A 72,089-nucleotide genomic window follows, 5' to 3' on the forward strand; every position below is an offset into this window, starting at 1 on the left:
TATTTCTTAAACTATAAATCATTGGATTCACCATTGGCATTAAAAAGTAATTCAAGCCTCCAATGAAAATACGCCCATCATCTGAGACTCCAGTGATTCTTAACATATACGAAGCGGAAATATAATACATCAACACTATAGTCACATGCGAAGAGCACATTGAAAAGGCTTTTGCTCGGCTCTCCTTTGTCTTGAGTTTTACAACAGAAACTATAATTCTGACATATGTCCACAGTACAAAAAGTAAGGGTACATAATTTACAAACAAAGCAAGACCAAATGCTCCTTTTTCATAATCAGAAATGTCAGCACAAGCCAGGGAAAGCACTGCTGGATAGTCACAAAAACAGTGCCTGATTTTATTTGAAGCACAGTACGGCAGCTCTGAAGCTACTATTATGAAAACAGAAGGAACTAGGAATCCTAGTGTCCACACGGTGGTCATTATAACCACACACTTTTTCAGATTTATTATCACATTATAATGTAAGGGCTTAACAACTGCAATGTATCGGTCATATGCCATTGCTGCCACCAAGCAGTTTTCTGTTGAACCAAAAGATATAATGAAATACATTTGTCCAAAGCAAGCAGCAAAAGAAATGGTATTGTCATAGCCAGAGAGAATGGCCAGAAGTTTGGGAATAATTGATGTTACTAGTAGCATGTCTAAAATGGATAAATTACAAAGGAAAAAGTACATAGGTGTGTGAAGCCTGTGGTCCAGTGACACTAGAAGGAGAATAAGGACATTCGCAGTAATTGTAATTAACAGAAGTATGAGGAATCCAACAAAGAGAAACATCTTGTAGTCTAGGAGACCTGGAAAACCCACCAGTTCAAACTGTGTGATTCTTGCAGCTTTCGAGCCATTTATTTGCATATATCGGAGATCATGCTGAAAGACATAAAAAACAAAATAATTTTTATATAGGCATCTTCATCTTCAAATGTCTTCTTTAAAGTGGTCCTGTGCAACTTTGTTGTCATCTGTCTAAATATCCTTCTAAACAATCATGTGTTTTAACTATTTCCAGTTTATAAGGCAGCACTGTGAATTCTTTGTTTATGCCATAAACGTATTATGGGAGTTGAAAATTTGTGCAGTTTCTGTCCCATTTTGAGGTTGAAGACAGTTTTTTTTTTATTTTGTTTGTTTTTTAAATGAAAGAAAGATTTTGGTGCCTCCCAATTAAATGGTACACGATGAAAAGAAACAATCAAAAAGCAGGTGCTTTCAAAACCATTGATACCTTGTAGATTTATGACTAATAGTGTTTTTTGTAAGGCATCTACCATACCGGGGGGAAAAAAATTTGAAAAATGTATGAAATCTACACCAAGAACCACTGAGGAAGAAACTATAGTTGGGAGACAGCAGTGTGGCAAGTCAAATATCTCAAATACATTCTCAGATATTTCAAAATGTCTGCCTGCTCAGTTCAAGATATCCTCAAAATATTTTCAGATATCTCAAAATAACTTTTTATGCATTTTAAGATATCTCAAAATCACCCCCTATAAAATTTATTATTCTTTCAATGGGTCTATCTATCTTGAGATATATTTAGAACTAGGGTGTTGTACCTTGTTAGCCATTATGAATGTAGCAAGATGTCAAGCAAAATGATACCTTTTATTGGCTAACTAAAAAGATTACAATATGAAAGCTTTTGAGGTAACTCAGGCCCCTTCTTCAGGCAAGATTGATTACATCACTACATTGAGATATCTTGAAATGCAATTGAGACATCTCAAGATGAGCAGCAGCAATAGTGGGTCCGATGAGTGATGGAGACATGTCTGCCTACAGGGAGGAGGTACGAAGACTGCACAGAAAATAACTTGATACTTAACACCGAAAAACTAAAGAACTGATCACTGATTTCAAGAAGAAGCAGGATGACCACGAGCCACTGTACATGAACAGTGACAGAGTGGAGAGAGTCTCTAGTTTTAGGTTCTTGGGTACCTACATCTCAGAAGATCTCACGTGAACAATAAACACAAACTCACTGGTTAAAAAAGCACAACTGTGTCTTTACTTCCTGAGAACTCTCGGGAAGATTGATCTGTCACAAAAGCTTCTGATGTCTCTTTTTTTTTCCACTAAGACAGCCCTGACTCATGGGATACTTCTGTGATATTGAAATGCCTCTCCAGAGAATCGTAAAAACAGCGAAGAGAGAATTACCAACGCAACTTTGCCTACCTTGGAAGACATCTACACCTCTCAATGTCTGCAGAAGACATCCAGCATCATAAAGAACTTGCATCACCCAGCACACAAACTGTTTGGTCTTCTCCCCTCCCCAAACTACACAACCCCTTTCCCGATTTATCCATTCCTGTCCTTCAGCACTAATAAATAAATCAACTTAACCATAGAAACTGTAAGGATTTTTTTTTCGCACGAGGAACTTTGCAATCAGACTCTTGCCCACTTATTTACTAAATGAAGATAAAATCTTGCTATTTACTCAAGAAACTGTAAATGTACAGAACAATTTTTTAAGAAATATAGTTATAAGTAGCCACATATTGAATAATTTCAAATTTCACAAGTATTGCACAGTATTTACGTATGTGAATTGGAAATGTTAAGTTCTGCTGGAGTTAATGGACTGTTTTTATCTAAATGTTTCTCACATTCTTAAATGCCCAACAGAAGGGCTACCACAGATCACTCCTTAGATATTAATGGTGACAATAAAAATATTGGTTAGGTAATTATTAAATGTTAATAAACTATGAATGAAAATAAGAGATGAGTGAAATGATTCCCACAAAATTGAATTTGCAACAAAACTTGAGGTTTCACGTCTGAAAATAAATGGGGTTTCACAACCAGTGAAATTCACACCACTACCACATGCATCTTCATCACATCTGCAATTTCTTTTCCTCCCAAGCATGGCATAATTTATTCTGGTGCAAAGTGTGGAAAGAAGGATGAAGATAGAAGGGACATACTGCACCTGCAAGCACTGCAGATGCAATTCTTCTCTGTTAAAATCCTTTGGCCTGGGTATGTAAGTAACTAAATCCAAATAAATAACATTCGATCTGGCTTTTATGTAAGTAACATTAACATAACATTTATATGTTACTTACATAAAAGCCAGATTGAATGTTATTTATTTGGATTTAGTTACTTACTTCCTACAGCTTAAAGTCACAAGTAGACTGCAGAGCTTCCTGTGTTTGATAAACACGGAATGCTCAAAAAGTACATGTGTAATGCTACGAAAAGTGCATGCTGACACTTCAGCACGCGAGCAATGGTGCGAGAATGCAGTCAGACTTCTTTTTTGGGCACATACACCGTCTAGATCTAAACACTAGTGTGGAGAGTCGCTTGTGTACTGAAGAGTCTATAGCTGCCGGTGAAAGCTGTCGTCGCTGTACTTTGTAGATAAAAGCAAGATCGGGAGGTGGAATCGTGAACGTGACTGAGAGAATAAAACTGAATAAAAAAAAATAAAGCTAAGGTTTACAAGTTTCATAAATTTATACCTGCTGGTACAGACTGAAATAAAATGTATGTTTTTATTCTAAGATAGTAAGAATAAGAGCAGCTCACTTCTCAAAATGGACTCGTCCGGTCTCGAACCCGTGAAGTTTTAATTATCAGTCAACAGTTGATACCGTTGCGCCACCAAAGCGGTCGTAGCAAATGCGTACCTTTTGTGAAAGTGTTTATTTGATCTTTGGAGTTCAGGCTTCACACATTATATAGTTTATGCCAACATTTTGTCATTTACTACTAAAATATGAAAAACGTTTCTGTCTTAACAATGTGTTTACACAGATTATTGTAGAAATGGAAAACACATGAAATGCATGTGTTCCAAATAATGATCTATTATTTCCACTCTAAAACTCCAACACTTCACTCCCAGATAATCAATCAAGGCATGAGCTGGTAAAAGTTTGTGCTTGTTCTAAGTCAGTGGGGGGATGGAATAACAGGCTGCTTGCTGCTTGTCTTAATCGGCACATTTACAGGACAAAAGACACTGAGGGAGAGGTGCGAACGGATTTAAGGTGGGCCGGATCTACGAGATTTTTCGTAGACTTTGGTAATTCTGGTGTTAAACAATCGCATGAAACACTGAGAAAAATTAACACACGCTGACTATTCAGATTGTCCAGATTAGAGCCAAAATTATGCATTGAATACTTAAAACTACAGAAACAGATCAGCTAAACCAAATTTCTAATAATAGTTCCTCCAGTTTATTATTAAATACAACTTTAAATTAAAATTTTATTATTACATTTTGATCCTTCCTGTGTGGAGTTTGCTTGTTCTCTCCGTGTCTGCGTGGGCTTCCTCCAGGTGCTCCGGTTTCCTCCCACAGTTCAAAGACATGCAGATTAGGCGCAATGGCAAACCTAAATTGTCCCTAGTGTGTGCTTGGTGTGTGGGTAGGTGTGTGTGTGTGTGTCCTGCGGTTTGTTCCTGCCTTGCGCCCTGTGCTGGCTGGGATTGGCTCCAGCAGACCTCTGTGACCCTGTGTTAGGATATAGCGGGTTGGAAAATGGATGGATGGATGGATGGATTACATTTTGAAAAAGGCAAAACACTGAAGGATTTATTCTATTCATTAGTATTCAACACACCTTGAGCACTGTGAAAGAATAATAAGCAGGTGTTGTCATGAGCAAAGGTAAATAGCCTTGGCAGCTATCTTGTGTTCTTCAAAATTTCAGCTCAGCAATAGTTTGAGAACGTTATTTGGTTACAAAATACTCATTGTAGTGAAAACTTTTATAATAAATCATACATTACTAAATTTACGTTTTAAAATAGATCAGGTAAAGCCTAAACCTAAACCCAACCGTGCTGTTGTCACAAGGTGGGGTAAACGTTCACAACAGAATAAATGCTAAATGTCACTGGGTTGAAAAAAATTCTGTAAAGAGTCGGCCGCTCACTAAGAGGGAGGAGTGAAACTGACCAATAAGAGCAGGCAAAGTCATGCTGTTGCTTAAGATGATTGAATCAGTTATTAAGAGCAAGGGGCAAGGGCATAGTTGAAGCTAACTACCTGAATTAAACAAGTATTACAATTTTATGTTATGTAACATTATGTTTTAGATAACAAACGGTTGAACTAAGCAGTGTTTGGATGGGTTAAGCCAAGTCAGGTTTGATTTATTGACTAGATTAGTATTCTGTTTTTTCAGCAATCCTACAGCAAAATTTATTGAAGCAAATGTTTAATAGCACTCATGCAAAAGAGTGCTATTAAAAACTGTTTATCAGTTTAGATGCTGAAATGGTGTAATTGTGTAAACACAACCTTTGTCATATGGTAGAAAGTGATCCATTTCTTACATAGTGCAGATATGCTGATTTCCTTACAGAGGAGAATTAGTATTTGTCCATGTTTGATGTGGATAAAAATATTGACCATTCTGTCTTAGATATTTGTGAATGTTTTAGTTCATTTAAATGAGCATTTGTGTTACAAAATGCTTTCACAATGGTGAACTGAAAATTTTTGTACACATGAAAGACAGAATTACCAGTTATGTCACCAGGATGAAACACATCTGTGTAGAAAAACAGAAATCCTGAATTTCAATGCTTTATATATCGTACATTATATTATCAACACATTCATATTTTAGAAGAATTAACAAAATGCTACAAAAGTTACAGATTCCCTCATTTGTAAAGTATCTGTTGATTAAGCTGCATTTGTGATACAGAACATTTTTGTCAGTTGATAAGTGAGTTACATTTTATAGATTTACTTTTATGTGGATATAAACTGTAAAAAAGTAACATGAAATAGCTATGAAGTCATAACTAAAGAAAAATGTAAATCATTTATGAGATGCCAGTACCACCACATACCTGATGCATTGTCATTGCTGCTTCTTCCTGAGAGTGTGACGATCACCTGCTGTACACTACCTAGTCTTTATTCTTATAACAGTTAGGTTCTTTTAAGCTTTCACAGAAACCTCATCAGTATATAGCAGATGTCAACCATCCAGAGTAATTTGCTGGTATGTCTCTAGACATTAATACACACTCTGCAGGGAATTAATGCCAAACAAGTGTTCAACAAATAAAAAGCTTTATCACAAACATACATTACAGTTTGGTTACAACTGCTTTCACATATTTTGTAAAACTAGGACTTATTTTTTCAAAACTCTCCACACAAATCCAAATAATAATAATAATACTTTACATTTATATAGCACTTTTTTCACTACTCAAAGTGCTCTACATCGTGAGTTTAGAGCCACTAATGTGCAGCATCCAACTAGATGATGAAACAGCAATGTGCTCATCACACATGAGCTACTAGGAGGTGAAGCGATGGGATAGATAGCCAATTAGAGGCAGGGGATGATTAGAAGGTAGAATGGTGAAGCCATGGTTATCAGTTTAGCTTGGGCATTGGGATACACCCTACTTTTTACAAAGGATGCCCAAGGACCTTTAATGACCACAGCACCTTGGCTTTTCATTTCATCAGAAGAATTGCACCATTTTTTACAGCATAGTGTCCCCGTCACTACACTGGGACATTAGGATTCACATTCAGACTACAGGGTAAGCGCCCCCTGTTGGCCTTACCCTTCCTCTTTCAGCAACAACCCCAGCTTTTCCTGGTTAACCGCTCAAAATGCCTCACATCCCCTGTAAAATGAAACACTGCAGTTAAAACATTATTAACACATCTAAAAAATCAATCATTTCTGCATAACAGTAAATATTTGGGCATACCAGGTACACACTGTTGTTACATCTACATTTCCATACAATGTTCTAGAGTGAACGTAACCTGCAGAGAGGGGTTGAAATATATACAGTAAGCACCAATGCAGTGATGAAACAGAAAATATGTATTTTTCCAAACATTAGTGTATTTACTGTTGAGCAGTATTGTCGGGCAAAATAAGACATACTATATGATAAGTTGTCCAAAAACCATAAACATAGGTAAACAAAAATTGGAATTTCAAGAGGAAAGATTAAAAACTTTTGATGGGCAGCTAACAAAACACCAGTGTTAAACTGAATCCATCCTCTGGGTTGGGTCTGGCCACAATACTTTGTCCATATAACATGTTATATTTTCTCTTCCCAAACAGAGACTGAAGAATCTGTGTTCCCACATGTCTCCTCCATTGCCTGGAGAAGCAGCATGCAGGCATATGACTGACAACCATCTCAGCACTACTCATCAGTTCAATGATCTTGTTGGACATAGGGGGTTTTGCCTTATACTTTTCACCACAACACTGAGAAAGGCTCTTCTATGGGATTTAGAAAAGGGACATATGGGGGAAGGAAAAGGTTTACTAAACACTGGTTATAGCTGAACCACTCATAAAGAAATGTGTGAACAATTTTTGAGTCATTGTGTCTAAATGATGACAACTGTGCATTAGTTGTGTTTAACCTTTGTGACCTGTGTAATTTCATTTTGCGTCACAGTGCATCACATTTGCAAACATGAGTGATGTTGTGTGTTTAGAGCTTTGCAAAAAAGTGTGAATGGGCACTGCAAATTGTATCTAAAGAGATAAAGATTGTTTAAGATTTTGCCAAAAGAGAGATTGATTCGATAACTGAGTTTTGTTTTAAGAATCGGAATAGCATTGTTACCAATTCAGAAAAACTATAATGGTAGCAGACACTTCACCAGATCATAATAATATACTTCTGTTAGAGATTTAGAGAAGTGCTGCATGAGCACCCGGAAGCACACCAGGTGTCCCTGGAATTCCTTCCAGTAGCACTTCTCGGTGTGGCGGAAGTGCTGACATCTAGGGCTCCACAATCCTCTGGGTGCCCCATTGTTGTGGCCACAGGCCCCATTAGGGTTGAGCTTCTATCCTCGGTTCCCGTGGCACCAATACAGATCAGGGCAGCTGCCCTCTCGTGGTCCAGGGGAGGTATAGTCCCTCTCCTGGTCCTTCCAGGCCGTCCGCCACTATATATACGTTCTATATATTGTCACACACGTGCGTATCCGAGGCAGCTAAAGGGCTTGAGTAAGGGTAATTCCGAGTCATACCGGGATGTGGCAGAGTGCACTGACTCTTTTTCTCCCTTTCCTGCAGACCATTCACGGGAGATTCCACCTGGCCCTCTTGACGTCACTTCCAGTACTGAGCCTGTGGAAGAAGACCTTGTCGGCTCCAGCCCCTGTGATATCACGTCCAGGCTCGAGCCTATGGCTGAAGACCTTCATGAGCCCGACCCCTTTGATCTTACTTCCTGTCTTCCCCTTTAAAAGCCTCCACCTTTTCCCTATTCCCTCAGTTCAGTTTTGGACTCTGTTTTGTGCACAAGTGCTATCAATACTCTCGATTTGCAGCCAGGAAACCAAATACACGAGTGGCTGCCCCAACCCTTGCTATGGCTCTTTGTGGCTTTTGTGACAGTGGTGCAGTTGGCAAGATGGAAAAGTCCCAGAAGAGAAGGGGACAGGACCTGCAATGTACCCAGGTGGGAGCGTACCCGGGCCGAGTTTTCAGGCGGAGAGGGTGTCCCGTGGTTCGGTGAGACCCGGTATGGGCTCTGCTCCTGGCACGCTTAACTAGGCAACCTAGAGAGGTCAGGGAGTGTGTGGGAGGGGCCCACAGAGTTGGGCTGCTCCAGAGTGGGAAGGCAAAGGGGGCTTATTATGCTCTCTCGGAGGAGAGTGCCCGCTTCCCTGTGAAACCAGAGCCCCAATTACCACCTAGGGGTGCCCCAGACTGGCAGTTGAGTAAAATAAGAAACTGGAGGTTGGACCCAGAGCGGCCGACCCACAAACAAGCCTGGTCCTTCTGGGCAATGGTAGGGCAGTGGTTACGGCAACGATAACAAGCCCTACCAAATAATAGAGCAGGTAGCCTGCTATCTGCTCCTGAAAGCCGGTCTGGGGTAAGCAGTTTAAGAACATGACAGAGCTCATAGAGCTTATGGAGACACAAAGGATGGCCTCACAATTTGAGGGTGCAGAACTGTCCCTTTGTCGAACTCAAAACCTAGCCCCCCTTATAGGCCCCCCTCAGGCCTAGTTATAAACGGAGATGAGCTGTCTCAAGCTGCCTCTACGCTGTGTAACCAGCCGGCGGAGACAGATGAAGCGGCCTCCCTGAGTGACGTGGCAAGTCCCGGACCGTCGCGGGCCAATACGTCATCCACCACCGCTGAGACAGAACAGGAGGAAACCACGCCCCTTGAGGTCGGCCTGGACCCTCTCTCCCTGTTGCAGTTTCAATTTAAAGAAACGCCAGCTTCTTTTAAAAGGGAGCAGTGGAATGACAATTCCCTGAAGTTTGCCAAAAATGCAGTGGTCCTGGTCAATGGCCAGCGCACTAACCAGTCGATGCCACAGGGTCCTCACTTTCTGTTAGAAAATGACCTTCTGTATCGCGTAGCAGAGCATGATGGGCAGGAGAAAAGGCTGCTGCTAATTACGCGGACCTTCCGGCGGCAGGTCTGTGAGTTAGCACACACCCACCTCCTAGGTGGCTATTTGGGCGCCAAGAAAACCCTGGAGTGGATCAAGCTCCACTTCTATTGGCCAGAAATCAATGAGGAGGTTTGCCACTTTTGCACTTCCTGCCCAGAGTGTCAATTGCGACAAATTCCTAGGAAGGACAGTGCTCCTCTCATTCCTATTCCCATGATTGATGTTCCCTTCTACAGAATTGGGGTCAATTTAGTCAGACCTCTAGAGCCCTCAGCCCGAGGACACAAGTACATTTTAGTCCTCGTGGATTATGCTACCAAATACCCCAAAGCTGTTCTGTTGCGCTCAGCTACTTCTAAAGCCATCGGAATTGGTAGGGGTCTTTGCGCATGGTGGCATTCCTAAGGAAGTCCTGATGGACCAAGGGATGTCCTTTACCTCGAGGATGTTCAAGGAGACTGCCAAGTTACTTAAAATAAAGCATCTAAAGACCGCGGTATATCATCCTCAAACCGACAGTTTGGTAGAGAGGTTCAATCAGACTAAAACAAATGCTTCATAAGGTGGTCAACGAGGATGGAAGGAACTGGGATCAGCTCCTCCCCCTCATCCTTTTTACCTACCGGGAAGTCCCACATGCCTCCACGGGGTTCTCCCCTTTTGAATTATTGTATGGAGAACAACCCCGGGGCTTATTTGATATCCTAAAGGAAGGATGGGAAGAAGAGGCTCTTCCTTCCACAAACATACTGGAGTATATTGTGTAATTACGCGAAGGATTTGGTAAGATTTGACCCCTCCTTAAAAGTCACTTGGAAGAGGCACAAACAGCACAGGTCCGATATTATGACCGTGGCACGTCTCTCCAGGAGTTCCGCCCGGATAATCGGGTCATGGTCCTAGTACCTACCTCCCACTCTAAGTTGCTTGCCCATTGGCAAGGTCCGTACAGAGTTAAGGAGAGGAAAGGACTTGTCGACTATTTGGTGCGTTAACCCAATCGTCAGCCGAGGGAGCAGGTTTATCATGTAAATCTGCTGAAACCGTGGAAGGACAGGGATCCCGATCCCTCCTCCAGTCAGCCCCACTCGCTCGTTGTTCACATGACTAGCCTTAAATTCAATGTAGATTTAAGTCCCAGACAACGACAGGAGCTGGAAACAGTTATCCTGTCTATCCTGTAGGTAGTGAGTGAAAACCCCGGAAGGACCTCTCTGGTTGAGCATGACATTGTGACAGAGCCCGGGGTTATAGTCCGAGAATATCCGTATCGTCTTCCAGAGGCAAAAAGAGCTGAAGTGCAGCTTGAGCACATGCTGGAACTAGGTGTAATCGAGGAAAGTCATAGTCCCTGGTCCAGTCCCATTGTATTGGTCGCTAAGCCTGACGGGAGTTGGAGGTTTTGCAACAACTTCTGTCGACTTAATCAAATCTCCCAATTTGATGCTTATCCAATGCCATGAGTGGACGACCTCCTCAAGAGGCTTGGACAGGCTCAATATTTGACCACACTAGACATGACAACGGGTACTGGACTCCGCGAAGGTTAAGACCGCGTTCAGCACCCCTAGTGGACACTGGCAGTATCGTGTCCTTCCATTTAGGTTACACGGGGCTCCAGCAACCTTCCAACATCTGGTGGACAAAGTGCTCAGGCCTCATAACTCATACAGTGCTGCCTACCTGGATGACATGGTCATCTATTCCAGCACATGGATGGAACACTTACAGCAGGTAAAAGCGGTATTATGGACACTTGGTGAGGCCGGGCTTTGGATTAATCCCAAGAAATGTTTCTTTGGATTGAGTGAAGCCAAGTATTTAGGCTACCTGGTGGGTTGGGGTACCGTGAAGCCACAGTGCTCCAAGCGGCAGGTCCAGGCCTTTCTTGGGTTAGCAGGGTACTACCGTTTGTGCCCCAGTTCTCAGAGAGAGCGGCGCCCTTGATTGATTTGACAAAGAAGAGGGCCCCAAACATTGTAGTATGGACTGAAAAGACAGGTGCTGCATTTAGTGAATTGAAGTAGGCCCTTACATCTGCACCTATTTTGAAAACACCTAACTTTTCTTTACCTTTCATCCTCCAGACAGACGTTTTGGACACAGGCCTGGGGGCCTTGCTGAGCCAAAGAATCAATGGTGTGGAACACTCCATCATGTTCCTGAGCTGGAAACTGTTGGATCAGGAGACCAGGTATGTGGCGGTGGAGAGAGAGGCTTTGGCCATTAAATGGGCAATTACTCAGCTGAAGTACTATCTGTTGGGCTGGGAATTCACCCTTGTCACGGACCATGCACCTTTACAGTGGATGGCTCTGCACAAGGAGTTGAATACGCAGGTCACCAGGTGATTTCTTGACCTCTAGTCATACAAGTTTTCGCTCATTCATCGTCGGGGCACTCTTCACGCCAACGCTGATGCTCTTTCTCAGGTTCACGATCTCTCGGTCAGGGTCGCCCGACCCGATGGGTCTGGGCTGAGGGGGGGGCCTTGTCACACACGTGCACATGGGAGGTAGGTAAAGGGCTTGAGTAAGGGCAGTTTCGAATCGTATCGGGACGTGGCAGAGTGCACTGATTCTTTTTCTCCCTTTCCTGCAGACCATTCACAGGAGATTCCACCTGGCCCTCTTGATGTCACCGAGCCGAGGCTATGGAAGAAGACCTTGCCGGCTCCGGCCCCTGTGATGTCATGTCCGGCCTCGAACCTATGGCTGAAGACCTTCATGAGCCTGACCCCTTTCATCTCACTTCCTGTCTTCCCCTTTAAAGGCCTCTACCTTTTATCTATTCCCTCAGTTCTGTTTTGGACTCGGTTTTGTGTACAAGTTCTATCAATACTCTCGATTTGAGGCCAGGAAACCAAATATATGAGTGGCTGCCCCAAACCTTGCAATGGCTCTTTGTGGCTTTTGTGACAATATATACAGGTGCTGGTCATAAAATTAGAATATCATGACAAAGTTGATTTATTTCAGTAATTCCATTCAAAAAGTGAAACTTGTATATTAGATTCATTCATTACACACAGACTGATGTATTTCAAATGTTTATTTCTTTTAATGTTGATGATTATAACTGACAACTAATGAAAGTCCCAAATTCAGTATCTCGGAAAATTAGAATATTGTGAAAAGGTTCAATATTGAAGACACCTGGTGCCACACTCTAATCAGCTAATTAACTCAAAACACCTGCAAAAGCCTTTAAATGGTCTCTCAGTCGAGTTCTGTAGGCTACACAATCATGGGGAAGACTGCTGACTTGACGGTTGTCCAAAAGACAACCATTGACACCTTGCACAAGGAGGGCAAGACACAAAAGGTCATTGCTAAAGAGGCTGGCTGTTCACAGAGCTCTGTGTCCAAGCACATTAATAGAGAGGCGAAGGGAAGGACAAGATGTGGTAGAAAAAAGTGTACAAGCAATAGGGATAACCGCACCCTGGAGAGGATTGTGAAACAAAACCTATTCAAAAATGTGGGGGAGATTCACAAAGAGTGGACTGCAGCTGGAGTCAGTGCTTCAAGAACCACCACGCACAGACGTATGCAAGACATGGGTTTCAGCTGTCGCATTCCTTATGTCAAGCCACTCTTGAACAAGAGACAGCGTCAGAAGCGTCTCGCCTGGGCTAAAGACAGAAAGGACTGGACTGCTGCTGAGTGGTCCAAAGTTATGTTCTCTGATGAAAGTAAATTTTGCATTTCCTTTGGAAATCAAGGTCCCAGAGTCTGGAGGAAGAGAGGAGAGGCACAGAATCCACGTTGTGTGAGGTCCAGTGTAAAGTTTTCACAGTCAGTGATGGTCTTGGGTGCCATGCCATCTGCTGGTGTTGGTCCATTGTGTTTTCTGAGGTCCAAGGTCAACGCAGCCGTCTACCAGGAAGTTTTAGAGCACTTCATGCTTCCTGCTGCTGATGAACTTTATGGAGATGCAGATTTCATTTTCCAACAGGACCTGGCACCTGCACACAGTGCCAAAGCTACCAGTACCTGGTTTAAGGACCATGGTATCCCTGTTCTTGATTGACCAGCAAACTCGCCTGACCTTAACCCCATAGAAAATCTATGGAGTATTGTGAAGAGGAAGATGCAATATGCCAGACCCAACAATTCAAAAGAGCTGAAGGCCACTATCAGAGCAACATGGGCTCTCATAACACCTGAGCAGTGCCACAGACTGATCAACTCCATGCCACACCGCATTGCTGCAGTAATCCAAGCCAAAGGAGCCCCAACTAAATAGTGAGTGCTGTACATGCTCATACTTTTCATGTTCATACCTTTCAGTTGGCCAACATTTCTAAAAATCTTTTTTTTGTATTGGTCTTAATTGATATTCTAATTTTCCGAGATACTGAATTTGGGACTTTCATTAGTTGTCAGTTATAATCATCAACATTAAAAGAAATAAACATATGAAATACATCAGTCTGTGTGTAATGAATGAATCTAATATACAAGTTTCACTTTTTGAATGGAATTACTGAAATAAATCAACTTTGTCATGATATTCTAATTTTATGACCAGCACCTGTAAATTGTATTTCTAAATGCTACATTGGATTGGGACCTGAGTGCAGCAGGTGACATCTCAGCACCACAGTGGAACAGTGTGAGGTTTTTGACAGTGGTTGGATTGCCAATCCTGCCACTATCACAATAACAGTTACAAAAAAACAAAACAAAAACAAAATAAGAAACAAAATCACATACAATCATAATGAAAGCTAACCTTTTTGCCCTTAATGGTTATATTTTTATTATTTTTTTAATGCATATGAAAGAGAAGGCACAATACCAGGTGAAAATTATGACAGTATTAAATGAACGATGCTAGCTATACATTTAATATCCATTGATTACAGGATATGAAACATCTTATCGTGTATTGTGGCTGAAAGTGACCCTTGTGGATCTCATCACTCAGCTTGTTATTTTGGAGAACATTAGATGAAGATACAATATGGCTGGAAATCTTAGAGAGCTACAGCAAATTAAGGAAACAGAAACTGATTACATAAAAGTTGTGTGGACCAATGGCTTCCCATTCTTTATACCTTAATCATAACTGCTTCCATAATTACAATTTAATAATTACTTTGGCTCAGAAAAATTATTGACAGTCCATACACAAATGTTCATGTCCATTCCTTCTCTGGCTGTGGTCATTTTCGGGCACTTGAGGATGCTCTTCTAAAGTCCTCCATATTATGGTGATTTATATATTTGCAAATCTTAGGCACCCATTAAACTCCTAAACACTGACCCCAGAGTTTTCACAAAAAACACTTTCTTCCTTTCTTCAACATGTTAAGTTGAGTAGCCTATCAAAAAAATCTCATACTTACACCTTAGCTGTCTTGACTTTATTATCTCAGGTCCTCATTTGGTTATACTAATTTCTAAATATACAAACTTCATTCATATCATTTTTGAAGGAAATTAGGGTTTCTGCTTTATACTTTCTTTTCCTGAACATTCAAAAGGAAATCAAACGTAGAGTGTAAGCAGCAAATGTTTTACAATCTGTGAAGCAAAAGATTTATTAGGAAGAAGAAAATATCACTTAACTTTTTGGTAAGTCTCCTTCCACAGTGCTAATGGACGTTTTGGTATTGTGTGGAAAAAGAGCTTTAAACTGAATGTATTTTTTTGTTGCATCCTTCATCTTTTCATTTCTTAAGCTGTAAATCATAGGGTTCACCATTGGCATTAAAAAGTAATTCAAGCCTCCAATAAAAATGCGCCCGTCGGGTGAGAGTCCGTCGGTTTTCAATCCTGCATACACAACAGAAGCAGACACGTAATACATCAGCACCACGGTCATATGTGAAGAGCACATTGAAAAAGCTTTTGCTAGACTTGCCGTTGATTTCAGTTTTAGAACAGACAGTATAATTCTGACATACGTCCACAGAACAAAAAGCAAGGGTACATAATTGACAAACAGTGCAGCGCCAAATGTGCCATTGGCATGGACACTAATGTCAGCACAAGCCAGGGAAAGTACAGCTGGGTAGTCACAGAAACAGTGCATGATTTTATATGCAGCACAATAGGGCAGCCCAAAAGCTAAGAAAACAGAAGGAGCCGGAATTATAAACCCAAGTATCCACACGATGGCCGTTATAACCACACATTTCTTCAGATTTATTATCACATTATAATGTAACGGCTTAACCACTGCGATGTATCTGTCATATGCCATTGCTGCCACCAAGCAGTTTTCTGCTGAACCAATAGACATTATGAAATACATTTGTCCAAAGCAAGTAGCAATAGAAATAGTATTGTCATACCCAGAAAGAACTGCCAGAAGTTTGGGAATGATCGATATTGCCATTAACATGTCTAAAAGGGATAAATTACAAAGGAAAAAGTACATAGGTGTGTGAAGCCTGTGGTCCATTGAAACTAGAAAGAGAATAAGGAGATTAGCGGTGATGGTAATTAACAGGAGTATGAGGAATCCAACAAAGAGAACCATCTTGTAGTCCATGAGACCTGGAAAACCCACCAGTTCAAAGTGTGTGAAAGATGCAGATTTGGATCCGTTCATCTCCTTATCTCGGGTATCATGCTAAAAGACAAAGAAAGATAAAATCGTACATTATGTCATATGAAGATAACGCATTTCAAGTCACTGCTGAACCTTCTTAATTCTGTCTGTATAAATAACAATATTTTTGAAATATTAATTATTTTCTAAAGTTAGTTAATAACATAATAGGGTCCACTCCTTGTTTATGGTTTGAACATAGGCGATGCATGTCTGTTCAGTTCTAAGACTGAAGATACTTGAAAAAAATAAACTTTTTTTCAATTATTTATTATTTTATACATTTTTATTGTCCTTTAAGTGGAGCTGTACTATGGTATGGTAAGGTTTTTTGGGGGATTTTTTATTGTCTTCTTAGATTGTCAAGGCTGAGGGGTCGCAGTCAAACAACAGTGCCTGTTAAAGCCCTTTGAGGCATTCCTTGTGCGATTTTAGGCTGTTCGAATAGTAAATTGTTGTTGTGTGTAGACAATGCAGAAGTATCTTAGTTTTATGAGAATGACAGGAAATCATCAAACTGTTCATTTGTCACACAATGAGCTCAAATGAGGTTGGCTTCGAGAAGAACAACAATGTCCCCAAATTAAGTACAGTGGAACCTCGAGATACGATCACCTCTGTATACGAGAAATTCAAAATACGAGGAAAGTATGAGTGAAAAATTCAGATCTAAATACGAGCATTGGTTCGCGTAACGAGCCACGAGCCAGGCTGTGGGTATAGCTCGCGGCTTAGCGAGGGGGCGTGGTAGCAGTTGCGAGCCGCAGGGCGATCTGCAGTGTCTGCGTTTGTCACCTAAGTGCACAGGTGGGAAACTGCCCACATCCATGATTTGTCCTGTGGCTGATGGGCTGGGCAGAGTTGCCACCCGTCCTTTAAAATACGGAATCGTCCAGTATTTGAGAATGAAATTGCGCGTCCCGTTTTGAATCAATACGTATGCGTCCCTTATTTTTTTGTATTAAAAGTGGTAACCCTAGCAGCTGCCATGTCTTCCCCGCATATATAGAGAAGCGCGAGCCGGTTAAGGGGGAGAAGAAGTAAAAGAAAAGAGAGGAGAGGAGAGGAGAGAGAACGGAGGTTGCAGGAGGAGGCAGGAATCCGCAGCAGTAGGAAGTCGGTGCGAGAGAGCGAGCGAGTACAGGCTCGCGTGTAGCTGAACAGGCGAGCCAAACAGCTGAAGCAGGACGGTGTAGAGAAGGTCAGCTGCATTAAGAGTGTCTCGCCTGTTGCAGAGCCCGCAGGTGAGACGCTAACAGAGAAGAAGCACCGGGGATTGTCATCTGTTTTTTAAAGACGGCATCCTTTTGACGTTTTAACCTCGTGTTAAAGGATTGTTATTCTTGTGTATTTTACACCTCCACTTCACAACTGTTTTAAGGATTATTTATTTAAAGATTTATTGAATGTTCTACTGCACTTTGGACACCTGTTTTGATTCTTTTAATAATCAGTTATATTATTTACCAGTGTTATTTATTAAAGGTAGACTACAGTATATATAATTTATCAGTGTTATTTGTTAGGAAAATTGATTTTTATGTTAATATATTTGGGGTGCAGAACGGATTAACTGGATTTCCATTATTTTCAATGGGGAAGTTTGTTCTAGATACGAGAAATTCGCTATACAAGCTCAGTGCTGGAACGAATTAAACTCGTATCTAGAGGTTCCACTGTAGTACAAAGTGAAGTAGGATAATCAACCTGCAAGCAGTTCACTAGGGGTCAATGTTTGATTGATTTGAAATGTAATAAGTTACTGATTGTAATGCATATATCATAGGAAGCAAAACTGCATCAAAGTCAACTGGATAGGTTACTGAACCCAAGTATGTGTAGTTGTGAGACAGCACTACAAACCACAGTGATATTTTTAATCAAAATATTTAATTAATTCTAATGAGTTTTACATCCATCCATCCATCCATCTATTATCCAACACGCTATATCCTAACTACAGGGTCACGGGGGTCTGCTGGAGCCAATCCCAGCCAACACAAGGCAGGAAACAAACCCCGGGCAGGGTGCCAACCTACATCAGTGAGTTTTACATTTACCAGAAAATTGAGGTCCTCCATCAGCAAGCTCCCAATATGAAACCTCCAGAGCATTCAGATGTACTTTCAAATAAAGTACTTTTCATACCATGGAATTTATATGTTGTAATACATCAGCACTGATGAATAAATCAGCCATGACATGGAACAGTAAGTAGTTTTGCTGCTTCAGGCAGCTTACTTTTTGATAATTGTAAGATTACAACTGCTTCTCTGCATTTGTGGCTGTTCTCCTTATCTTTACTGTGCTAAAATGAAAAACTGCCATTTACATACAGAGAATGTAAACATACCACATTTCAAGAATATTTTGCTATCTTTGTGTGAATTTCAAATGACAAACAATGCTGTACTGAATGGCCCGGTCTTTTTTTTATCAGTATGCTGCTGCTGTAGTATGTGAATTTCCCCTTGGAATTAATAAAGTATCTATCTATCTATCTATCTATCTATCTATCTATCTATCTATCTATCTATCTATCTATCTATCTATCTATCTATCTATCTATCTATCTATCTATCTATCTATCTATCAAAGCTGTTCTTTGATACATCAGACGACACCACCACCCCAATACAGTCGTACACCTACCTGCCCTTCATGTGACAGAATACACGGCAACAGTGAAAGTTAGGAAGTTTTTAGTTGAAACCATCCAGTGTTCCTTATTGTAAGGATCATACTAATCAAGTAATTTGTTTTCTGGATTATTTAGCTCATGTTAAGAAATCTTATCAAGTAAATTTTGCTAAACCGTTAATTGGCAGAATTTTTTTTGCTAAATAAATGTAAAACAATCCCCATTTGAAGTTTTTTTTTCTTAGTTACTGCATTGACTTTGTTTGCAGTGTACTCATTAGATAATTAGGATAGATAAGGATAGATTAGATAAATGCAATATACGTAAATATATATAGGTATACCCAAAAAATATCTGAAAATATTTTTCATAATAATGTAATATATACAGTATGTCGTTCAAATATATATTATATCTGAAATACTGTATTTCCCATATTGTAACAAATATATATCCAAAGACATGCTATGTTTAAGACATGCAATATACTGGGACCAGACCCATGGCAGGTCATTCATATCTCATCTTTTTACCTGCTACACACAGTTTTCTGAATAATTCTTTTTTTTTTTTAATTCACAAAAGCTAGAAATGGTTGAAATAGGCAACTCTGGCAGCATATACAAAGTTGAACTTACAAACGTCATACTTTCTTGTACTCAGTCAATAAATAGGTTTAGAATTTGTGCTGTGTCACAGTGCTATTTGATCTGGAACATATCCTAATATGAGGGACACCTGTGAGATGTATCTATTGGATGATATTTTCAATGCCAGTTTAATATACTGTATATATTTTTAAATATACAGCAAAACACAAAAGAAGACAGACATCTAGCTTTAAATATATAATCTGAAATGTACTGTGCAGTTTATTTTAACTAACCTGTACAGTATATTTAAAATACACTGTAAGAGTTTCCTAAAAATATTTTACAGATATCTTATTCCTAGTAGTTCATATATTAATCTATTTTTATATTTTCTGAAAATATGCAGCAATGTACAGAACTTTCATTAATTCACATATTTTATTCACATTTCATGTAAGGTACTGTAATATATTTACCTTTAAAGTATTTTATAACATGTTAAAATAAATTATTATAGGTAGTAGTATATTTTTTAAAAGTATATTTCACATGTACTTCATTTTTGTAAGGATTAAGCAGAATGTCATTTATTCATTATTATTTTTATCTATTTTTATTTTCTGTTCTTCTACTACAATTTTTTTCTTTGACATTTTGTAAAGCACTTTAAGCTACATTCTTTGTATGAAGATGTGTTATAAAAATAAAGGTTGTTGTTGTTCGTAAATGAAGCATGACTTTGAAGGATTTGTTCCCCATCCTTGGCTCTTTCCTCCCAAGCAGTCATTGTTACCAAAAGAGGCCCCATTACAAAATGACTTGAAAATTGAATTTTATTCCAAAATAAACGATCAGTAAAAAACACAAAATGAAAGGCAGGTTTAACAGTTTGTAACTAAATTAAAATGTGAATAACAGCTGAAGAGTGAATATTTGCACGTACCTGATTCATCTTCATGGTCCACTTGTTCTTAAGAGTGTGATGATCATTCATCATATATAAGCCAATGTTTTTCCTTATAAGGATTTGGGTCCTTTAAGCTTTCACAGAAGTCCCCGTGGTATACAGAAAAAGTCATCCGTGAAGAACAATCTACCCTTAGGTCTCAAGACATTAGTATACACTCAGGAGGGAATTCACACTAGAAAAGTCTCAAATAAATTAAATGCTTTGTCAGAATTAAATGCTTAGGGCATTTCTTTGCATTCAGCTATTATCAGAATCAGAATATCTTTATTGTCATTGTAACAAATACAACTAAACTAAGTGTAGTCCCTGCGGTGTCAAAATATAAATAAAATATAATTAAAAAAAGGATAAAAGATAAGAAGAAATAAAGTGGAACACAAACATTCAACATAAGACCTTAATTGCACATGAACACTATTGCACAAGATGTCATCTATTGCACTGCTGTATTGGAGGTGATTAGGTGGCATTCAGTGCACTAATAGCAACAGGTTAGAAATTGTTATTCAGTCTGTTAATCTTTGTTTTGATGCTCCTCTATCTTTTGCCGAGGTCATGAGCGGGGTGTGAAGAGTCTTTTAAGACATTTTCTGCCTTCCTGAGGCAGCGAGAGCTGTGCAGTTCATCCAGAGAGGATAAAGAGCAGCCGATGATCTGCTGAAGTGTTTTTTTCCTCTGCGCTGTTGTGCAGCTGGAAAACCCCACACAGAGGCAGTAGCGCAGGATACTCTCGATAGAGCAGCGATAGAAGGACACCAGCAGTTTTTGGGGGATGTTATTTTCCCTGAGGACTCTCAGCAAATAAAATCTCTGATGAGCCTTCTTCACCAGCTCAGCTGTGTTCACACCCCAGGACAGGTCTTCCATGATGTGAACTCCCAGGAAGCGGAAGTATGACACCCGCTCCACACAGTCCCCTCCAATGTAGAGTGGTTTGAAGTCCGTTTTCTTTTTCCTGAAGTCCACAATGACCTCCTTGGTCTTACTTGTGTTCAGGAGAATGTTGTTGTCAGTGCACCATGCTGTCAGCTGCTCCACTTCGTCACTGTAGGTGGATTCATTCTCCCCAGAGATGAGCCCCACTACAGTGGTGTCATCTGCAAATTTGATGATGGTGTTGCTGTGGTGGGTAAGTGGCACAATCATGTGTACAGCGTGAAGAGCAGGGGGCTCAGCGCACAGCCCTGAGGAGAGTCGGTGCTGATGTTGATGGCCGAGGAGATGTGAGGGCCCACCCTAACCCTTTGTGTGCGGTCTGTCAGGAAGTCTTTAATCCGTATACAGGTGGAGTCCCAGGGCTAGCAGCTTGCCCGCCAATCTGTGAGGGATGGTGGTGTTAAAAGCAGAGCTAAAATAAATAAAGAGGAGACGTGCGTAGCTGCCCTATTGCTCCAGATGGGACAAGGAAGCATGGAGAGCAGCAGCAACAGTGTCCTCAGTAGACCTGTTAGACTTGTAAGCAAATTGGTGTGCATCAAAGGTGGGAGGGATGAAGGACAAAACACTACTGGCCGATAGTCATTCAGGCAGGTTATGGGTGATTTTTTTGGTAAAGGGAGTAAGATGGAGGATTTCAGACAGGAAGGAACTGAGGCCTGGGACAGTGACAGGTTAAAGATCTTTGTAATGACCCCAGCCAGCTGCTCTGCACAGATCCTCAACACATGTCCAGGGACACTGTCGGGACCTGCCACCTTCCTAGGATTGACAGCCTGGAACGAGCATCTCACCTTGTGTTCTCTGGTAGTTCCATCTCAAAGCGAGCAAAGAAGTGGTTCAGTTCCTCTGCCATTGAGACGTCACCTTCAGCAGCTCCATGGCTGGTCCTGTAGTTGGTGAATTGCTGGACTCCCTGCCAAACCTGCCAGCTGTTATTACTGTCCAGGTGCTCCTCAATCCTTCTCCTGTAGTCCCTCTTAGCCTTTCTGATGCCTCTCTTCAGGTTGGACTGTGTCATGCTGTAGAGAGCCTTGTCACCGCACCTAAAGGCAGTGTTCCTTTCCTTTAGCAGCCACTGAATCTCTGTTGTCATCCAGGGCTTCTGGTTTGGATAGACACAGATATATTTCTCCACTGTGACAGTGTCAATGCAGGTTTTGATGTAGCACAATACACTGTCAGTGTAGAGTTCCAGGTCTGGACTTTCAAAAATGTCCCAGTTAGTCCTGTTGAAGCAGTCCTGCAGCTGCAGAGAGGCGTCATCAGGCCAGGTTGTGATGGATCTTTTGGTGGTAAGAGCAGATTTGCGGAAAGGGGTGTATGCAGGAATCATCAGCAGAGACATGTGGTCAGACTGGGCCAGGTGTGGAAGCTATTTAGCTCTGTAGCCCAGCTTGATGTTTGAGTAGAACATGTCCAGTGTGTTGGCTCCTCTAGTAGCACACTTTACGTGCTGGTGGAGTTTGGGGAGCACTGCTTTTAAATCCACGTGATTAAAGTCCCCTGTGATAATGAACACTGCATCAGGATAAAGGCTATGTTGGCTGCTAATGCTGCTTTATAAATGTCTCATAGCCAAGTTAGCATTAGCAGCTGGTGGTATGTAAACAGCGGTGATCATTATCATATTGAACTCCTGAGGTAAATAGATAGGTCTGCATTTCACAGTCATATACAGACAGATTGAGGAGATCGTTCCTCCCCCAAACTATGCGACTCTTTAATTCCACCAGGGGGGGGTAAACGTTAATATTTAACATTATACATAGTTATTGTCTGTTTTTTTCACCTGTATTATTATCATTCTTTAATTTAATATTATTTATTGTATCAGTATGCTGCTGCTGAAGAATGTGAATTTCCCATTGGGATTAATAAAGTATCTATCTATCTATCTATCTATCTATCTATCTATCTATCTATCTATCTATCTATCTATCTATCTATCTATCTATCTATCTATCTATCTATCTATCTATCCAAGTCAGGGGAGCAATGGCTATCCACTATCACTGCGTCCGTGCACCAGTTATTATTGATATACACACACACACTTTACTTTTTGTCATCAAATTTTACTGGAATAAAGGATAAATAAAACAAAGGCATTATGGACGGACTAGACTTAGTTTTAAAGGATTCAAAAACCTATATGCTGATTCATGTAACCTGAGCTAAAACATATAACCTTAAATTGTAGCGAAAAAATGGAGAGCCAGAATTTATTAACCAGAAACATTTCAAAATGACAAAGGAGTTACAGTTTAGCGATTTGGGTTGAATCCGACCAAAGACAACCATAAAGTGCCTGATGCAACATTTACACCCTTGAACTGAATATGTTATGCGAGAGGTTCCTAAGCTTTTTTTGTTTGTGACCCCATTTTTAAATCATAGCAACTCTTGCTATGGCTCGTTGTGGCTTTTGTGACAGTGGCGCAGTTGGCAAGATGGAAAAGTCCCAGAAGAGAAGGGGACACGACCTGCAATGTACCGAGGTGGGAGCGTACCCGGGTCGAGTTTTCAGGCGGAGAGGGTGTCCCGTGATTCGGCGAAACCCGGTACGGGCTCCGCTCCTGGCACGCTTTACTAGGCAACCTAGAGAGGTCAGGAAGTGTGCGGGAGGGGCTCACAGAGTTGGGCTGCTCCAGTGTGGGAAGGCAAAGGGGGCTTATTATGCTGTCTCGGAGGACAGTGCCCACCTCCCTGTGAAGCCAGAGCCCCAGTTACCACCTAGGGGTGCCCCAGACTGGCAGTTGAGTAAAATAAGAAACTGGAGGTTGGACCCAGAGCGGCCGACCCACAAACAAGCCTGGTCCTTCTGGGCAATGGTAGGGCAGAGGTTACGGCAACGAGAACAAGCCCTACCAAATAATAGAGCAGGTAGCCTGCTATCTGCTCCTGAAAGCACTTCCCGTGACTTCGCCCAGCCGGTCTGGGGGTAAGCAGTTTAAGAACATGACAGAGCTCATAGAGCTTATGGAGACACAAACGATGGCCTCACAATCTGAGGGTGCAGAACCGTCCCTTTGTCGAACTCAGCCGGAGTACGTCCCAAAACCTAGCCCCCATTATAGGCCCCCCTTAGGCCTAGTTATAGACGGAGATGAGCTGTCTCAAGCTGCCTCTACGCTGTGTAACCAGCCGGTGGAGAGAGACGAAGCGGCCTCCCAGAGTGATGTGGCAACTCCCGGACTGTCGCGGGCCAATACGTCATCCACGACCGCCGAGACAGAACAGGAGGAAACCACGCCCCTTGAGGTTGGCCCGGACCCTCTTTCCCTGTTGCAGTTTCAATTTAGAGAAACGCCAGCTTCTTTTAAAAGGGAGCAGTGGAATGACGATTCCCTGAAGTTTGCCAAAAATGCAGTGGTCCTGGTCAATGGCCAGCGCACTAACCAGTCGATGCCACAGGGTCCTCACTTTCTGTTAGAAAATGACCTTCTGTATCGCGTAGCAGAGCATGGGCAGGAGAGAAGGCTACTGCTAATCCCGCGGACCTTCCGGCGGCAGGGCTGTGAGTTAGCACACACCCACCTCCTAGGTGGCCATTTGGGTGCCAAGAAAACCCTGGAGTGGATCAAGTTCCGCTTCTATTGGCCGGGAATCAATGAGGAGGTTCACCACTTTTGCACTTCCTGCCCGGAGTGTCAATTGCGACAAATTCCTAGGAAGGACAGTGCTCCTCTCGTTCCTATTCCCCTGATTGATGTTCCTTTCTACAGAATTGGGGTCAATTTAGTCAGACCTCTAGAGCCCTCAGCCCGAGGACACAAGTACATTTTAGTCCTCATGGATTATGCTACCAAATACCCCGAAGCTGTTCTGTTGCGCTCAGCTACTTCTAAAGCCATCGCATGGGAATTGGTAGGGGTCTTTGCGCGTGGTGGCATTCCTAAGGAAGTCCTGATGGACTAAGGGATGCCCTTTACCTTGAAGATGTTCAAGGAGACTGCCAAGTTACTTAAAATAAAGCATCTAAAGACCGCGGTATATCATCCTCAAACCGACAGTTTGGTAGAGAGGTTCAATCAGACTCAAACAAATGCTTCGTAAGGTGGTTAATGAGGATGGAAGGAACTGGGATCAGCTCCTCCCCCTCGTCCTTTTTGCCTACCGGGAAGTCCCACATGCCTCCACGGGGTTCTCCCCTTTTGAATTATTGTATGGACAACAACCCCGGGGCTTATTAGATATCCTAAAGGAAGGATGGGAAGAAGAGGCTCTTCCTTCTACAAACATACTGGAGTATATTGTGTAATTCCGTGAAAGATTTGGTAAGATTTGACCCCTCCTTAAAAGTCACATGGAAGAGGCACAAACAGCACAGGTCTGATATTACGACCGTGGCACGTCTCTCCAGGAGTTCCTCCCGGGAGATCGGGTCATGGTCCTAGTACCTACCTCCCACTCTAAGTTGCTTGCCCATTGGCAAGGTCCGTACAGAGTTAAGGAGAGGAAAGGACTCGTCGACTATTTGGTGAGTCAACCCAATCGTCAGCCGAGGGAGCAGGTTTATCATGTAAATCTGCTGAAACCGTGGAAGGACAGGGATCCCGATCCCTCCTCCAGTCAGCCCCACTCGCTCTTTGCTCACACGGCTAGCCTTAAGTTCGGTGCAGATTTAAGTCCCAGACAACAACAGGAGCTGGAAACAGTTATCCTGTCTGTCCTGAAGGTAGTGAGTGAAAACCCCGGAAGGACCTCTCTGGTTGAGCACGACATTGTGACAGAGCCCGGGGTTATAGTCCGAGAATGTCCGTATTGTCTTCCCGAGGCAAAAAGAGCTGAAGTGGAGCATGAGATCAAGCACATGCTGGAACTAGGGGTAATCGAGGAAAGTCATAGTCCTGGTCCAGTCCCATTGTATTGGTCGGTAAGCCTGATGGGAGTTGGAGGTTTTGCAACGACTTCTGCCGACTTAATCAAATCTCCCAATTTGATGCTTATCCAATGCCACGAGTGGACGACCTCCTCGAGAGGCTTGGACAGGCTCTATATTTGACCACACTACACATGACAACGGGGTACTGGCAAGTTCCTTTAACGGACTCCACGAAGGTTAAGACCACGTTCAGCACCCCTAGTGGACACTGGCAGTATCGTGTCCTTCCATTTAGGTTACACGCGGCTCCAGCAACCTTCCAACATCTGGTGGACAAAGTGCTCAGGCCTCATAACTCATACAGTGCTGCCTACCTGGATGACGTGGTCATCTATTCCAGCACATGGATGGAACACCTACAGCAGGTAAAAGCGGTATTGTGGACACTTGGTGAGGCCGGGCTTTGGATTAATCCCAAGAAATGTTTCTTTGGATTGAGCGAAGCCAAGTATTTAGGCTACCTGGTGGGTTGGGGTACCGTGAAGCCACAGTGCTCCAAACGGTAGGTCCAGGCCTTTCTTGGGTTAGTGGGGTACTACCGTTTGTGCCCCGGTTCTCGGAGAGAGCGGCGCCCTTGACTGATTTGACAAAGAAGAGGGCCCCAAACATTGTGGTATGGACTGAAAAGATAGGCACTGCATTTAGTGAATTGAAGCAGGCCCTTACATCCGCACCTATTTTGAAAACACCTAACTTTTCTTTACCTTTCATCCTCCAGACAGACATTTTGGACACAGGCCTGGGGGCCGTGCTGAGCCAAAGAATCAATGGTGTGGAACACCCCATCATGTTCCTGAGCCGGTAACTGTTGGACCGGGAGACCAGATATGTGGCGGTGGAGAGAGAGGCTTTGGCGATTAAATGGGCAATTACTCAGCTGAAGTACTATCTGTTGGGCTGGGAATTCACCCTTGTCACGGACCATGCACCTTTACAGTGGATGGCCCTGCACAAGGAGTCGAATCCGCGGGTCACCAGGTGGTTTCTTGACCTCTAGTCATACAAGTTTTCACTCATTCATCGTTGGGGCACTCTTCACGCCAACACTGATGCTCTTTCTCAGGTTCATGACCTCTCGGTCAGGGTCGCCCGACCCGATGGGTCTGGGCTGAGGGGGGGGCCTTGTCACACATGTGCGCATGGGAGGTAGGTAAAGGGCTTGAGTAAGGGCAGTTTCGAATCATACTGGGATGTGGCAGAGTGCACTGACTCTTTTTCTCCCTTTCCTGCTGAAAATTCACGGGAGATTCCACCTGGCCCTCTTGACGTCACCGAGCCGAGGCTATGGAAGAAGACTTTGCTGGCTCCGGCCCCTGTGATGTCATGTCCGGCCTCAAACCTATGGCTGAAGACCTTTATGAGCCCAACCCCTTTGATCTCACTTCCTGTCTTCCCCTTTAAAAGCTTCCACCTTTTCCCTATTCCCTCAGTTCTGTTTTGGACTCGGTTTTGTGCACAACAAGTGCTATCAATACTCTCGATTTGCAGCCAGGAAACCAAATACATGAGTGGCTGCCCCAAACCTTGCTATGGCTCTTTCTGGCTTTTGTGACAATATATAAATTGTATTTCTAAATGCTACATTGGATTGGGACCTGAGTGCAGCAGGTGACATCTCAGCACCACAGTGGAACAGTGTGAGGTTTTTGACAGTGGTTGGATTGCCAATCCTGCCACTATCACAATAACAGTTACAAAAAAAAACCAAAAACAAAATAAGAAACAAAATCACATACAATCATAATGAAAGCTAACCTTTTTGCCCTTAATGGTTATATTTTTATTATTTTTTTAATGCATAAGAAAGAGAAGGCAAATTACCAGGTGAAAATTATGACAGTGTTAAATGAACGATGCTAGCTATACATTTAATATCCATTGATTACAGGATATGAAACATCTTATCGTGTATTGTGGCTGAAAGTGACCCTTGTGGATCTCATCACTCAGCTTGTTATTTTGGAGAACATTAGATGAAGATACAATATGGCTGGAAATCTTAGAGAGCTACAGCAAATTAAGGAAACAGAAACTGATTACATAAAAGTTGTGTGGACCAATGGCTTCCCATTCTTTATACCTTAATCATAACTGCTTCCATAATTACAATTTAATAATTACTTTGGCTCAGAAAAATTATTGACAGTCCATACACAAATGTTCATGTCCATTCCTTCTCTGGCCGTGGTCATTTTGGGGCACTTGAGGATGCTCTTGTAAAGTCCTCCATATTATGGTGATTTATATATTTGCAAATCTTAGGCACCCATTAAACTCCTAAACACTGACCCCAGAGTTTTCACAAAAAACACTTTCTTCCTTTCTTCAACATGTTAAGTTGAGTAACCTATCAAAAAAAATCTCATGCTTACACTTTAGCTGTCTTGACTTTTATAATCTCAGGTCCTCATTTGGTTATACTAATTTCTAAATATACAAACTTTATTCATATCATTTTTGAAGGAAATTAGGGTTTCTGCTTTATACTTTCTTTTACTGAACATTCAAAAGGAAATCAAAAGTAGAGTGTAACCAGTAAATGTTTTACAATCTGTGAAGCAAAAGATGTATTAGGAAGAAGAAAATATCACTTAACTTTTTGGTAAGTCTCCTTCCACAGTGCTGATGGACGTTTTGGTATTGTGTGGAAAAAGAGCTTTAAACTGAATGTATTTTTTTGTTGCATCCTTCATCTTTTCATTTCTTAAGCTGTAAATCATAGGGTTCACCATTGGCATTAAAAAGTAATTCAAGCCTCCAATAAAAATGCGCCCATCAGGTGAGAGTCCGTCGGTTTTCAATCCCGCATACACAACAGAAGCAGACACATAAAACATCAGCACCACGGTCATATGTGAAGAGCACATTGAAAAAGCTTTTGCTAGACTTGCCGTTGATTTCAGTTTTAGAACAGACAGTATAATTCTGACATACGTCCACAGAACAAAAAGCAAGGGTACATAATTGACAAACAGTGCAGCGCCAAATGTGCCATTGGCATGGACACTAATGTCAGCACAAGCCAGGGAAAGTACAGCTGGGTATTCACAGAAACAGTGCATGATTTTATATGCAGCACAATAGGGCAGCCCAAAAGCTAAGAAAACAGAAGGAGCCGGAATTATAAACCCAAGTATCCACACGATGGCCGTTATAACCACACATTTCTTCAGATTTATTATCACATTATAATGTAACGGCTTAACCACTGCGATGTATCTGTCATATGCCATTGCTGCCACCAAGCAGTTTTCTGCTGAAGCAATAGACATTATGAAATACATTTGTCCAAAGCAAGTAGCAATAGAAATAGTATTGTCATACCCAGAAAGAACTGCCAGAAGTTTGGGAATGATCGATATTGCCATTAACATGTCTAAAAGGGATAAATTACAAAGGAAAAAGTACATAGGTGTGTGAAGCCTGTGGTCCATTGACACTAGAAAGAGAATAAGGAGATTAGCGGTGATCGTAATTAACAGGAGTATGAGGAATCCAACAAAGAGAACCATCTTGTAGTCCATGAGACCTGGAAAACCCACCAGTTCAAAGTGTGTGAAAGATGCAGATTTGGATCCGTTCATCTCCTTATCTCGGGTATCATGCTAAAAGACAAAGAAAGATAAAATCATACATTATGTCATATGAAGATAACGCATTTCAAGTCACCGCTGAACCTTTTTAATTCTGTCTGTCTAAATAACAATATTTTTGAAATATTAAGTATTTTCTAAAGTCAGTTAATAACATAATAGGGTCCACTCCTTGTTTATGGTTTGAACGTAGGCGATGCATGTCTGTTCAGTTCTAAGACTGAAGTTACTTGAAAATAATAAACTTTTTTTCAATTATTTATTATTTTATACATTTTTATTGTCCTTTAAGTGGAGCTGTACTATGGTATGGTAAGGTTTTTTTGGGGATTTTTTTATTGTCTTAGAGTGTCAAGGCTGAGGGGGGTGCTGTCAAACAACAGTGCCTGTTAAAGCCCTTTGAGGCATTCCTTGTGCGATTTTAGGCTGTTTGAATAGTAAATTGTTGTTGTGTGTTTTCTGGGTTATTTAGCTCATGTTAAGAAATCTTATCAAGTAAATTTTGCTAAACCGTTAATTGGCAGAATTTTTTTTGCTAAATATGGGGTGGAGTGGTGGCTCCGAGGCTAAGGATCTGCGCTGGTATCCCGAAGGTTGCCGGTTCAAATCCCCGTCACTGCCAAAAGAGATCCTACTCTGCTGGGCCCTTGAGCAAGACCCTTAACCTGTAATTGCTCCAGGGGTGCTGTACAATGGCTGACCCTGCACTCTGACCCCAAGGGGTATGTGAAAACTAACAAATTCCTAATACAAGAAATTGTATAAGGCAAAATAAAGAACAAAAAAATAAATAAATAAAAGTAAAACAATTCCAATTTGAGGTTTTTTTTCTTAGTTACTTCATTGACTTTGTTTGCAGTGTACTCGTTAGATAATTAGGATAGATAAGGATATATTAGATAAATGCAATATACGTAAATATACTGTATATAAGTATACCCAAAAAATATCTAAAAATATTTTTCATAATAATGTAATATATACAGTATGTCGTTCAAATATATATTATATCTGAAATACTGTATTTCCCATATTGTAACAAATATATATCCAAAGACATATTATGTTTAAGACATGCAATATACTGGGACCAAACCCATGGCAGGTCATTCATATCTCATCTTTTTACCTGCTACACACAGTTTTCTGAATAATTCCTTTTTTTTTTTAATACATAAAAACTACAAATGGTTGAAATAGGCAACTCTGGCAGCATATGCAAGGTTGAACTTACAAAAGTCATACTTTCTTGTACTCGGTCAATAAATAGGTTTAGAATTTGTGCTGTGTCACAGTGCTATTTGATCTGGAACATATCTTAATATGAGGGTCACCTGTGAGATGTATCTATTGGATGATATTTTCAATGCCAGCTTAATATACTGTATATGTTTTTAAATATACTGCAAAACACAAAAGAACACAGACATCTAGCTTTAAATATATAATCTGAAATGTACTGTACAGTATATTTAAAATACACTGTAAGTGTTTCCTAAAAATATTTTATAGTATCTTATTCCTAGTATTTCATATATTAATCTATATTTATATTTTCTGAAAATACGCCGCAATGTACAGAACTTTCATTAATTCACATATTTTATTCACATTTCAGTATACTGTAAGGTACTGTAATATATTTCCCTTTAAAGTATTTTATAACATCCATCCCATCCATCCATTATCCAACCCGCTATATCCTAACTACAAGGTCACGGGGGTCTGCTGGAGCCAATCCCAGCCAACACAGGGCGCCAGCCCACCACAGGGCATATTTTATAACATTTTAAAATAAATTATTATAGGTAGTAGTATATTTTTTAAAAGTATATTTCACAGGTACTTCATTTTTGTAAGGATTAAGCAGAATGTCATTTATTCATTATTATTTTTATCTATTTTTATTTTGTTTTCTTTTACTACTTTTTTCTTTGACATTTTGTAAAACACTTTAAGCTACATTCTTTGTATGAAAATGTGTTATAAAAAATAAAGGTTGTTGATGTTCGTAAATGAAGCATGACTTTGAAGGATTTGTTCCCCATCTTTGGCTCTTCCCCCCAAGCAGTCCTTGTTACCAAAATAGGCCTCTTTACAAAATGACTTGAAAATTGAATTTTATTCCAAAATAAACAATCAGTAAAAAACACAAAATGAAAGGCAGGTTTAAATGTTCGTAACTAAATTAAAATGTGAATAACAGCTGAAGAGTGAATATTTGCACGTACCTGATTCATCTTCATGGTCCACTCGTTATTAAGAGTGTGATGATCATCCATCACATATAAGCCAATGTTTTTCCTTATAAAGATTTGGGTCCTTTAAGCTTTCACAGAAGTCCCCGTGGTATGCAGAAAAAGTCATCCGTGAAGAACAATCTACCCTTAGGTCTCAAGACATTAGTATACACTCAGGAGGGAATTCACACTAGAAAAGTCTCAAATAAATTAAATGCTTTGTCAGAATTAAATGCTTAGGGCATTTCTTTGCATTCAGCTATTATCAGAATCAGAATATCTTTATTGTCATTGTAACAAATAAAACGAAACTAGGTGTAGTCCCTGCGGTGTCAAACTATAAATAAAATATAATTAAAAAAAGGGTAAAGGATAAGAAGAAATAAAGTAGAACACAAACATTCAACATAAGACCTTAATTGCACATGAACACTATTGCACAAGATGTCATCTATTGCACTGCTGTATTGGAGGTGATTAGGTGGCATTCAGTGCCCTAATAGCAACAGGGTAGAAATTGTTTTTCAGTCTGTTAGTCTTTGTTTTGATGCTCCTCTATCTTTTGCCTGATGTAATGAGCGGGGAGTGAGGAGTCTTTTAAGACATTTTCTGCCTTCCTGAGGCAGCGAGAGCTGTGCAGTTCATCCAGAGAGGGTAAAGAGCAGCCGATGATCTGCTGGGCAGTCTTTACGATCCGCTGAAGTGTTTTTTTCCTCTGCGCTGTTGTGCAGCTGGAAAACCCCACGCAGAGGCAGTAGCACAGGAAACTCTCGATAGAGCAGCGATAGAAGGACACCAGCAGTTTTGGGGGATGTTATTTTCCCTGAGGACTCTCAGGAAATAAAGTCTCTGATGAGCCTTCTTCGCCAGCTCAGCTGTGTTCACGCCCCAGGACTGGTCTTCCATGATGTGAACTCCCAGGAAGCGAAAGTCTGACACCCTCTCCACACAGTCCCCTCCGATGTAGAGTGGTTTGATGTCCGTTTTCTTTTTCCTGAAGTCTACAACAACCTCCTTGGTCTTACTTGTGTTCAGAAGCATGTTGTTGTCAGTGCACCATGCTGTCAGCTGCTCCACTTCGTCCCTGTAGGCGGATTCATTCTCCCCAGAGATGAGCCCCACTACAGTGGTGTCGTCTGCAAATTTGATGATGGTGTTGCTGTGGTGGGTAAGGGGCGCAATCGTATGTACAGCGTGAAGAGCAGGGGGCTCAGCACACAGCCCTGAGGAGAGTTGATGCTGATGCTAATGGCCGAGGAGATGTGAGGGCCCACCCTAACCCTTTGTGTGCGGTCTGTCAGGAAGTCTTTAATCCATATACAGGTGGAATATGGGAGTCCCACGGCTAGCAGCTTGCCCGCCAATCTGTGAGGGATGATGGTGTTAAAAGCAGAGCTAAAATAAATAAAGAGGAGACGTGCGTAGCTGCCCTGGTGCTCCAGATGGGACAGGGAAGCATTGAGAGCAGCAGCAACAGTGTCCTCAGTAGACCTGTTAGATTTGTAAGCAAATTGGTGTGCATCAAATGTGGGAGGGATGAAGGACAAAACACTACTGGCCAATAGTCATTCAGGTAGGATATGGGTGATTTTTTGGGAAAAGGGAGTAAGATGGAGGATTTCAGACAGGAAGGAACTGAGGCCTGGGACAGTGACAGGTTAAAGATCTTTGTAAAGACCCCAGCCAGCTACTCTGCACAGCTCCTCAACACACATCCAGGGACACCATCGGGACCTGCCACCTTCCTAGGATTGACAGCCTGGAACGAGCATCTCACCTTGTGTTCCTCCACCCTAAGGAAGGGGGTGATGTTGTTGTGAATTGCTGCTGCGTGTGTAACAGCTGCCTCTGGTAGTTCCATCTCAAAGCGAGCAAAGAAGTGGTTCAGTTCCTCTGCCATTGAGGTGTCACCTTCAGCAGCTCCATGGCTGGTCCTGTAGTTGGTGAATTGCTGGACTCCCTGTCAAACCTGCCTGCTGTTATTACTGTCCAGGTGCTCCTCAATCCTTCTCCTGTAGTCCCTCTTAGCCTTTCTGATGCCCCTCTTCAGGTTGGACTGTGTCATGCTGTAGAGAACCTTGTCACCGCACCTAAAGGCAGTGTTCCTTTCCTTTAGCAGCCACTGAATCTCTGTTGTCATCCAGGGCTTCTGGTTTGGATAGACACGGATATATTTCTCCACTGTGACAGTGTCAATGCAGGTTTTGATGTAGCACAATACACTATCAGTGTAGAGTTCCAGGTCTGGACTTTCAAAAATGTCCCAGTTAGTCCTGTTGAAGCAGTCCTGCAGCTGCAGAGAGGCGTCATCAGGCCAGGTTGTGATGGATCTTTTGGTGGTAAGAGCAGATTTGCGGAGAGGGGTGTATGCAGGAATCATCAGCAGAGACATGTGGTCAGACTGGGCCAGGTGTGGAAGCTATTTAGTTCTGTAGCCCAGCTTGATGTTTGAGTAGAACATGTCCAGTGTGTTGGCTCCTCTAGTAGCACACTTTACGTGCTGGTGGAGTTTGGGGAGCACTGCTTTTAAATCCACGTGATTAAAGTCCCCTGTGATAATGAACACTGCATCAGGATAAAGGCTATGTTGGCTGCTAATGCTGCTGTATAAATGTCTCATAGCCAAGTTAGCATTAGCAGCTGGTGGTATGTAAACAGCGGTGATCATTATCACATTGAACTCCCGAGGTAAATAGATAGGTCTACATTTCACAGTCATATACTCCAAGTCAGGGGAGCATCCACTATCACTGCGTCCGTGAACCAGTTATTATTGATATACACACACACACTTTACTTTTTGTCATCAAATTTTCCTGGAATAAAGGATAAATAAAACAAAGGCGTTATGGACAGACTAGACTTAGTTTTAAAGGATTCAAAAACCTATATGCTGATTCATGTAACCTTAGCTAAAACATATAACCTTAAATTGTAGTGAAAAAATGGAGAGCCAGAATTTATTAACCAGAAACATTTCAAAATGACAAAGGAGTTACAGTTTAGTGATTTGGGTTGAATCCAACCAAAGACAACCAGAAAGTGCCTGATGCAACATTTACACCCTTGAACTGAATATGTTATGCGAGAGGTTCCCAAGCTTTTTTGGTTTGTGACCCCATTTTTAAATCTGATTTTTTTCTGGACCCCAGCTGTTTGAAATATTGATATTCACTTCCCATTCAGTACATTGTTTAATGGTAAGTTACAGTATTATATTATAGAACATTTAACTTACATCAAAACATAACATGTTGGCACAAATAACCATGTAAAGTACTTATGATGTTTAATGAGCAGGTGTTGCCTGCTTGTCAGCCAGCAGCATGTCAAAATCATTAGATATAGTCGAGAGAGGAGACCTTACCTCATTACTCATGTTTACTCTGGACCTGTACTTTGATTTCAGGCAAACCTGAACTCTAAATCCAGCTTTGCACAAATAAGTGCTTGACAAGGGAACCAGAAGTTCAGTGGTAAAACTTTGGGATAATCTGCTTTGGTTCCCAACAAGAATTCTTCCATTTACAGTACTTGCAGGGTTTGCAAGACAACTCAATCAGCTGCTTGATGACACTGTCTAGAAGATCCACAGAGCTTGGTTTGCAGTGAAATGGGTCAGTGACCCAGTCAAATTTTCACATATCCAGTCCTTGATGGTAAGTTGTGAAGTGCTCCTTCAGACATTGTAGATGATCAGTCATTGTTTGAGTGGGGCACTGATCAGCCAGACAGTTGTTTCTCCAAAACTTGTACAGCTGTGGAAAAGAGGTATAAATATCATTAGAATGATTCTATCTCCAGAATGCGAGTTGCCCCCAAAATCCATTAATATGATCACTCATCTGTATTATATGTTTCTTTCACCCCACATGCTTACGTTAAGTTTTTCAAATATGTCCATTACATAGGCAAGAAGGAACATTTCGTTCTGGTTGCACCAAAACTGAACAAGTTCTGTTTTTTAAAATCTATGAAAAATACAAATAGTTCTTGTCTGAGTTCAAAAAATCTTCTTCCCCTAGACAACCACAGTGATTCTGTGTAAAAGAGCAAATTGTCATGCTCAGAGCCAATATACTGTAACTGCAAAGCTTTGCAAACAAGCGTGCAGACAGTGGATGTTGCTTGATATAATTGACCACTGCAGTTACCTGATGTAATACATCTACGAGGGCCCTGCTTAGTTTCTTTGCTGCAAGTTGCTCATGGTGGATCATGCAGTGCATCCATATTGCAGAATGGGCCACGTCCATGATTAATGTATGTAAGCCAGCCCGCCAACCAGCCATGGATGGTACAGAATTCCATCCTCCTATTCCATGGACTTCCTTTATCCTCCATAAACTTTCTCAGGAAACTGAAGACAGTACAAACAAACAAAAGTCAAAACTTGAGCGGTTTACACTCCTTGCTAACGTCTACTTGTAAAGTGTAGGCAGGGGAAGTTTTAAGTCGCTTCATTAGTGTGCTCTCTTGATTCTTTGTTTCACTGTATTATTAGACAAGGGTATATTCTTTAGTTTTATGCTTCATTCTAACCACAATGTCTCAGCAATGCTGTTTGGTTTCATAGCTGTTGTGGTGTGCAAAATCTGCAGAGTTTTGTCTATATTTTCATTATATTTTGCTCAAGACAACACTTGATGAACTTAAATACAGGACACATTAAAGCATTTCCTCTTCCCAAATTGTACCTCACTTTTAAAACAGCTGTTCAAACAAACAGAGAAAGGCATGGCAATGCCTCATGCTATCGAATTACTTTATGACCTGAGAAGGGAAGAGCACCAGGACTAAATTGGTTTACAGCTTGGTAAAGGAAGATATGCTATGGTTCAAGCTGTACCCAATTACTTCACAATCTGTGACCAAAAGGAGAGGCCATTGGACTGGAAATTACAGCTTGAGACAGAAGATTGTTAAAACATTAGAAACTTTATTGCTTAGAAATTCATTCATCATATTGACATCCACCCAAACAGGTGCATGTAGTAATCACATCTTGTGAAACCCCCCAGTACAATTTTATAATAAGTATGCCTCGTCTAAAGAGCGACAGAAGAAGAAAACAGAGCAACATCAGAGAAGGGTGAGAGCAATGTCAGGAAAAGGTCCCAGCAATGTGTGGCCGTTTCCATCTGATCGTCAGCAAAGCTTCTCATGAACAACTTTAAGTCCTAGATCAATACTTCCCTGGGACATTCATCCTTGACATCTTAACTTTTTCATAAGCTTTTTCTAAAGACTATATATGTCCAGACTTTACTATCAATCTTATTTTCTGTTATTCTTTGTTCTTTTTGGTATTTCTATTCATGTAATAAATACCATGCTGCTTTTAAGTTTCTATGCTTTGTCTTCATGTCTAGAGTGATTGAAGTATTAAGGTAGATTTCCCTGAGCACCTGGTGCAGCTATAAGTTTTGTCATATGCTCTATGCTGCAAGGTTTATTAAGGCTGAGGGCGTGAATCCACCCAATAGTAGGGAACAGTACAAGATAGGCATTCTTGATTGATAAATGGCCTATAGCCAAGGATGTTGAGCCTTTGAATGTTTAAATGTATTTCTAGAGACCGAAGTAATACTTAGGTCTGAGATATATTTTAAATATCGTATGTTGTTCGTTCCAACAATAAGTAAGTCTCTTGATGTGCCAGAAGTGTGACAGGCTGTGTTATTCCTAATGCACTTGTGTGGTTTAAAGTGCTGGAGGCTAACCAGCTGTGTGTGTCATTCAAAGGGCACTGTTTTGGTTAGGGTCTGTGTGTATGTAAGTCTCTTGAAGTGCTAGGAGAGTGACACGCTGTGCTATTCATAAGGCACTTGTGTGGTTTAAAGTGCTAGAGATAAACCAGCTGTGTGTGTGTGTCATTCATAGGGGACTGTTGAGTTTCTGTGTGTACGCGTATAGCTATGTATGCGTGTGTTAATCTTAAAGTGCAACAGTAGACCAACTCAGTAACAAACCTGATGAGTGCACTTATCCCTAGGCAAAGGGAAAGTAGTGGGAAATATCACAATAATACAATAGCCTTGTACTTCAGGTTTCTCTCCTATAGTTATTGCATTTCTGAACTGTATCCACTGACTGTTGAGCTCATCAAGTTTTCTTTCAAAATATGATTTTGGCTTTCCCATGTATTCTTTGTGTGAAGTTTCAAAGTGCCTTTTAAGTTTATTTGACTTCATACTCTTATAGAGAGCACGTTGAAGCACAAGAGGCATTTAGGACTTTCCTCTTTCTTCTCAATAACATGTGGTGGGTGACTGGGGGGTTGTGCCCAGCCGGGACGCCTGGAAGGACCGGGAGAGGGACTATATGGTGCATCCGGAAAGTATTCACAGCTCATCACTTTTTCCACATTTTGTTATGTTACAGCCTTATTCCAAAATGGATTAAATTCATTTTTTTCCTCAGAATTCTACACACAACACCCCATAATGACAACGTGAAAAAAGTTTACTTGAGGTTTTTGCAAATTTATTAAAAATAAAACAATTGAGAAAGCACATGTACATAAGTATTCACAGCCTTTGCCATGAAGCTCCAAATTGAGCTCAGGTTCATCCTGTTTCCTCTGCTCACCCTTGAGATATTTCTGCAGCTTAATTGGAGTCCACCTGTGGTAAATTCAGTTGACTGGACATGATTTGGAAAGGACACACCTGTCTATATAAGGTCCCACAGTTGACAGTTCATGTCAGAGCACAAACCAAGCATGACTTCAAAGGAATTGTCTGTAGACCTCCGAGACAGGATTGTCTCAAGGCATAAATCTGGGGAAGGTTACAGAAACATTTCTGCTGCTTTGAAGGTCCCAATGAGCACAGTGGCCTCCATCATCCATAAACGGAAGAAGTTCGAAACCAGCAGGACTCTTCCTAGAGCTGGTCGGCCATCTAAACTGAGCGATCAGGGGAGAAGGGCCTTAGTCAGGGAGGTGACCAAGAACCTGATAGTCACTCTGTCAGAGCTCCAGAGGTCCTCTGTGGAGAGAGGAGAAATTTCCAGAAGGACAACCATCTCTGCAGCAATCCACCAATCAGGCCTGTATGGTAGAGTGGCCGGACAGAAGCCACTCCTTAGTAAAAGGCACATGGCAGCCCACCTGGAGTTTGCCAAAAGGTACCTGAAGGACTCTCAGACCATGAGAAAGAAAATTCTCTGGTCTGATGAGACAAAGATTCAACTCTTTGGTGTGAATGCCAGGCGTCACGTCTGGAGGAAACCAGGCACCGCTCATCACCAGGCCAATACCATCCCTACAGTGAAGCATGGTGGTGGCAGCATCATGCTGTGGGGATGTTTTTCAGCGGCAGGGACTGGGAGACTAGTCAGGATAAAGGGAAAGATGACTGCAGCAATGTACAGAGACATCCTGGATGAAAACCTGCTCCAGAGCGCTCTTGACCTCAGACTGGGGCGACGGTTCATCTTTCAGCAGGACAACGACCCTAAGCACACAGCCAAGATATCAAAGGAGTGGCTTCAGGACAACTCTGTGAAGGTCCTTGACTGGCCCAGCCAGAGCCCAGACTTGAATCCGATTGAACATCTCTGGAGAGATCTTAAAATGGCTGTGCACCAACGCTTCCCATCCAACCTGATGGAGCTTGAGAGGTGCTGCAAAGAGGAATGGGTGAAACTGGCCAAGGATAGGTGTGCCAAGCTTGTGGCATCATATTCAAAAAGACTTGAGGCTGTAATTGCTGCCAAAGGTGCATCGACAAAGTATTGAGCAAAGGCTGTGAATACTTATGTACATGGCATTTCTCAGTTTTTTTTATTTTTAATAAATTTGCAAAAACCTCAAGTAAACTTTTTTCACGTTGTCATTATGGGGTGTTGTGTGTAGAATTCTGAGGAAAAAAATGACTTTAATCCATTTTGGAATAAGGCTGTAACATAACAAAATGTGGAAAAAGTGATGCACTGTGAATACTTTCCGGATGCACTGTACCTCCCCCGGGCCATGAGAGGGCAGCCGCCCTGGTCGGTATGGGGGCCACGGGAACTGAGCATAGAATCTCAACCCAATTGGGGCCCGTGGCCACCGCCAGGGGGCGCCCCGAAGTGCGTAAACCCTTGGACGTGAGCACTTCAGCCACACCCGGAAGTGCCACTGGAAGTTTGTCAGAGGGCACCTGGAGCACATCCGGGTGGAGATAAAAGGGGCCACCTTCCTACAGTTGAGGAGCTGGAGTCGGGAGGAAGAGGATGGAGCTCGGGAGAGAGGAAGAAGTGCGGCCGAAGGAAGGACTATTGAGGGCCTGGACTTGAAGGGTGTTTGGTGCAGGGGCACTGTGTGCTGTGCGGGACTTATTTTGGACACTTATGTAAATAAATGTGTGTGTGTTTTAAGAACTGACGTTGTCTGCCTGTTTGTGTCCGGGCTGGTTCCCACAAACGCTAATAAATATTGAATAAACTGTTCCTCATAATTTCAGGATCCTTTTGAAGAATAATGTTCAGGATTTGGCAAGCCTACACTTGATGTGGATGGAGCTCCTCAGTCAGGAAATCTCTCCATTTTGCTTACTTTTTTAACAAGCTGGGGCAAAAGTGTGAAAAGATAAGACCACTCATAATATTCATGTGACATATTTCAAGCACCCCAGTTTTAAATGTATATTAAATTTGAAGTTAATAATGAAGTAATCTTTATTAAATTTGATTACATATATATTTTAAACTATTTTTTCTATTTTTAAATATTTTCTTGTGACCCTATTAGCATATCAGGTAACCCCACTTTTGGTTGGGAAATGCTGTGTTAAGCACTGAACATTTCCAGTTGACGCTGCTTAGCAAAGGCAAATACTCATAACAACAGCTTCATCCATAAGAAAAAATAAAATGATGTTATTGGAAAATGTTACTTAATTTCATCATAAATAAAAATGTATTCTTCCTTAAAAATAGATGCCACCAAAAGATTTTTTGACCTAAAACAAGGTAAAAGTAACTTTAGAGGTCAATGAAAGTTTGCAAAAAATCAGAAACAAGAGCTTGATCATGACAATGTATTATCAAACCTGATGGTGTCATGCGCCACAATTTCTGGAAACTTGAATCCAGCAAAGGCCTGTTTTGGTTGGAACAGTAAGCCCAAGGTAGCAGCATCTGTGGCAAAACAAGACAGTATTGTGCATTATTAAATTTTGATGATAACATTTTTTAACAAGTCGAAGAACAGAATACAATAAACCCTTGCTATCTGCAGATACATTCCCACAGATTTTCTCATCTGCTATTACAAAAGTAAGGCCCATTTGGCATCACCCACAGTACACTCTGCAGTATGCTCCCAATTATTCACCATCATGTGCAGCAGCAAAACATGAGATTGAGTGGTTACAGGTATGTGATATCCTTAAATATCTGTGGTTGCACACTACACTGAATGGATTAATGTTTGCCTACTGGGAGCCAAGACACGTGACCTAAGCTGTTTAACTCCATTTGTGTTGGTAGCCAAAGCTTGCAATTGTTCCCCTTGAGAGAGGAATTTCTAGTAACCAGGGGTCACAAGCTTGCACCTGTTAAGTCCCTGCCCCTTGTACATACAGCCTATCGCTACTAACAAATGATTGTTTCAGCGAGGTCCTTAGATTAGTCCTTTGCTGTGTTCATGGGGCCTCTGTTGAAGTGCGTGGAAGAATTTGACCATAGGGGAAATTAAATTTGTAACATGGTTTCCTTAGATGAACTTGTCGAGACTCAAAGGACAAGACTGGAGGACTGGCGCGTCTGCCTCTCAATACATGTGGGTATTTGTTGTTTGTCTTTTTGTTTTCTCTTCAGAATGGCATACCGCAGGCATTCCACATAGCACTGACAACATGGGCAAGAGAGGAGACGTATTAGGAAAGATCAGAAAACATCTAACATTGAGATATTTTTACCTCCTGTCACACATGCGTGTCTGAGATTCGCATTCCAGGCTCATCCAAGGAAAACACTACAGTTCCGCGGGCGCTATTGCTGACGATATCAAAACCGAGATGCCCCCTGAATGGCATGTCTCATTCTGGAGTTAGCCGACTCCAAATACTGACTGCTTGACAGATCATTAAACCCTCCTGAGTTTATTTTGCTTTGCTGCTCTTTACTTTCTTGTACCATTTGGCACAATCGTGCATGTGTTTATTTTGTGGACATTGTGCCCCAACATTTAGTTTTGTGTACTGTACATTACCTTGGTCAATGGCACTCCATCTGATTTCCTGGTGTAGCCATTTATAGCCCCCTGCTATCCACTGTCACGACTACACATTTGTACACGTGGTGCTAAATATTCACTATTACATGTACTTTTGCAGATGCCACTAGTAGCCCCCTGTGTTCAGCGGCTAAGGTGGCATGTGTGCAGATGAGAGGCTGATCATCAATATCTTCATGAGCTAGAATATATATCGTCCCTTATGGTAGGGACCACTTCATTGAGATGATTTTGTTTAATGTGAGATCACTCAATAACAAGTCTTTTATTTTAAACGAGTTTCTAAGGCTGGAAGGCTATCAAAAAACAGGGCCTGTTAAAGCCTATTGAGGCATACCTTGTGTGATTTTTGGCTATACAAGAAATACATTGTTGTTGTTGTTTTTTGTGTCTTATGGATTGGACTTTTTATTTTTGACAGAGACCTGGATGGAACTTTGTGAGTCAAGCCTACTGTTAGAACTTTCCTCTGCTGACTGTAGCTTTGTGAACAAGCCAAGGGTTACTGGGGCAGGTGACCATTGTGTTGGTTTAAATATTGTGCACTTCCTGCTAAAACATTACGACTTTCAGATAATCTCTTATCAAAAACTGAATTCAGAAGTCCGCTGTATATCAAGCCCCAGTTCCCATCCAAGTAGGTTTGAACAAGTTGTACTTAGATTTGCCACTAAGAAATATTTCAGCCAGTCACACCTTTAATTTTCTCAACAAGTAATTCAAGAAACACAAGGTTGTAGAAAGAGGATTTTCAGAAGTGAAAGGACAGGGAGTTGAGAGATTTCCAATTCGAATGTAGAGCTAACTTTGCAGAATTGGTGCCCAAAGAAAACAAATTCTGCTGGAAAGAGGAAAGAGAAGGAGGCAAAATTTCCAAGAGAATGAAAAGTTGTGGATTAAATAGGATATTACAGAAGAGATCAGAAAAAATAAGCTGTGACACAGCTCACAAGAAAAAGGCGAAACTTTAGGACATTCCCAGTAATACCTGGGAGTTTAGAAGAAAGCAAAAGTGATGTTCTTAAAAAATCGGGCCTGTATTTATCTAGTGCCTCAGAATTGTTCCTAGGAATTGCACTAAAGTTGGACTAGGATAAGAATCTGTCCCACCTCAGAGCAGGACATGGGAAGTATTTATGAAGTGTCCTACTCCCAGCTAGGAGTAACAGTTCTTGTTTGAGAGTGAATGATGCCATGATTGTATGGCAGCTTCTGCTGCAAAGTTTGACCGATGATGACATTCTGTAGTTTCCTTGAAAATCATAATGACGATTTGTAGTTTTTTCTGATACTAATGCTACAGCTTCACCACAAAGATAATAGTAAAAGAAGAAGGAAAACATGCCAGGATATTACACTAATCTGCATGTAAATTTTGCCACTTCACAACAACAGCATAAATGATACTGTAACAAGCACCAGGTTATGTTTTTCCCATCTTCAATTGTCCGGTTTTGATAAATCTGTGCCCAACACAGCCTTTGCTTTCTGTTCTTGCTTGATGGAAGTGGAATCTAATGTGGTCTTCAGCTGTTGTTGTCCATCCACCTCAAGGTTTGACATGTTGTTCATTCTGTAAGGATTTTCTACTCAACGCAGTTTTACAGAGTGGCGATCTGAGTTACCATAGCCTTTCGGTCAGCTTCAGCCAGTCTGGTCATTGTCCTCCGACCATCTTATCAACAAGGAATTTGGGTCCGCAGAAATGCCTTTCACTGGATGTGTTTTTTTGCTTTTTGGACATTCTGCGTAAACTCTAGAGACTGTCTGGTGTGAAAATCTCTGGAGATCAGCTTTTCCAGAAATATGCAAACTGGTCCTTTCTGGCACTGACAATCATGGCACATGTGAAATCACTGAGATTACATTTTTTCTCCATTCTGGTGTGTGATGTGAACATTAACTTAAGGTCCTGAAGTAGATCTGCAGGACTTTATATATTGCTCTGCTGCCACTTGATTGGCTGATTAAATAATTTAATGGATAAGCATTTCTAATGGTGTTCCTAAAAAATTGCCCAATGATTTTATATTAATATTATTGAATATAACATTCCAAATCATTCATTTTCCATTAAATATAGAAACACAAAAGCTTTATTTTTCATTGGCTAATAAGAACAGTGAGAAGAAAAAAGGAAATATTGCTTAGGTACAGCTGACATCTAGGCCATAAAGTTCAGAAGAATTTTTTTTGTATTGAAAGTAAAACATGAGACATAATAGCAGATGAAAATTATGACATCATAAATAAAGATTATATATTTTATTATACATTGAGTACAGTATGTCTGAAGCTGTATGCTGAAAGTGTCATATTTTGCCCCTTCAAATCTCAACATGTCATTATTCTGGAAAATGCCCAAGGATGTTATCTTACAGATGTGAACTTCAGAGACCCATTTATCTCCTAAACACTGACCCCAGGGGTTTGGCAAACAAAAACTTCAGGATTTTGAGCTGAATAGCCCATCCAAAAATTCTCATGCTTATATTTTGTTATCTTGGCTTTCAGGTCTTCTTAAGGTCAAAGTGATTTTCCAATAGATAAATTATATGAAGATAAATTGTGAAGGAAATCACTGTTTCTACTTTATGCTTTCTTTTCTTAACATTTAAAAGAGATCCAAAAATATTACACTGAGTAAGCAGAAAATGTTTCACAATTTGTGAAGAAAAAAATTTATTTTGTAAACAGAATTTCTTCATTTTTTTTAATCGCATTCTATAGTGCTCATGGAAGTTTTGGTATTGTGTGGAAAAATAACTTTATACAGAATGTACTTTTTTGCTGCATCCTTCATCTTTTCATTTCTTAAGCTGTAAATCATAGGGTTCACCATTGGCATTAAAAAGTAATTCAAACCTCCAACAAAAATGCGTCCGGTGAATGAAAGTCCTTCGATTTTCGACCCCGCATACACAATCGAAGAAGACACATAATACATCAGCACCACGGTCATATGTGAAGAGCACATTGAAAAGGCTTTTGCTAGACTTGCTGTTGATTTCAGTTTTAGAACAGAAATAATAATTCTGACATATGTCCACAGTACAAAAAGTAGGGGTACATAATTGACTACCAAGGCAGCACCAAATGTGCCATTGCCATGAATACTAATATCTGCACAAGCCAGAGAAAGCACAGCTGGATAGTCACAGAAGCAGTGCATGATTTTATATGCGGCACAATAGGGCAGCCCAAAAGCTAAGAAAACAGAAGGAGCCGGAAGTACAAACCCAAGTATCCACACGGTGGTCATTATAACCATACATTTTTTCAGATTTATTATAACATTGTAATGTAAAGGCTTAACAACTGCAACGTATCTATCATATGCCATCGCTGCCACCAAGCAGTTTTCCGCTGCACCAATAGAGATTATGAAATACATTTGTCCAAAGCAGGCAGCAACTGAAATAGTATTGTCATACCCAGAAAGAACTGCCAGCAGTTTGGGAATAATTGATATTGCCATTAACGTGTCTAAAACGGATAAATTGCAAAGGAAAAAGTACATTGGCGTGTGAAGCCTGTGGTCCAGTGACACTAGGAAGAGAATAAGGAAATTTGCAGTAATTGTAATTAACAGGAGTATGAAGAATCCTATGAAGAGTAACGTCTTGTAGTCCTGCAGACCCGGAAAACCCACAAGTTCAAAGTGTGTGAAAGATGCAGCTTTAGATCCATTCGTTTGTATATCGCTGAGATCATACTGAAAGACAAAGAAACACAAAAATCGTACAGAATGTCGTATATGACAACTTAAAATGCAGTTTTAGATATGCAGTGGGACCAGTACACCTTCCAAATTCCAATATACACCAATGGTACATTACTCAAATCATATTAGTTTTTGATGTCACATGTAATCAAATGAAATCATATTTGTTTATAAGGCAATTCTTGCACACATACTGAATCACACAGACACAATGGTTAATCGACAGATGTGCATTTTAACTCAAATGATGACTTTTTTTCCTAAAAAGCTCATTCTTTTCAACTGTTACATTCTGTGTTGTTATTTTACATAAACTGCAGAACCAGATTCACACTTAGTGGGAGTGGGGTGTGTGTTATGGTGAAGGAAGTGTAAGAGTTTCAATGAAAAACTTTTAATTTTTAATAGTTTTGTATATCAGAGCTTACTATTTTTGCATTTTCTTGTGATTTGTAATTTCAAAAATATGCTTAGCTAGCAATTTAAACAATTGAAAAACTTCCACCGGTTCAATTTCTGAACGATATCTTGTTTAGCACAGAACATTATTATGAAGGACCGCTTTAACATGTTCATGGTTTCTTTCTGTACAAAATACATTTGCATTATCTCTGTTGAGTTGATTTAAAACTGTTTTTTTTCCCCCAGATCTTTGCTTTGCTCCCTCCCCCACCATAAGTTATTGTCTATGGGGGAGGAGCGAAAGCTTTAGATTCATCAAATAATTCAATCTCCAGAGTCCGATGGATCTCGATGTTTTAGGGTCCCCTAATACCGAAAACTTTGATATCTCGATGATGGGTGTGTGTCTGTCTGGGTGTGTGTGTGTCTGTGTGTCACAATTTCTTGAGGATGCTCTAGAGCTAAAACTGATAGACTGAAAAATACCAGACTTGAAACTTAAGCCTGTTATGAAATGACGATATGCTGATTAGGTTTTGAGCCAAATCGTGCAAGACAATCGAGGCACTCTAGAGGAACCCTCAAATACCATAATTCAGCAATTAATTATGAATTCTTCTCGTCAATTGCTGTCGTAGTGATGTATTTTATATTCAGAAATATTAGCATCAGAGCAGTAAATAATTATTGAAATGTTATAGAATAGTTTGGGTAACTTGGTTCCTAGGATGCAAAGTCCACTGACACTCGCATCCAAATTTTTATGTATCTGCCTTTAAGCATCAAATCTTGCTTCCACATTTATGTTCTATTTACTAAGCAGGTGCTTTAAACAAGGCTTGACTAACAAGCTTCCCATCTCTGTCATTCTCTGATTTATCATTAATTAATGTAGTTTGCTCACATCTGTGTAACTTTTTACAAAATACAGCATTTTAACCATGCTGTATTCCAGCCAGTCATACTTAGTATTCCAGTATGAGGAAAAATTACATGGTTTTCCGAAAATTGTACTAACTGGAAACTTTACCAACCTTGGTATTGTGGCTTGTTTGTCGAAGTCTGACACATCATACCATGATACAATAGTTACAATAACACAAACCAGAATATTTCTAATCGAAGCTCCTAAAATTTATTAATAGCATTATATAGTTTAAATCTTAAATACAACAAGACTCTATACCATCTGTCTCCCCATGCTTGGCTATTTCCTGACATTCCTGCAGGGCTTACTTTTTCATATTTCAGTGCTGTCTGTTCTTTTCGCCTTTTAACCCTTACAGAATTATTTTCTCTTGCGTCTGTGACGGCTGGAGTTTTGGAGTTCCCCTATTCTCTGGCCATTTAAGCATAGCATAGATCTTTAGATCTGCCACTATAACCATCAGATACTGTGTATTATAATTTGGCTTTTGTCATTTGAAATGCATTTTGAACTACAACTCTTATGTAAATATCCTATAGAAATAAATATTGTTGTTGGTATCATGACAATGTAGGTGGATGGATGAATTAGAAAAAAGGTTAAACTGTATATAAAACATTTCAACAAAAGGAAAAGCTATAAAGTGTTACATTTCAGTGTCTGGCAGTATGTCGATGTCCTATTGCAGCAGATCTGACCTAACATTGTGCATTTGACTGTTTTCAGTTAGTGATGTAAATAAGTTTACTCAATGTCCTGTGGTTAATGTTGTGTTAACTGTTACACCTGATTTGAGTGGTTTTATGAATGCGCCCTTTAATGATCAGGTGAGCAGGTCCTTAAAGTTGGAATAACACACACACACACATAATCAGGATCGTTTTAACAGCATTTTAGGCCCCTGGGCAAAGCAGTGCACTGGAGCCCCTACCTACACCCACAGGAATACAAATGTAAATGGTCGATAAAATTAAACATATATTTATTGTATTGGTACTTCCAACAAAATCAGTATTTCAACATTAAAAAAACATGCTGTGCAGCAAAGATTAATCAACACAAATGTTTGAACAATATAACATGAGCCTTGAAAAACACAAAAATTTCAACATATAAATGATACTCAATTGGTAAGCCATGCAGCATGGGGCCCCCGGGCAACTGCCCAGTGTGTCAATGCATTAAGATGGCCCTACACATATTGCCAATTAAAAGTTATCAATCGAAATGATGGATAAGACTTTCAGATATGGGAAGAAAACAAAAGGACCCAGAAGTCAACAAACAACCTGACACAGAAGTATTTTAGATGTGGAAGAGAAACCCACATAGATTTGTGAAAATATGCAAACTCCAGACAGACATAACTGGGACTGGGATTTGGGTATCTGAGGCAGCTGTGTTAAACACTTTACCACTGTACCACCCTATGACACTTTTCTATTTGCTACTTATGTTTCTTTTACTTTAGTACCTTCCTTTGATTAAATGTCACTAATAAGTAACTAAAGGGAGTTTCATTCAACAGTATTAAGCGATACTTAAGGTTATATCTTGAGAGACAGATTACCATCCATTTAAGTCAGTAAGTTATCTTAGTAGGCCACATTGGACTGACAGAAAGGACCACTTTATTGATGCTTTGTAAGTTTAATTAAAACCCTGTAATTCCTTCATTAAGGTCTCATTACTTAACAGTATGCGACTAATACAGGCATTATAGGTAACACCTAATCTAAACTGTCAACATAAATTTACATTACACTGACTGAAGAAATTAAATGAAGAGTTTTAGGATAGTCCAATCAAAGTCCAAACCTAAACCCCACTAAGCTGTTGTGACAGTGTGGGGTAAAAACTTACCAGTAGAAAAGCCGATAAATGTCACTGCGGTATAGAAATTCTGTGAGGAAGAGTGAGCAACACACAGACAGGGATCAGGTGACAGACAGGTGAAACTGATCAGAAGTCATGGTGTGGCTAACTAGTTAATGGTATAAATAGTTAATAAGAGATAGGTGGCAATTTTTTTTGATAAAAGGAACTGGTGTCTCATAACTGCCTAAATTAAACAAGAATTAATATCTTTTCTAGTGTAATATTTGGCTTTAGCTAACAGTACAGGTGGAACTATACAATATTTGGATGGACTGAGCCAGATCAGGCCAGATAATTTTTTTTAATATGATCGGGATTCTGTTTTTCAGTACACCTGAAGTACTATTGAGTATGTAAGAAAAGGTATCAGGCTTTGTCAGTGCATAAGTTGAAACAGGTCATTGTGTAAATGCAGCCTTTCTAATACAGCTGCATTTCATCTTATGTAGCGCAGATTTGGCTATTTTCAGATGAGAATGAGTATTCACTGTGTATAAAAGTATCACTGACTTTTTGGCAAACATTTGTGAACATATCAGTCCATTCAGACAGACTTTGCTGTTACAAAACACTCTCACTGTGCTCAGATGACTTTTTATGTGAATTTTCAGCCTTCTAACAATTTCATCTCAGAAAGATAAAACTACTGAATTCTTCTCTCTTTTAGTGCACGTGAAAAGTAAAATAGACAGTTTAGGTGAGCATGTAGAAAAGAACACATAGGATATGACATTAGAGGGGAATATATTATGCACGTAGTTGTGGACAAAAAAAGAAAAATTAATGTTCATTTTGTGGAAAGTTTTTAACTTACACTGTTCATATGTGGCGGCACGGTGGCGCAGTGGGTAGTGCTGCTGCCTTGCAGTTGGGAGACCTGGGGACCTGGGTTCACTTCCCGGGTCCTCCCTGTGTGGAGTTTGCATGTTCTCCCCGTGTCTGCGTGGGTTTCCTCCGGGCGCTCCAGTTTCCTCCCACAGTCCAAAGACATGCAGGTTAGGTGGATTGGTGATTCTAAATTGGTCCGTGTTTGTGTGTGTCCTGCAGTGGGCTGGCACCCTGCCCGGGATTGGTTCCTGCCTTGTGCCCTGTGTTGGCTGGGATTGGCTCCAGCAGACCCCCGTGACCCTGTGTTCAGATTCAGCGGGTTGGAAAATGGATGGATGTTCATATGTGTTTATGTATATGTACTGTATATGTGAAAATAAATATTTATAAATAACACATTATGGACAGGGCAGCATGGTGGTGCAGTGGTAGTGCTGCTGCCTCGCAGTAAGGAGACCAGGGTTTGCATCTCAGGTCCTCCCTGCATGGAGTTTGTATGTTCTCCCTGTACCCATTTCCTCCGGGCTCTCTGGTTTCCTCCCACTGTCCAAAGACATGCTGGTTAGGTGATTCGATGACACTAAATTGGCCCTAGTGTGTGTCTGGTGTGTGTTTGTGTTTGCCATACAATGGAGTGGCGCCCTGTTCAGGGTTTGTTCCTGCATTGTGCCCTATGCCAGCTGGGAAGTTTGTACTTCCGCAACCCCCCATGACCGTGGTCTGGATTAAGTGGGTTAGGAAAGGACATGATAGTTTGGACATATTAATATTTTGGAGGAATGCACAAAATGAAAAAAAGTGGAATAGGTTTTTGATCTAGAAGTTATCAACTAATTTAGCTGTATGTGTGATATTGGTGATTTCGGTCAAATAATGAAAGACTACATTTAATGGTATTATCCATCCATCCATCCATTATCCAGCTTGCTATATCCTAACTACAGGGTCATGGGGGTCTGCTGGAGCCAATCCCCGCCAACACAGGGCACAAGGCAGGAAACAATCCCTGGGCAGGGTGCCAGCTCACCGCAGTTTAATGGTATTAACTACCTGTAATTTTTGTTAATAAAAAATTTGCAGATTTACTTTTTTCCTCGTATAACCTATCATGTTTATGGGGAAAAAAATGTAAGGGTATTTCAACACTGAAAAGAAGGAAAAAAACACAACATTTCAACTTTAAAGCCTTTTTAGGGCTAAAACTTTTACCTTCCTTTCTTTTTAGTGTGGAAATAACTTTTTTCTTTGCAGATGCACACTGACGCAGCCCTACATAAACTACAGGTAATAAAATCATTTAAAAATATTTATCTCTAGCCCTACGTGTATCTTCCGCGCTTTTCCTCTGTATTCGCGTCTGTCTAAACTTCTCTTCACTGACACTCCCTTTCTTGAGCGTGTTCTGTTAAAGACTGCTTCTCAAATTCCATCATCATTTTCGAGCCACCTTTCTCGTCTTCTGTCCATACTCTGTCTGTATTATAGACATATGAACTGTTTAACAGAATGCACAAAGTTTTAGTATAAAGCAATATGAAATAATAACTATGAATCCAATATCTCCACGTACCTGACTCATTTTTGTCGTCCACTCGTTCCTGACAGTGTGATGATCATCAATCACACACAAGCCAGTGTTTATTCTGGTTTGGGTTTTTTAAGCTTTCACAGAAGTCTCATTGGTATTCAGTAAATGTCCTCTAGACAGTATAACTTGCTCTTATGTACCAACAACAACGTCAACAGAAACAACAAAGTTTCCAAACACGAATACATACTCAGTAGAGAATTAACACAAGACAAGAGACAAATTAAACTTTATCAGAAGTGTACGTTCATGATGGTTTTTCTTTTGCTTACTGAAAATGTCTTGTACATTTTTGTATTAATGAATAAAACAACTGTGTGGAATAAATAAAGATAGGCATTTAGTATAACATCCTTAATAATTACTCATCTGTGGTCCTTTGTCATACAGTACATGGCTAGTTAGTATATAAATGAAGCCTCTTTGGTATTTCATCTACTGGTGCAGAATTAAGAGGAAATTAATAATTGACAATTATTACCTTTGACATTATAATTACGATTATTAATTTTAATTAACAGAACTACAGTAAAACATGTGCTTTGTCTTATCAACTGCATACACTGTATTCTGTGTACATACAGTACAGTAGAACTTTAATTTTTTCAGGGAACCACTTAATTTGTTAATGTGAAATTGTTAATTGGTGGATTAATAGGAAAATGTAGTTTTTAATATTGTCTCTACTTTACTTTTATAGTAAACACACACCACACTTTTAAAAAAAATACATGTCACTATTTTTTGTTGCAACAACTGCATTTAGGTACATTTAGTTATGATAATGATGGTGGAAATTTAAAAAAATATAAAATTAAATGTATTACCAGGAACAGGACAGGGATGTAGCAGCTTATTGTTCCCATTGCATCTTTATATTTACATGGCATGTTCAATGTTTACACATTATTGTTAAACTGTTAAATTAATAATAGTTATTGAAAGAATATGCGTTATATTGAATACAGTTTTTAATATTGTGTACACATTTATATTTCCATGATACAAAAAATTTGGATGGTTGTTTAAATAAAATACTATTTCCAGTTCACCATAGTTTACAAGAAAATTCACGAATCTATTCAGTTAAAGTACCAAAAAGCCCAAAAGTTGATAGGATTCCTTATTTTTGATATAAAGCAGGTGAACAAAATTGCTTTTGAGTTTTCGTGTTTACACACAGACAGACATAATTTCAAAAATGGAATTTTGGGCAGAGGAAGGTCTAAAACATTAAGATTCATCAAAATCTCGAGGTCAAATCTTTTCATGTTCCTATACTTTCTCTATACTATGTATACAAGAAAGTAATTAAAGTACATAATAAAATCTTAAATAGCAGTTATGCAAGATTAAGAAGTGAATATAAACACAACCTGACAGTTCTGTTATACCGCTATGTAAACACATAAAATGTATTACAGTAATATATAGCATTAGTATATAGCAAGCTCAAGAAGCATTTAGAGAGTAACACACAGTTTCACGCTGCTGGCAGATCTCTGGTGTCTGGTCCAGACTCGGTCCTCGAGCGTTGTGTCCTCTGTTCTTGAGGAAAGTATTTTAAGGAAAGGCCCACTCATTTAAAGACAGCAGCACTACAAGTGTCTGCTTTTCCTCACCAAAAACATGAACCATTATGCTCATGCATGCTTCCATAGTTCTACTTAACCACCAGTCCGTTGTATTGCATAAAGCAACATTTGTTTCAGATCCATTTCAATTTGAAATAAAGTAAAGGCAAGCCAGCTTTCAAAAACTAACAGCTGGAGGGGAGAACATATCTGTTGCTCTGGATGTTGTTGATTTTTAAAAACCTTTTGTGTAGACAGTTTAAATTTGAGCCTTATCTTTAAAAAAAATACAACAGTTTTTATAAAACTTTATTTGACCCCAGGCAGAAATGTGCCTATACTGAAGCTCTTTAAATAAATAAATATACACACACACACACACTATCACACTATCGTCTGAACACACACCAGAAGGACTAAAAAGGAAGAAGATTTAAGAAGAAAGAAAACTTCTGACTTGGCCGTCCTAGTCCTAGTGAGGCATTATACAGACGTATTGCTGTTGGTATAAAGGAGCCCCAGTCGCTTTTCTTTAAACACTTCTACTGAATAATTTGTTGGCTGAAAGTCCTGTTTGTATGTCAGACAGATGATGTGTAGCATTGTTCATAATGGCACTCAGTTTTGTTTTCATTCTCTCCTCAACTTCTACCTCCAGGAAGTCCTGAGTGTGTAACTGAGTTTGCCCTTTAAATTAGCTTGTTGATTCGGTGGGCCTCTCTTGAAGTGATGTTACCAGCCCACCACATCACAGTGTAGAAGATCACACTGGATCAAAGAGTTATAGAAGATGTGAAGGATGTCACTAACTACATTAAGTCTTTTATATGAATTTGCTTTTGATAGCTGGCTAAATACAGAGTTGAGTTAAAGTGTAAAAAAGGTCATTAGTCGTTAACTGTGTCGCTGACGTAACATTACTGGAACTGCTACCCTATCTTTTGTGCACTCTCCATAATAAACAATGTGGTTCCATAAAGGTTTGCTTCCAGTGCTGCAACAGTTTGTACAGTACACTTTTTGATCAACATTGTTACTGTTGACAAAAAATAATTCCAAATTATGGACAATTCCCTTAATTTTGGCATTAAAGAAGGTTAGTGAGTATATACAGTATATATACTGAGTAAGGGCATTTACGAGTCAGACCGGGATGTGGCAGAGTGCACGGATTCTTTTTCTCACTTTCCTGCAGACCATCCACAGGAGATTCCACCTGGCCCTGTTGACGTCACTTCAGGGTCCGAGCCTATGGCTGAAGACCGGTATGAGCCCGACCCCTCTGACTTCACTTCCTGTCTTCCCCTTTGAAAGCCTCCACCTTCTACTTATTCCCTCAGTTCTGTTTTGGACTCTGATTTGTGCACACCAGTGCTATCTTTTGTTTGCAATTTTGCAGCCAGGAAACCAATTTTATGGGTGGCTGCCCCAAACCTTGCTATGACTTGTGGTCAAGTTTACAGCATCAAAAGATAATTGTCGTCTGGAAATGGGGTGGTTTAATTTCCAGAATGAAGAGTATCACCAAGTTTTGAACAAAAAACGGAAGAGGAACAAGACACCAGGCTGCCAAAAAAATACAACAGAACTTCTTGGTGTTGGGAAGGAGCTGTTTTTCCCAAAAGGCATTTCATCAAAAGGGTCTGCAGATAAATTTGTTTTTGAAATTCGTGACTTTGGTCAAAATATTGTGTTGGCAGAAGTCACACTGTGTCAGCTTTTTGAACAGAATAAATTTCGAATGTTACGTCTATACCTTTGTTCAAAGAAAACTGATATTGATGAGTGGTTAGCCCTTGTCATTTCTTCAGATACAGATTCTGACTTTGTGCCTGATGGGTCAACCCAGATCAAGTTTAGAAAGGTATGCAGTACACCCTATATCCTAAATGTTTTATCAGAAGACTTGGGCTCAAATTATATTGGAAGTTTTTGTGAAAATCTCAGGATACTGACATAAACTCAACATGAACTTGATTTGGTCAATGCAGTGAGACAATTAATCTGAAAGAAATAGCAATGAACTCGACCACATTAATACATGTACACATATTTTTACAAGTGAATATTCTGATAAATCAAGCAAACTGATAAACCTAGCTATACTACTAACTGCATTGCATTATTGTAGTTAATAATCACTGCCTTCGTTTACAAACTGCACTGCTTGATGTGATTTCAAATATGAATAATTTTATTGACCTATCATGTTAAGTAGATTTATTTTTCTTTGCTTCCCTGTCTAGAGGTACAGCACATTGCATCTATGAATAAGTATAGAATAAGAAATGTCCCAGTAATAAGCAGTGAACACCGAAATTTTGTTGCCATATTTGATTTGTTGTACCATGTAGGCTTTGCTCTTACCCTGTAATGTATCATATCAAGTCTAATACAATATTTGTCTTGCAGGAGTTCATAATGAATGATCAACAATTGCCTGTGGCTTCAACAGATGAACCAGCTTGGGATGCAAGTGTAAAAGAGGTCCTGAATGTAATATTGCGAATTGAGTTTGTCTGTGAGAAGGCAATAGATGATGATGGAGTATCAAGGGAAGCCTACACAGCCTTTTGAGATTAGTTTATGCAACAGTGTGAAGGAGAGGAGGAACAGGTCTCCAGACTCAGGCCAGACTATTCAGAGAAGGAATGACAGGCTGTTGGTAGAATATATTATCTAAAGGTTATGTGAACTTTCACAAGCATTTGTCTTTGCCTGTATTCAGGGAATTGATGCAGTGGATGAAAGCCTATTGATGTCATCCTTTCTAAAATACTTGTCTTCTACAGAGCAAGAATGCATTGAGAAGGCATTACAGGGCAACATGGACAAAATTTATAAGGAAGACTTAATTGACCTCTTCACAAGAATGGGATCTCACATCCTGCCTTCACAAGATAGCATGTAGTCTGCCATTTTGACAATGGTGCACAAAGTTTTATTGCAAGAGCCAAAATTCATCATTGATTGCTTCGTATCTGTTAGAGCAGTCATGCACTGTAATCTGATAAATAAAGAAAGCACACTGAAGCCGTATGAGTCAAAGAAGGCAACAAACAGGAAAGTAGCACAAATTTTAAAATCATCAAAATAATTCTTGAGCCAGCATGAGCAAGTGGTCTTAAATCATTTACTGCGCTATGTGCAAAGTGTAGACCAGAGAAGACTTGAGACCTTCTTGAGGTTTTGCACAGCTCAAATGTTATGTGCAAAGACAAAATTGAAGTAGCATTCAATAATTTGTGTGGTCTTAGTCGAAGGCCTGTAGCTCATACTTGTGGAGCAGTTCTTGAGTTGCCATGCACCTATAATTCTTTTCCCGAGTTTCGTACAGAATTCGACAATATTCTGTCTGGCAATTGCTTTGCAATGGATATATTGTAGGCATACACACTGCAACAATTTGTGGAATTTCAGGTGTTCTTTTTTCTCTTTTAGGTCACTATTCCAAGGTTTGGCAGTGTGGAGCCAAGTACTATGGAACATTATGTAATATGGGATAGTATTTAGATTATATAGCAGAGACACTGAATGATAAAACCCATTCATTGATTCAACAAGTAAATTTCCTACTTAGAGTGTCTTTGGTATTTTATTTTACTCAACTAAAAGAAGTACACTAGTAAGAATCAGCTGAAAATACTGTAGAAAGGAAATTGTTACCTGTTACTTCTTCTTCTTCTTCTTCGCCATTTCTCAGTGTTGTAATTGCACGTCGACGTGGGCTCTAGCATGAGGAGACATCAAACGCCAGAGATCTCTGTCTTGGGCCGTCCGCGTTACATCTTGCAGTCCCATGTCATATCTTGAGAGTGCTGCCGACACCCATGTCGTTCTTGGGCGCCCTCTCTTGTTGGTTCCGTCCACTCTTCCATGTAGTGTGATGTTAGCAATCCTGTTCTTGTCCATCCGGAGTACATGACCTAGCCACTTATGTTGTCGTTCATGCACTCGTTGCACTATCGTTTCTGTCTGGTTGAGGGCCTTCCTGATGTCTTCGTTTCTCATCTTGTCTATGATGCGTACTCCAAGTATCTTTCTGAGCGCTGCCATCTCGAACACGAGCAGTTGTCTTTCTTCAGCACTTCTAAGAGTCCACGTTTCGCATCCATACAAGGCAATCGGTACTATAAGCGAGTTGTATAGTATCATCTTGGTTATCTTGTTGATGTTCTTGTTCTTCCAGATGCTGTCCAGGTCGCTCATTGAACTTAAGGCTATGGCTGTTCTCGTTCTGATGTCTTTCGAGCTGTCACACGTTATGGTTAAGGTCGATCCTAAATACTTAAAACTGTCTTCATGCTGCAGTTTCTTTCCTCTGAGCAACATGCCCTCTTCAACTCTATTCTTCGTTTCTTGCTCAGGCTTCGAGCTCAGCAGCATCCATACTGTCTTGGTGTCGCTTATCTCTTGTTACTTAATGTCTCATTATAGCAGAATCCACCCTGCCTCTGGAGATGTATAATAGCACCACATGTGATCTTTAAATTCAGTTTTGGAATTAGACCACACAAGCAAGTTGTTTGACTTATCTAAAATGTTTCAGAGTGAATTTGTATACTATACCATAAAAATATTTTGATAAAGGTCCACACAAATTAATTAAGATTTATTTTTTGAATCTTGCAGAAAGATCTGCTGTTTGATACAGGGACTGTTTCCACTGTTTTTCTAAAGAAGTACTAGGGGGCTTTGCCACCTGATTGCTTTGCTCACCCACAAGGCTCCCCCTCCCCTCCAGGGTGCGCTATGCACCTGGTACTTTGCATCTTTGCCGCTCGCATTGAGAAGGTGGGGGCTGAACGCACGCTAAGGAGATGCGGTCAGATCAGCTGCTGGCTTGCTGCTGCTGCTGTTGAACTGCGTGTACTGCTTGTCGCGCTGCATGTCAATCATTTAAGAGCCTGTACAGCAGCTGTCCTTTTGTCTCACAGCCTTGTCTCGCGGGACGTTAAATCACCTATCATCTCCTTCCAAGATTTTTTTTTATAATAGAGATATTTAGGAAATTGAATAGGTTCTAGATAATGTAGAATGCCTGGTTCCTGAGGTTTTGAGCTCTGAGTTTAGCAGTTTTGTATTTAATGGACCAGCCATTCATCCAAAAATTTAAAGTGAAGTTCAAATATATTTGAAAATATATTTTCCTTGCAATGATGCTGTTCATTGAAATTGTTTTAGTTTGCACTGGTGCTGTTTTACTATTTGGTGGGAAGCGCATAATTTTGTAGCTGATGTTGGTTCCTTTGGACATGTAATAAGGCCCAGTTAGAGATTTTTAAAGGTAACTGATTTATTGTGTGAATGTTATGTTTTATATATTCAAGTACCTACTAATTAAACACTTTTGGACAACTGTTTGTGGAGTGCTTTTTCTTGAGAGTCTTACACATTTCATTACATGCAAATATTTTCTAATACAAATTCAATTTATTTCTGAAAAATTGTATGCCAGTATGTTTACATGTGCATTTTGCATTAATGCGGATTAGAGATTAAAGATGATAGTTCAGAATTAAATTTTTGTTAAATCTGAGTGCAATGTCAGAGGGAAGCTCTTATACCATTTCTCAATTGTATGTATAAATCTAATGCATCATAGGTGTCTTTTGGGAAAGCCAGTTGCAATTCCACCATAGTAATATTACAGAGCTCGTAATTTTATACCTATTTCTAACCTGCGTTTCTTAACACTAGAATTACCAGAGCCTACGAAAAAACTCGTATATCCGGCCCACCTTAAATCGCTTCTTAAATCCGTTCACACCTCTCCACAAGCGTCTTTTGTCCTCTAAATGTGCTGATAAAGACAAGCTGCCAGCACCCGGCTATTCCATCCCCCCACCGACTTAGAACATGCACGAACTTCTCCCAGCTCATGCCTTGATTGATTATCTGGGAGTGACTGAACTGGAGTTTTAGAGTGAAAATAATAGATCGTTATTTGGAACACACGCATTTCATGTGTGTTCCGTTTCTACAGTAATCTGTGTAAACACGTCGTTAAAACAGAATGTTTTTCATATTTTAGTAATAAATGTTAGAAAATGTAGGCATTGGGTGAACAAGTTCCTTTCTACTGCAGCTGCAGCCCGCGACACACATAAAAAACATCAATAATAACTCATAAACTTGCAATATTATTTAGGAAAATCGCAACATTTTACTCACCAAAAATTCGGATTATTTGTAAACAAAATCCATCCTCCTCTCTTTCCTCAAAAACATTTCAATTACTCTGTCATACAGATTATCCGTGTGCTTCAGTTCCATCACGAAGTCCCTTTCTATCGCCATCGAAGCTAATGCTGAAAGTCAAACCTGCCCTGTCGTATTTCTGGCATAAGGTTTAATTCGCTTTAGGGCTGAAAATGTCCGCTCGACAGAAGCAGTGGACATGGGAATGCTCACTGCCAAACATACCAATGTGTACAGCTGCCCCATGATGCTCTCATTCAGATTTTTATATTACACCATCCTATCCAATCAACGGGTCTGAATACGGTGACGTTGCCGTACGCCTGCTAGAGGGCCCTAGTGAAACCAACTCAAAATCTGATTGGTTGAAGCAACGGTTTAATCGACATCTATTTTGTGTTAGAGGGCATGCAGCACGGATTGTGAAGGCCTCCTGGCAGACTTCTTTGACTTTGACCCTGCCTGGCAACAAATGATGGCTGAAATGTGATTGGTTAAATGCTTTAATACGAAAATACACGTCTGGAAGCAGCATAACCATCGGAAAAGCTATGAAAGGAAGCAGACAGACTATTTGGAATTATTTAATAAGTATCCATCCATCCATTTTCCAACCCGCTGAATCCGAACACAGGGTCACGGGGGTCTGCTGGAGCCAATCCCAGCCAACACAGGGCACAAGGCAGGAACCAATCCCGGGCAGGGTGCCAACCCACCGCAGGACACACACACATACACACCAAGCACACACTAGGGCCAATTTAGAATCGCCAATCCACCTAACCTGCATGTCTTTGGACTGTGGGAGAAAACTGGAGCGCCCGGAGGAAACCCACACAGACATGGGGAGAACATGGAAACTCCACGCAGGGAGGACCCGGGAAGCGAACCCAGGTCCCCCAACTGCGAGGCAGCAGCGCTACTCACTGCGCCACCGTGCCGCCCTATTTAATAAGTATTCATGGACAAAATATAATTAACATCAGTTTGTGATTCAGATATTTTTTTAGGCCAGCAGAGAAGGCCTTGCAGGCCCTGACGGCCCGCCACTGGTATGTGTATGTGTGTGTTCACTCTGTGATGAACTGTCACCTTATCCAGGGATTGTTTCCTGCCTTGCACCCTATACTTATTGGGATAGGCTCCAGCTTCTCCATGACCCTGATCAGGATGAAGCAGGTTTGAAAATGGTTGGATGAATGGATGAGTTTGATACCTGAGGGTAAATAAAGCAGGTTTGACAAAAGGTTTTAAATGCTGTGAATAAAAAGATCAGTATCATCAGCATATTTACCTAAATGAAGACAAAGCTATCTGAATGGAAACCAAGGAAGTAAAAAAATAATAATAAAATCATATTTATATAGTTCAAATTATGCAAGCAATAAACCAGTACAGTAAATTACACAACATACAGTATATTAACACTACCAGTGAGTGACAGCAAAATGATATAGTATTTGCAGATTCTTTTTAAAAACTGTCAGAGTTTAAGCACTTACTGAGTTCCATTCTACAATTTAAGGATTTCTCCAAATGGATTTAACCGCTAGAGTGCCAAACAGTTACAAAAATTGGTTGCATATGATTTAGCATGTGAATGATACAGCACTGGGTAAGTGCCTGGGATTGTGCTCACAAGTACCTAAGTTCCTTTTGATTTAAATGCTAGCTAATGTACTATTTATCATTTGAAACATTACTCGCATCTATCATATATTAAACACAACAATGTGGTTTGATAACTGTTTAACGTGGAGCATCTGTAACTCTTGAAGCTGTGGAAAAATACAAAAGAGCTTGATCAATCTGGTGTACGTGACAAGGGCCATGCAAACTCTGCTTGCCCATGGCGTAAGTACTACTTCTTGTTTTTAAGGTTACTACACAAAAAAACCACAAGGGTGGACTCATCAAAAACTAAGGGACCAACAAATGTACTCAACCCTTGGGTTTGGTAATGCTGATTCAGGCTAATATTTTGAAATACTTGTGTAACTAAAGTCATAAGACAAAAACCCTATAAATATTTGGAACACCGACCCCTCAGGGCAGACGAAGGGCAGGTGTCCTAGCTACTGTGCTTCTCTGTCATTTAACCTTTGCCTGGTGTGTATCAATAAAAGATTTTTACTAACTTTAATTATATCTCTCTGTCTTCAGTCACGAGAAACGACACCATAGAAAAAGTCAAAGCCAACGTTACAGCCCAAATATCCAATTATACTTATTTTTTTCGAATACTGGTAACATGTTACGACCGGTGCTTTAAACTGATCCAGGTGATCGTTCATTTTGCCTGAGCTTGGCCCAGCGGATACATTCTTTTAAATGCATTTGAATCGCTTGTTTGGATATATTCAGCTAATAACTTTTTTGCCATTGTCTTAAATAACAGCTGTGCTGCTTCCAGCTGTTAGTTGGATACCACAATTGCTGTCATCGCCCACTCTGTAAGCCATAAACAATCTATAAGCTGTCTACAACACTCTGTAAATGCATTCAATTGTAAACAGCTTCTCTTTGCGGAAGCAACATTTCTTTCATGCATATTGGACTAAAAACTCAGAAAGGTTTCTCTTCTTCGCAGCTACCACGTCTCATGTGACATCGCTAAACTATCATATACATTCTTCAGGCACACACATTACACTCGCTGTAAGTGTAGCGGCTTATTGTGTCCTAATTTAAAAATGCGTTTGTGGGGGCACCTCAGGAAGGGAGGTCTTAAGCAGGTGATTAGTTCACTCATGTCACAGACAATTGGTTGTGTACATTCTAAAAGACATATACAAGACAAAGTGACATACATAATAGCATAAAATGACCTCCTTTAGACATATACAAGAGTTATTAAGACAATATTCGTTGATTGGCAGTGTCCAAGTAGCTGTCTATGGCGCTTTGTACATTTGTATTACAGCGGAGAAACCTTTGAAAATCTCTAATGTAAACATTTTCAGTACCCAGATCTCCTCTGGCTATTTTAGGACTACCTCTGAATCTTTCTACAGCTTCCACAAAGTAGCCTCGACAAATTTTGGATTACTGCTTGTAGTAAATGCATTTAACCAAATAATATTTCTGGAAAACACATCAGTGCAACAATTTATACATATATCAGATAGCTCAAGTTTTTCATAAGAATCAAAATGCCATATATAGTTTGGTCCTCTTGCAAAATAGTAATGCCGATGGAGTCTTCTGCCTTTTCTAAGACAGACTCCTCTTGGATCTAGTGCCTTCAATATCAGATGAACATCTTCCTTCTTCACATGCAAACCATTTTTTTGACATTTTGCGTGCATCCATCAGTAGCCATGAAGCTGACCTGAACTTTGCAATTGTTGCTGTATAAACGCAATAATTTCCTCAATGTTGCTATAGACCCTACGACGAAATAGACCTTTAGACTTCAATATACATTTTAAATGCCTTTCAGTGATAATGTATTCATGACGAACTGCAAGAACAAATGCTATGTCTTTGTGTTTAAGACCAAGCTGAAAGTATAGGGTGGTCCAGATCTAACTATGCAACTTTTAATGCAATGCAGGAAAACAATGCAAGACAAAAAAATTGTTCGAAATACCTTGTAATAAACAAATGCAGAGCAGGTGTTGCCATCTATTGGCAACAAAAATAATTTTTTGTAAATTCTCTATGTAATAAACTTAATAAGTTATAGTGTAATGAAAATTGCATAATTGCATAATTAGATCTGGACCACACTGTATACTTCTATAAAGGCTCCAATTTTCATTTTGCCTAAGTGCAACTATGAAACAGAACTTTTCAGTTACTGTGCGGTTGAAAGTATCTGGTGTTCACTTGATACTATCTGGTGCGCACTAAAATCTATTTGGTGCTCACTTGATACTATCTGGTGCGCACTAAAATCTATCTGGTGCTCACTTGATACTATCTGGTGCGCACTAAAATCTATTTGGTGCTCACTTGATACTATCTGGTGCGCACTAAAATCTATTTGGTGCTCACTTGATACTATCTGGTGCGCACTAAAATCTATCTGGTGCTCACTTGATACTATCTGGTGCTCACTTGATACTATCTGGTGCTCACTTGAAAGTATCTGGTGTTCACTTAAAAGTATCTGGAGCGCACCAGAAAAATTTCCTAGAAAAAAAAAATGAAACAATGTCCCCTCAGGGGCTCCGTACAAATCCTAATAATAATAATAAAAATAATAATAATAATTTACATTTATATAGCTCTTTTGTCACTACTCAAAGCACTTTACATAGTGAGTTTAGAGCCACTATTGATGATGCAACAGCAGTGTGCTCACCACACATGACCTATTAGGTGGTGAAGTGGTGAGATAGATAGCCAATTAGAGACAGAGGATGATTAGAAGGCAGAATGGTGAAGCCATGGTTGTCAGTTTAGTCTGGACATCAGGATACACCCTACTCTTTACAAAGGATGCCCAAGGGCCTTTAATGACCACATGACCTTGGCTTTACATTTCATCAGAAGAATTGCACCATTTTTACAACACTGTGTCCCTGTCACTGCACTGGGACATTAGGATTCACATTTAGATCACAGAGTGAGTACCCCCTGTAGCCCTCGTCCCCTTCCTCTTTCTGCAACAACCTCAGCTTTTCCTGTTTAGCCACTCAAAATTCCTCAAATCCCCTATAAAATGAAACACTGCACTCAAAACACCATAAACACGTCCAAAAATTAAATCATTTTTGCATAACAGTAAATATTGGGTCACACCAGGTACACACTGTTGTTCTAAATCTAGAGCTCTTCTGTCTTGCATAGGCTTACATCTACATTTCCAAACAATGTTCTAGAATGAACGTAACTTGCTAAGAGGGGTTGAAATATATACAGTAAGCACCAATGCAATGATGAAACAGAAAATATTTATTTTTCCAAACATTACTGTATTTACTGTTGAGCAATGTTTGTAAGGCAAAACAAGACATACCATGGACCATAAATATAGGTAAACAAAAATTGGAATTTCAAGAGGAAACATTAAAGAATTTTGGTGGGCAGCTAACAAATCACCAGTGCTAAGCTGCATCCATCCTCTGGGTTGGGTCTGGCCACAATACTTTGTCCATATCACATGTTATATTTTCTCTTCTCTCATTGCCTGAAGAAGCAGCATGCGGGCGTATGACTGACGACCATCTCAGCACCACTTCATCAATTTGGCTTTAATGGTAAATAGAAATGATCTTCCTGGATGTAGGGGGTTTTGTCTTACACTTTTCACCGCCACACTGAGAAAGGCTCTTCTATGGGATTTAGAAAGGGGAATATGGGGGAAGGAAAAGGTTTATTAAATACAGTTTATTGCTGAACCACTCATGTATCTGTCCACTACATGATAAGGAAACATGAGAGCAATTTTTGAGTAACTGTGTTAAAATTATGACAACTGTGCACTAATTGTGTTTAACCTTTGTGGCCTATGTTTTCCATTTTGCATCACAGCACATCACAACTGCAAACATGAGTGATGCTGTGTGTTTAGAGCTTTGCAAAAAGTGTGAATGAGCACTGCCTATAGTATCTAAAGAGGTAAAGATGGTTTAAGATTTTGCCAAAAGAGACATTGGTTTGATAACTCAGTTTTGTTCTGAGAATCGGAATAGTGTTGTTACCGAAACAGAAAAACTATAATGGTAGCAGACATATCACCAAACCATAATAATATACTTCTGTTAGAGATTTAGAGAAGGGCATCTCTAACAGGGGTGGCAGCCAGTTGACCAAGTCTGTGGTTTTGAATATTCTAAAAGATTAAAGGACCTCAGAAGTTGATTTCATAAAGGGACAATTTAACTGGAAAGCTTGTCATTTCCATCTTTTCATTGAATATTTGTATACAATATATCTGTCTATTGTTACAGATGCACATCTGAGGATCACCATCCAAGCTTTTCCCAGGTATGCAATACCACCCTGGGCTAAGAGGGGGCACTGCCACTAACAATCTTGTTATTTTCTTCCTCCTTAGTCTTAAAAAACCATCCAATGAGGGCAACAGACTCCACCCATTCTGGTCCCGTAGCTTCAAAGGGACGACAGTCCTGAACTAGGTGTCATTGATTGTGGAGACAACTTGACAAAAGGAGCTCCAAGTCAATAGACCGATCGGCAAAGATAATATGTTTACACGTCACTCGGCAATATGGCCTTACTTTTGTTGTTTTTTCTCATGTCATCAATTCTTGTTTTTGTTTTGGACCTTATATCTATCTATCTACATATAAATATGCATAGGGCTGATCACAATCTGATATTTGGATGATTACCTACCAGGTAACGCACGTGGTTGGTCAGCCAGATGACTACGTCCTCTCAGTTGCAAAAAGCAGATCATAGACATGTTATATAGTACCTGCCAAATAATACAGAGTACACGACACGTGTTTTACCCGATTTGGGGATCATCAGCTGTACGCACTTTTGCTTCCCCTTACAGGAGTCATACCTCAGACGTCAGCGCCTGAGGCAAAGCCTCTTTGTATTATTTGGCAGGTACTATATAACACATATAAATATACACATGTGCCACAATTGTTGGCACCCTTGGAAATTAATATGAAACAATGTAACTGAAGCACATTTCCCATCTAAACTGGACATTGTTAAGTTGATTGGAGTGTATAGGAACTTTCCAGCTGAAATCAATGACTTCCTGATTAATTGGGGTACAAATGTGAGGAAACACAGAACCAAATTTCCTTAGCCAACCATCATCATGGCAAAGAAAAGAGAACACTCAATCCAAATGAGAGAGAAGTGAGTTACCCTTCATAACTCAGGGAATGGTTATAAAACAAGAGCTACTTGCCTGAAAATGCCCATTTCTACAGTCAGGGCAATAATAAAAAAAATGGTCATTGACTGGAACTGTGTCAAACGTGCCTGGAAGAGGACCCAAGTTTATTTTACCACCAATTACTGTGAGAAGGATGGTAAGAGAGGCAATAATATTACCAAGGATCACTGTTGGGGAACTACAAGAAAAAGTAAAATCCTGGGGTTACTGTATCAAGTCTCCAGAACCACCATTAGATGGCATCTTCACGCCAACATATTATTTGGAAGGTATGCCAGGAAGAAGGCCTTTTCTGTTAGTTATCCACAAACGTAAGTGCATGGAGTTTGTAAAACGTCACTACAACTTTGACTGGAACATGTTCTATGGTCTGATGAAACAAAAATTGAACTTTTAGGCAATAAACACACACAGTGGGTACAGATGGCTATAACAAAAAAAAAAACCTTGTCCCAGCTGTGAAATATGGTGGAGGTTCTGTGATGTTGTGGGGCTGTTTTTCCTCCAAAGGCCCTGGAACCATTGTTAGGGTACATGGCATCATGAATTCCATAAAATATCAGGAGATTTTAAATCAAAGCCTGGATGCCTCCACCAGGAAACTAAAACTGGATCACAACACAAATCAACACTGCAATGGTTAACTGACCACAAAATCAAAGTTCTGCCATGGCCATCTCAGTCCCCTGACCTGAACTCTATTGAAAACCTGTGGCGTGAGCAGAAGAGGAGAGGACACAGGAGAGGGCCCAGGACCCTGGATGATCTGGAGAGATTATGTAAAGAAGAATGGTGGTCTCAGATGCCATGCTCTGTATTCTCAAACCTTATGAAAGGTTACAAAGAAAAGACCTGCTACATTGGCAAAGGGAGGTTTTATAAAGTATTAAATGCAGGGGTGCCAACAATTGTGGCACATGTGTTTTTGTTACAAATATTCATTTCTTGACAAGGGCTTTGTTTTTCTTTGAATGAACCTGTTTCAATTAAAAGTCAGATGTTTCTCATTTTTTCAGTGCAAGATGACAGTTCTTCAGCATACAGTGATTTTTTTCTAACCCTTTCTACTAATTTTTACAAGGGGTGCCAATAATTGTGGAGGGCACTGTATATATTACATTTCTAAATGCTACATTATATATGTTTTTCTGCTTATGTTTTACATTTGTGAACCATTCTAAGCACTCTAAGCTTGTCTTCAATGAAAAGTGTTCTACATTGATACACATCTATATAAACACATGACTATCTGGATACGTGTACACATAAAACAACCCATAACAAAATATATGAATATTAATACAAAATTCTTTAACATTAATTTTCCATTAAATGTAGGAAGGCTAAACCCTATATTTGCACTGATTCATAATAGGCTGGGAGCACATGCTGATAGCGCGTTGCTGTACCCACCACATGACGAACGGCCTGGATTGGGACCCGAGTGCAGCAGGTGACACCTCAGCACCACACTGGAACAGTGGGTCAGTTTTTGACGATGGCTGAATTGCCAATCCTGCCACTATCATAATAACAGTTACAAAAAAAAAACAAAGCAAAATAAGAAAACAAAATCACATACAAAAATAATGAAAGCTAACCTCTTTGCCCTTAATGCTCATATTTGTATTATTTTTAATTTTTTAGTTCAATGCATATGAAAGAGAAGGCAAAATACCAGGTGAAAATGATGACAGTATTAAATGAACGATGGCCAGCTATACATTTAATATCCATCGATGACAGGATATGAAACATCTTATCGTGTATTGTGGCTGAAAGTGACCCTTGTGGATCTCATCACTCAGCTTGTTATTTAGGGAAACATTAGATACAACATGGCTGAAAATCTTAGAGAGCAAATTAATGAAACAGAAACTGTTTACATAAAACTTGTGTGCACCAATGGCTTCCAATTCTTTATAACTTAATCATAATTGCTACCATAGTTACAATTTAATAATTACTTTGGCTCAGAAAAATTATTGATAATTCCATATACAAATGTTCATGTCCATTCCTTCTCTGGCTGTGGTCATTTTGGGGCACTTGAGGATGCTCTTGTAAAGTCCTCCATATTATGGTGATTTATATATTTGCAAATCTTAGACACCCATTAAACTCCTAAACACTGACCCCAGAGTTTTCACAAAAAACACTTTCTTCAACATGTTAAGTTGAGTAGCCTATCAAAAAAATCTCATGCTTACACCTTAGCTATCTTGACTTTATTATCTCAGGTCCTCATTTGGTTATACTTATTTCTAAATATAAAAATGTGTGTTTCCACTTTATACTTTCTTTTCCTGAACATTCAAAAGGAAATCAAAAGTAGAGTGTAAGCAGTAAATGTTTTACAAACTGTGAAGCAAAAGTTGTATTAGGAAGAAGAAAATATCACTTAACTTTTCGGCAAGTCTCTTTCCACAACGCTAATGGACGTTTTGATATTGTGTGAAAAAAGAATATTAAACTGAATGTATTTTTTTGTTGCATCCTTCATTTTTTCATTTCTTAAGCTATAAATCATAGGGTTCACCATTGGCATTAAAAAGTAATTCAAGCCTCCAATAAAAATGCGCCCGTCGGGTGAGAGTCCGTCGGTTTTCAATCCCGCATACACAACAGAAGCAGACACATAATACATCAGCACCACAGTCATATGTGAAGAGCACATTCAAAAAGCTTTTGCTAGACTCGCCGTTGATTTCAGTTTTAGAACAGACAGTATAATTCTGACATACGTCCATAGAACAAAAAGCAAGGGTACATAATTGACAAACAGTGCAGCACCAAATGTGCCATTGGCATGGAGACTAATGTCACCACAAGCCAGGGAAAGCACAGCTGGGTAGTCACAGAAACAGTGCATGATTTTATTTGAAGCACAGTAGGGCAGCCCAAAAGCTAAAAAAATAGGAGTCGGAATTATAAACCCAAGTATCCACACGATGGCCATTATAACCACACATTTCTTCAGATTTATTGTCACATTATAATGTAACGGCTTAACCACTGCGATGTATCTGTCATATGCCATTGCTGCCACCAAGCAGTTTTCTGCTGAAGCAATAGACATTATGAAATACATTTGTCCAAAGCAAGTAGCAATAGAAAGAGTATTGTCATACCCAGAAAGAACTGCCAGAAGTTTGGGAATGATCGATATTGCCATTAACATGTCTAAAAGGGATAAATTACAAAGGAAAAAGTACATAGGTGTGTGAAGCCTGTGGTCCATTGACACTAGAAAGAGAATAAGGAGATTAGCGGTGATCGTAATTAACAGGAGTATGAAGAATCCAACAAAGAGAACCATCTTGTAGTCCATGAGACCTGGAAAACCCACCAGTTCAAAGTGTGTGAAAGATGCAGATTTGGATCCGTTCATCTCCTTATCTCGGGTATCATGCTAAAAGACAAAGAAAGATAAAATCGTACAGTAGAGCCGGGCCTAGAGGTATTTTCACCTGAGGCAGGAGGATAAATTTGAGCCCCTATGTATTTAGTTTTTCATTACTAATAGTTATTAAATGAAAATAAATGAATAAATGATTTTGTGAAAAAAATAAATTTATTAATTATTAAATAAAAAATCACAGAATGCAGTAATAGTACAATAGTAATAGGAACATAAAATTGCACATATTAAAACAAAATCACACCAACCTTAACAAAAGAAAAACAAACTAAGTATTACACATGAGATGAATCAGAATATTACAAATTTTTCAGTAATTTAATTTAATAATAGAGACAAATTAATATCAATAATAATTTAGACAAAACAAAATTTAATATAATTACAATGAATAAATAATGAAGTAAATGTCCAATATAAAATCTTTTTTTTAAGTTTTACTTTTCTTGTTTTTAGTCGCTGTTTACTAGGGCGATATCATACGAGGAAATGAGTGTATCGAGCGTCCAATGCAAATTGTCAGTAAGGTATTTGATGAACATTGCAACATACATTTGGATTTTTTCTTTTTTTATTTTGCAATTTATTAATTTTCATTTTTCATCAATTTGGCACCCTTTCCCATTGTTCACCTGAGGCAAGTGCCTTGTTTGCTTTACCCTTGTCCCAGCCCTGTCGTACATTTCAACTCACTGCTGCACCTTCTTAAATCTGTCTGTCCTAACAGCAGCATTTTCTAAAGTCAGTTAATAACATAATATTGTCCACTCCATGTTTATGGCTTGAACGTAGGTGATGCATGTCTGTTCAGTTCTAAGACTGAAGTTACTTGAAAATAATAAACTTTTATTCAATTATTTATTATTTTATACATTTTTATTGTCCTTTAAGTAGAGCTGTACTATGGTATGGTAAAGTTTTTTTGAGACTTTTTTATTGTCTTCTTAGAGTGTCAAGGCCCTTTGAGGCTCTTTTAGGCTGTTCAAATAGTAAATTGTTGTATGTAGACAATGCAGAAGTATCTTACAGTTTTGTGAGATAGAGAGGAAAACATCAAACATTCATTTGTCACACGATGAGCTCAAATGAGGTTGGCTTCAAGAAGGACAACAGTGTTCCCAAATTAAGTAATATAAGGTGAAGTGGAATAATCAACCTGCAAGCAGTTCACTAGGGGTCGATGTCTGATCGATTTAAATTGTAATAAGTTACTGTTTGTAATGCATATTTCATAGGAAGCAAAACTGCACCAAAGTCAACTGGTTAGGTTACTGATCCCAGGTCTGTGTAGTTTTGAGACAGCAGTACAAACCACAGTGATATTTTTAATCAAAATATTTAATTAAAAAAATAATTCAATTGAAATTTTACATTTACCATTAAATGGAGGTCCTCCACCAGCAAGCTCCCAATATAAAACCTCCAGAGTATTCATTCAGATGTTCTTTCAAATAAAGTACTTTCATACCATGGAATTTATATGTTGCAATACGTCAGCACTGATGAATAAATCAGCTATGACATGGAACAGTAAGTAGTTTTGCTGCTTCAAGCAGCTTACTTTTTGATAAATGTAAGATCACACCTGCTTCTCTGTATTTGTGGCTGTTCTCCTTATCTTTACTGTGCTAAAATGAAAAACTGCCATTTACATACAGAGAATGTAAACATACCACATTTCAAGAATATTTTGCTATCTTTGTGTGAATTTCAAATGACAAACCATGCTGTACTGAATGGCCCGTTCTTGTCAAAACTGTTCCTTGATACATCAGATGACACCACCACCCCAATATAGTCGTACACCTACCAGCCCTTCCTGTGACAGAATACACGGCAACAGTGAAACCTAAGCAAGTGGGACGTTTTTAGTTAAAAAACAACCTGCGTTCCTTATTGTAAGGATTATAGAATAGTCAAGGAATTTCTTTTTAGTATTATTTAGCTTATGTTAAGAAATCTTATCAAGTAAATTTTGCTAAACCATTCATTGGCAGAATTTCTTTTGTTAAATAAAAGTAAAACAATTCCCATTTGAAGTTTTTTTTTTCCTAGTTACTGCATTGACTTTTTTTGTATAGTACTCATTAGATACAGTAATTAGGATAGATAAGGATAGATTAGATAATTAAGATTAGATAAATATAAGATATGTTCCATATATATAAGGTATACCCAAAAAATATCTAAACATATTTTTCAATATAATGTAATATATATGTCGTTCAAATATATTTTATATCTGAAATACTGTATAAGGTGACAAGCATTTCCCTTATTATATTGTAACAAACATATATCCAAAGATATATTATGTTTAAGACATGCAATATTCTGGGACCAAACCCATGGCAGCTGATTCATATCTCATCTTTTTACCTGCTACACACAGTTTTCTGAATAATTCCTTTTTTTTTTAATTCACAAAAACTACAAATGGTTGAAATAGGCAACTCTGGCAGCATATACAAAGTTGAACTTACAAACTTCTTACTTTCTTGTACTCAGTTAATAAATAGTTTTAGAATTTGTGCTGTGTCACAGTGCTATTTGATCTGGAACATATCTTAATATGAGGGACACCAGTGAGATATATCTATTGGATGATATTTTCAAT

The 72,089-nt window shown here is 39.7% G+C and overlaps 3 protein-coding genes across 3 annotated transcripts in view; all 3 read right to left on the reverse strand.

The window, feature by feature from the left end:
- The window catches only part of LOC127527581 (olfactory receptor 10A6-like), a 987-nt gene extending 104 nt beyond the window's left edge, over window positions 1-883 (reverse strand). The window contains exon 1 of the mRNA XM_051926687.1: window positions 1-883. This exon is cut by the window's left edge and continues 104 nt beyond it. Within this exon, the coding sequence (XP_051782647.1) occupies window positions 1-883 (883 nt within the window).
- Window positions 884-14,780: 13,897 nt separating this feature from the next.
- LOC114641283 (olfactory receptor 10A6-like) lies at window positions 14,781-31,907 on the reverse strand. Its single transcript, XM_028790356.2, has 3 exons — window positions 31,857-31,907; window positions 29,575-29,637; window positions 14,781-16,025 (listed from the first exon to the last, which is right to left on the reverse strand). The coding sequence occupies exons 1-3, from the start codon at window positions 31,905-31,907 to the stop codon at window positions 15,012-15,014; spliced, it is 1,128 nt and encodes a 375-aa protein (XP_028646189.2). The 3' UTR covers window positions 14,781-15,011.
- A 12,899-nt stretch (window positions 31,908-44,806) lies between these two features.
- On the reverse strand, window positions 44,807-51,475 carry LOC127527675 (olfactory receptor 10A6-like). The gene is made up of 2 exons (XM_051927242.1): window positions 51,424-51,475; window positions 44,807-45,808 (listed from the first exon to the last, which is right to left on the reverse strand). Exons 1-2 carry the CDS (start codon window positions 51,430-51,432, stop codon window positions 44,807-44,809), a joined length of 1,011 nt encoding a protein of 336 aa, XP_051783202.1. The 5' UTR covers window positions 51,433-51,475.
- Between the last annotated feature and the right edge of the window lie 20,614 nt (window positions 51,476-72,089).

The sequence above is a fragment of the Erpetoichthys calabaricus genome, chromosome 4 (assembly GCF_900747795.2).
Source record: "Erpetoichthys calabaricus chromosome 4, fErpCal1.3, whole genome shotgun sequence".
Lineage (NCBI taxonomy): Eukaryota > Metazoa > Chordata > Cladistia > Polypteriformes > Polypteridae > Erpetoichthys > Erpetoichthys calabaricus.

What these genes read in the sequence shown, in the direction of transcription:
- LOC114641283 (XM_028790356.2), bottom strand. Translation starts at nt 31,907, where the DNA reads ATGGATGATCATCACACTCTTAATAACGAGTGGACCATGAAGATGAAT. An exon ending in GGACCATGAAGATGAATCAG is followed by an intron (nt 29,638 to 31,856) that starts GTACGTGCAAAT and finishes TTTGTCTTTTAG; the next exon opens with CATGATACCCGAGATAAGGA. An exon ending in CTTTCACACACTTTGAACTG is followed by an intron (nt 16,026 to 29,574) that starts GTGGGTTTTCCA and finishes TTTGTCTTTTAG; the next exon opens with CATGATACCCGAGATAAGGA.